At 44.1% G+C, this 70,656-nt stretch overlaps 5 protein-coding genes, 1 long non-coding RNA gene and 1 pseudogene across 11 annotated transcripts in view; 6 read left to right on the forward strand and 1 right to left on the reverse strand.

Moving 5' to 3' along the window:
* LOC116225166 (ras-related protein Rab-6B-like) overlaps positions 1-2,707 on the forward strand; it is a 5,674-nt gene extending 2,967 nt beyond the window's left edge. Inside the window, exons 4-7 of the mRNA XM_031587015.2 lie at positions 227-398; positions 733-844; positions 1,769-1,862; positions 2,525-2,707. Of these exons, the coding sequence (XP_031442875.1) occupies positions 227-398; positions 733-844; positions 1,769-1,862; positions 2,525-2,707 (561 nt within the window). The remainder of the gene's footprint in view (positions 1-226; positions 399-732; positions 845-1,768; positions 1,863-2,524) is intronic.
* Positions 2,708-6,657: 3,950 nt separating this feature from the next.
* On the forward strand, positions 6,658-9,642 carry LOC116225167 (annotated as a pseudogene).
* Positions 9,643-10,800: 1,158 nt separating this feature from the next.
* LOC116225190 (PDZ domain-containing protein 11) lies at positions 10,801-13,185 on the reverse strand. Its single transcript, XM_031587170.2, has 6 exons — positions 13,026-13,185; positions 12,661-12,756; positions 12,427-12,567; positions 12,201-12,299; positions 11,814-11,874; positions 10,801-11,691 (listed from the first exon to the last, which is right to left on the reverse strand). Exons 2-6 carry the CDS (start codon positions 12,751-12,753, stop codon positions 11,657-11,659), a joined length of 429 nt encoding a protein of 142 aa, XP_031443030.1. The 5' UTR covers positions 12,754-12,756; positions 13,026-13,185; the 3' UTR covers positions 10,801-11,656.
* A 5,249-nt stretch (positions 13,186-18,434) lies between these two features.
* Positions 18,435-34,592, forward strand: LOC105913079 (glycerophosphoinositol inositolphosphodiesterase GDPD2). Its single transcript, XM_042710782.1, has 16 exons — positions 18,435-18,821; positions 22,043-22,268; positions 23,851-23,954; positions 24,373-24,466; positions 24,607-24,666; positions 24,901-24,999; positions 26,743-26,836; positions 27,519-27,664; positions 30,044-30,126; positions 30,243-30,399; positions 30,522-30,737; positions 30,828-30,898; positions 31,762-31,909; positions 31,999-32,081; positions 33,553-33,575; positions 33,916-34,592. Exons 2-16 carry the CDS (start codon positions 22,182-22,184, stop codon positions 33,987-33,989), a joined length of 1,539 nt encoding a protein of 512 aa, XP_042566716.1. The 5' UTR covers positions 18,435-18,821; positions 22,043-22,181; the 3' UTR covers positions 33,990-34,592.
* A 1,110-nt stretch (positions 34,593-35,702) lies between these two features.
* On the forward strand, positions 35,703-48,243 carry LOC116225211. Its single transcript, XR_004165979.1, has 3 exons — positions 35,703-35,721; positions 36,430-36,561; positions 48,208-48,243. It is a non-coding gene; the product is annotated as an uncharacterized LOC116225211 (long non-coding RNA).
* Positions 48,244-55,478: 7,235 nt separating this feature from the next.
* Positions 55,479-64,995, forward strand: LOC116225168 (septin-6-like). 3 transcript variants are annotated; one of them, XM_031587054.2, is made up of 7 exons: positions 55,480-55,677; positions 57,732-57,893; positions 59,022-59,118; positions 61,641-61,809; positions 62,118-62,250; positions 62,653-62,843; positions 64,950-64,995. In XM_031587054.2, exons 1-7 carry the CDS (start codon positions 55,657-55,659, stop codon positions 64,951-64,953), a joined length of 777 nt encoding a protein of 258 aa, XP_031442914.1. In that variant the 5' UTR covers positions 55,480-55,656; the 3' UTR covers positions 64,954-64,995. The 3 variants fall into 3 exon arrangements, with proteins under 3 accessions (XP_031442915.1, XP_031442914.1, XP_031442913.1); XM_031587053.2 differs by lacking the exon at positions 64,950-64,995 and adding an exon at positions 64,466-64,531; XM_031587055.2 differs by lacking the exon at positions 64,950-64,995 and having other exon boundaries at positions 55,479-55,677; positions 62,653-62,987.
* A 2,853-nt stretch (positions 64,996-67,848) lies between these two features.
* rab41 (RAB41, member RAS oncogene family) overlaps positions 67,849-70,656 on the forward strand; it is an 8,216-nt gene continuing 5,408 nt past the window's right edge. The window contains exons 1-4 of one of the 4 annotated variants that reach the window (XM_012842132.3): positions 67,862-68,143; positions 69,393-69,451; positions 69,678-69,731; positions 70,105-70,210. In XM_012842132.3, the coding sequence (XP_012697586.1) occupies positions 68,065-68,143; positions 69,393-69,451; positions 69,678-69,731; positions 70,105-70,210 (298 nt within the window). In that variant the 5' untranslated portion in view covers positions 67,862-68,064. Of the gene's footprint in view, positions 68,144-69,392; positions 69,452-69,677; positions 69,732-70,104; positions 70,211-70,656 lie in introns of all 4 variants that reach the window. The other 3 variants (XM_031587061.2, XM_031587062.2, XM_031587060.2) reach the window with 3 other exon arrangements.

The following is a 70,656-nucleotide window of genomic DNA, read 5'->3' on the forward strand; positions in this document are numbered from 1 at the left end:
CTCTCCTCTCCTCCATGTTGCTCCCTTGTTCTCTCTCTCCCTCTCTCTCTCCCTCTGTCTCTCCCTCTCTCTCCCTCTGTCTCTCCCTCTGTCTCCCTCTCTCTCTCCCTCTGTCTCTCCCTCTGTCTCCCTCTCTCTCTCCCTCTGTCTCTCCCTCTGTCTCTCCCTCTGTCTCCCTCTCTCTCTCTCTCTGTCTCTCCCTCTGTCTCTCCCTCTCTCTCCCTCTGTCTCTCCCTCTGTCTCTCCCTCTGTCTCTCCCTCTGTCTCTCCCTCTGTCTGCATGGATCTTCAGGTTCGTCTCCAGCTCTGGGACACTGCTGGTCAGGAGCGCTTCCGTAGCCTCATCCCGAGCTACATTCGTGACTCCACCATCGCTGTGGTGGTCTATGACATCACCAGTGAGTCTGGCTGCTAGGGTCAACCCAAGGGTGCTATGGGATAGGCCCCCGTGAGGACCATGCACCAGAGAGGGAGTAGTTAGTTCAGGTGTTATAGATGGAGGGTGGAGGGGTACCTGGTCATGGGCTTTGTGCTTTAACTAAAGTACTGTTGAACTTTTCTTCACTAACAGTGTGCTTACTCTGTGTGATTCAAAACCTGGGTTTGAAATGCTGTGTTTGAGATTCATGCTTGTAAACACACGTGCAGATATAAAGAAATAACACTTTTACAATATACCATGTCCATAAGCATTTCTTTTTTGTCACCTATTGACCTCGTTCTCTTCTGCAGACTTAAATTCATTCCAGCAGACCTCAAAGTGGATTGATGATGTCAGAACAGAGCGGGGGAGTGATGTCATCATCATGTTAGTTGGCAACAAGACAGACTTGGCTGATAAAAGGTACAGTTCTGTAGAACATGGGGAAAGTGGAGAGTAGACATGGGTCCACATCACGGAAGAGAAAATGCCATTTCATACCAGTGCAATGTTCAGAGGCATGCCTCATATTTGGTTTAGTTCTGTTCTACCATTTTGTTTTATTTGATTCAAACCCTCATAACGTATTTCTACAGTTTATCATTTCACTTGTGATTTCCTTGTTTGTTAAGTTTCTTGGTTAAGTCTTTGATTTCTTTATCCCCATTTTGATTTAGATTTATGTTTGTTTCCCCATTTTTTTTTTTTTGTTCCCACCTCTACTTTGAATATGTTCCCCACCCCAACTCCACCCCATCCGCACCTGTCTTGCCCCTCCACCCTCCACCCTCCACCCCCCCATGGGCAATGGCAGGCAAGTGTCAGTAGAGGCTGCAGAGAGGAAAGCTCGGGAGCTCAATGTGATGTACATAGAGACCAGCGCCAAGGCTGGCTATAACGTCAAGCAGGTGGGCCTTCAAGTGATGCTGTGATAACTGTCCTCGGTCTGTGTCCTCAGTCTCATAAGAAATGGAGCCTCTTTGTGGCTGCGCTCCTTAAGGGTGAAATATGAACGTGTGCATCTGTGTGTTGTTTCTCTGTTCTGATTGTCATGTCTTAAAGAACAGAAGGAGTGAGTGCTGCTGTCCTCCTCCAACAGCAGTGCTTCCTGTCCTCTCTCTCTCTCTCTCTCCACCTTCTCTTGAAAGTCTGTGCCCCTTCCGGCTGTACTAACACTGACATTTCTCTAAAGGGCTAGCACATTTTCTGAGTTATTCTTACTTCCCCTTTCTCTTTCTTTCTCTCTCTCTCTCTGTTTCCTGTCGTCTCTCATGCTCCGTTTCTTCTCCTTGGTGCCTCTGTGGGTTCCCTCTCTGTCTTCGTTCCTCTCTGCTTTGGCCCGAGTAGACAGATCACCACTGAGGAAGGCGAGCAGAGAGCTAAGGAACTGAATGTCATGTTCATTGAGACCAGCGCAAAGACTGGCTACAATGTCAAACAGGTAGAGATGCTCCTTTAAAGACAGGGCAGACCCTTCCTTTTGCGCCACCATCCCCACCCTGAGACTCCGCCACCACACCTTGCCATTTCTGTTTCTCTTTTCTTTCCCCCTCCCTTTGCCAGTGACCTTTCTTCTCTGTTTAACGCAGTCACACAAGGGGAGTGTGTGAGCCCCTCATGCTTGTGTGTGCACTGTAAATGTGTTGTCTCGTACCTGTGGCTTTTTTCTTAATAATTGAATTGTTTTCTGGCTTCAATCAAACTTAAGCAAGCAAATGCCCCCCAGTGAACTTCCAGTGTAATAGTTGACCATCGCAAGTCTGGGTTTGAATGAAGCTAGTAGTTGTTGTACCTTAGTGTGTGTTTGCTCATCACTCTGTGTGGCCTGAGTGTCCAGTAATGGCTCTTCAGCTACTGTGTTTCTGTCTGTGTTCCTGATTCACATACCTTAGCTTTGCCTTAATGCCTGCCTGCTTTCCTTCACAATATTGTATAAGTAGCATTTTGTCAAGAAAAAAGACAAAATCCACAAGAGTTGCTCATCAGTGTCCAATTTGAACTGACAGTCAAAGATGCTGTAAGCAAATGAGAGGCTAGTCAGTGTCATACTTGCTTCACTGCAACCCATTTTCACTGTTTCACTGTTTCACTGTTTCTCTTCAGCTGTTCCGTCGTGTGGCCGCGGCCTTGCCTGGCATGGACAGCACACCGGAGAAGAGCAAAGAGGACAGTATCCTTTCACAGACGGCATGCTGCTTCTCTCTGAGAATTCAGAACACCTCAAAATTCAGATTCCTCCAAATTGCATTGTGCAATGTTAATCACTGTTGCTGTAGTACTGTGTGATGAGTGTTTTCTCTTCAGTGAGCTTCAGATGTAAGGTGATGCAGAACTGGTATAACCTGAGTATCTGTGTCAGTGAATCAGGGCTTTTGGGAGTAGTGTTTTTCTGACGTAAGAGTGTACGTACGATGTGGATATTTTTTGAAGGTAGGGTGTGTTTAACTTGTTTTGCCGAAGAGAGCCGTATGAGGAGTGAGATGCTCAAGATCTTTGTTGCACCTGTAGGGTTTTAGACTGAAAACACCAAACTAAACCAATTCCCATGGCTCTGATTTCAACGGGGACTCAATAAATGTTCAGGAACCCCAAATCGGCATGGGTTTGCATTAAGGATCCATTATCAAACATGAATGCAGTAGGTAACATTAATGCAGCTTTAACTACTGCTGTATCACTTAGTGATTATGAGGAAGTGCATGGTGACGCTAGCTACTGCTTTTAACCTCATTACATCCTTAACCCCTCCCTCCCCAGTGATTAGACATCAAACTGCGAAAGCCCCGGACAGTGCCAGTGACCGAGAGCAGGCTGCTACCTTGACTAGTGCCCCACCTCACCCACACTCGGCCCACCTCGGCCCCACCTGGGCCCCCCAGACAGTCCTTGCCCTCCTCCCCACCAACAGCTTGGTCTTCAAGTGGCCCCACCTCGCCTCCACTTCCTGGTCCGGCCGCCAATTAGATGGGACCGAAACGTCTTTTTTTTCTTTCCCCCACTTCCGCCCCCTCCCATCTCTCCTCCCACTCCCTGCAACTCCAAGTGATTTTCCGGAAGTGTCCAGTGTGGATGTGCTTATTAACCTCTGTATTTAAAAAAAGAAAAAGGTTATCTTCAGAAACATTAGTCATTGGCATAAAAAAAAAGACAAAAAAAATATCTAAACACAGCGTAGGTGAAATGCTAAAGTGTTCCGATTTTTCATCAATTCCACTGCATGGCGTTCTATAGGATTGCAGACTGACATAGCTCACTGCTCTTAGGTTCCTGCACCTTTTTGGAGCATTGGTGGTGTCACACTCGTTGTTGTGAAGTCATTTTCTTTTCCAGTTATTTCAGGGGTAGGTGAAGGTCCCGTGTTGATGCCTTTGCTTTTTATTTCAGCGGATTGTTACCGTAAGGGAGAAGAAGAGAAGGCTTATAGATGCTGAGAGATTGCAAACAACTGTTACTGATGCCCATCTTTGTTGGTCAGCTGTTCATGCGAAAATAGGAACCCAGTGCAATAGACAAGGGGATGTTTTAGTAACTTGGAAGAATCAATACATCAATACGTCATCAATACTCCTGCAGTTGAGTTCAGAAATGGTTTAAGGGACCAGAGATTAGTCAAGACTCTTTTAATCCAGGACTGTCATGAATAGCCAAAGAACATATACATGTGGTCAAACCTCTGCAAGCAAGCCAGTTCCATTTATCAATAATGTGTTGAGGATTGATCAAGACAAAATGTACAATATAGTTAGAATGAATAAAGCATTCATCTGCATTTAATCAAAAAAGGGACAGTTACTCTGAAAACAATACTGTAGTATATCTAGCTTAGAACTATCCTCTATACTTTTCTGTCTCTTATTCACCACACGGTCTGAAAATGAACTAGTGGACTACAGAGGATGTCCACTAACCCCCACTTAAATATGTAACTGTGAACCTCCCATTTAACCAGTGGCTCTTTGAAGCAAGTTGTAACTCAAGCGGTCTGTCTGACATGCGGACAGGCAGATGCAGCATTGGAGTGACCATGCAGGTGTGCCCTGTTCGACACCCATTGACTGCCAGTTATTAGTGTTTCATTTGTACTGTTCACTTTTTTTGTACACCGTTGTAGGAACAGCATGCAAGACCTGAAGGTGGATGACAGTATAAATGCCTTGCGACCTTAATTTTTTGTTTTTAAAAAAATGATAATTGTTACACTAAATCAAGTCATGATGAATTGGTGTTTTAAGGGCCTGTTGAATTGCTTTGATCTGAGGATGTTGTTTTTTGCTGAGCAGATATTCAAAGTTCTTCATATGCAGCATTAGGCTTCAGTGTGGGAAAGAAAAACAAGCAAGAAATAACAAGAGTAGTTTGACATTTGTTGCTTTTGCTTGTATAAGACTGTTTGGTTTTAAATGTCTTAATTTATTTATTTTTATTTGACTAGCAACAGATGACAACATTGTACGCTTGACCAAAATGACGTAGATGGTGGCAGGTAGAAAAAGTGATCAGTTATTTATTCATTGCGTGTCTGCTTGGATACTGTATCTGGAGGAGAAGGGTCTGATTATATTGTCATTTTCTTGTCACTATGGTCACGGATTAGGGAAGTGTCCCTACATTAATGGTAGTCATTGTCACATTTACAAACATTAGTCTGAAGCGTCACGTACACCCCACTGCACCACAACACTCTCTCTCACAAAATGACAACACATTCTGATTATAACCCACTTGCTGTTGTGAAGCATCCAAGCAACATGAATATCCATTTACTATCCTCTATAGCTGATTTGATGACTTAAAAAAAAAATTAAAGTATTCACAACTACATCGAACAAGTCTCTCAACACTTGTCACTGACTGACTCAGACTGTGTGCTTAATCTGAACTGTGTATTTGAAATGATGCTGTCTACTGTTTTTAGCAAAGTTTGTGTGAATAATGTACTATTATTCTCTGCTGTAAAAAAGTAAAGTTAAAGAAACACCGAAGTGTATCACATGAAATAAGATATTTCACCAAACGCTAATGTATCCTTCCTCACCTAAAGAACTATGGAACTGTCTTTCTTCCACACAATGCAGGCATCCTAAATTTCCTTCGGGATTAATAAAGTATCCATCTATCTATCTATCTATCTATCTATCTATCAATTTGTATCCACTTGTTCGATAATGGCAGTGGGATAGAAATTATAGTCTTCTAGGATACTCGTTTTATGTAAGGAAGCATGTGTATAGGAAGCATGCAAAGAGGTGGAGGAAAATGTTATGCTTTATCAAAACAAAAACGTGATGTTCTTTAAGAAAATATGTATATGACGCATTCAAAGGAATTCAGACCGTACATGTTGCACATAATATGGGCACGTGACAAGCGCTTTTGTTAGCACAGTGGTATCGCTACAATTGTTACCCAATCGAAAATCACTTGTGGCGTAGTAATGTACGCCCAAAAAGTGCATTGAGGGCGTGGCTAACCTTCTGACTAGTTCAGGTAGAATGCTAATACCGCATTGTCACGGACTTAGACAGGATTTTTTTGTGTGATTGAACTTTAATTTATGTGAAATCCGGCATGTAGGTCTATTATATAATTGTCTCGTTTTTGCATCATAGGCTTCACTTCAACATTTGCCAACACGACGCACACCTGTATCCTACAATGGCCGGAAGTTGCCTACCATAAGGAGCTGATAGGTCAGTGTGGTTGGCAGGTGTGGAATTCATAACAAAAATCCAGTCGAGCTTCATTTTTACATTGAGGACATATATAAGCGTACCGGGTGTGTTTTTGTTTGAGGAGAAATCGTCTTGTAGCAGTGATCAGCTTGTTTAGAAAATCAAACTACAAGCTAAGCAGGAGTTGTAATCGATTGCCTCAACATTCGAGAAACGCGGACTGTCTGGAATCATGTCTCGGTGTGAGGTATTTTGCCCAGACGGACAAAGTTTTTTTCTGACTTTAGAAAACAGTGTCCATGTCTGTGGACACTGGCACACAAAGTATGATAAAAATGGAATGGAAGTATGGGTGAGTCACAGCCTACTTACACCGGTCACATGGGAGTAAGAATAAGCATCCAAAAGTTCACAAATATCGAAGGTGAGTAGGCTTTGAAGGAATTGAATTAACTATTTCAAGAAACTTGGTTGATATTTTTCAGTATGATGACAGTTTTCGGTAATGTTGAATACATGTTGGTAGATACTAGAGAGACATATAAAAGCGTTCGGCGGTAGACGATGTACGACGTTCTCCTATGACGCGTTCAATATTCGCAAGAAGTGGGACCCCCAGTGTGCTGGAAAGCTTTGACGTTGCACGATTATCCGCCAACGCCGATGTAGGCTACTACTCCTGTGAGTCGAGTTCTACCCCATACTTATTGTTTCACTTGTTTGCTTGCTTTCATGTATCCAGTCAACCGATTTTCCAGGCTCACTTTGCTGAACATCAGTCATGGAGCCTTTTTTTTTTTAATCATTTAACTTTGTATGTCAAATCAATTGTTTTAGGCAGCAACTAGGGTTACCCTATCTGTTTATCGGACAACTTGAGCAGAAGCTTGCTCAAACCCTCAGGAGTGGAAGTAAAGCATGAGGGAGTTTGTTTTGAGGGTTTATTTATAGTCAACACACCAAGACCAGGTGGTTGCTCCACTATGCCTGAACTCCTTGGGTTACAGAGACCGGGGAGGGAGACACAATGTGTACCTTCAGTCTGTATCCTTGGTAAGTTAGATCAACTGTTCCAATACTTACTATGTTTTTGCTCATTTTCCACAGGGCTTTGTCCAAAGCCACTGAAGAACAGGGATGTGGTTACCCTACGTTCCTGGCAGGTGAATGATGTGGAGTATATGATCGTTAACTACTCCGTCAAACACCCGGTATGTTGAGTCCTAAGTATGCATTATACATTGAATCATGTACCATGCCTCATAGGCTGAATTATATAGTGCCTAATTAGGCATTTGTGTGGTTGTTTGGAAGTGATGGCTGGTATTTAGGCAGCAAACCCCTATGTGTATGTGATTTATGTATGTGTGTCGGTGAGTTGTATAAGTGGATAAGCTATAAGTGTATAAGCTACTGGATGACCTAAATTTCCCTCGGGATTAATAAAGTATCCATCTATCTATCTATCTATCAAACTTGAATCTAATTTAGTGCAAGTGCATTGCATTCACTTAATAGGAATTCATGCAAACTCATGTTTTTCCTCAGAAACACCCTCCACGTAAAGACGTGGTGAGAGCAGTCTCTATTCTAACTGGTTACCTGATTGTGTCAACTGGACCAAACAGCTGCTTGTTCACATACCTTTCCCAAGCTGACCCCAAAGGTGAGAGACAACAACAGGGCTATACACCGCCTCACTGATCAACAGGGCTATACACCGCCTCATTGATACATAACAACAGGGCTATACACCGCCTCACTGATCAACAGGGCTATACACCGCCTCATTGATACATAACAACAGGGCTATACACCGCCTCACTGATGGCCCATGTTTTTCCCCCAAACTGATTCACTGTTGTTCTTCTTTTCATAGGCTCTCTCCCTAAGTGGGTGGTGAACAAAGCGTCTCAAGTTTTGGCCCCCAAAGTGAGTACATCTCTTGTTCTCGCTGGTCGGGATAGGGATAGATATTTTCAAAGACCGAATGTAATTTTACTCTACATGAATTAGATGACTGATTTTGAGCCTCGAGAATACATGTCTTCATTTGGGGAAAAGTCCTGAACAGGATTAAAGCAGTATGAAATGGAAATTGTGTGTGTGTTTGAAGCTGTTTCAAATTACAACGGTAACCATAGAAACTCAGTTGAAAGGACTTTATTGCTACACTCCAGTGTAACTTGTTAGGTGAGTTTGCATAGAGCTTGTTGCAAACTATTAGGTCAAGCGTGTGCAAACCTGAGATTGTGTGTCTCTAAGCTGAAGGGCTTGGCCAACCTTTGTTATCCTAATTAATCATCAATGGCTGGAGTCCTTAGTAATCTGTAAAGTTAGCTCTACTGCAGACAAGCCAAACAAGAATTAATATACCTTATATTTAGTAGAAAATGTACCCATTAAAATGTTCATCTGTTTGTTGAGCCAACTTTCCTGATGAACACTGTGCTGTAAGATATCATTGGGACTACCCATACCATTGGAAAGGTTTAAGTAGTATATAGTTGGTCTTAGGGCAGAAAATCAGGTAAAGCAGGAATCTTTAAAACTATGCCCAGTAAGGTAGAGCTGCAGAATGTGATCTCTGCCGATACCTGTGTCACACACCACTCCCTCTCTACAGGTTCTGAGATGTGTGCACAAGGCGGGACAAAACTACCCAGAATGGAAAGGACAGAACTCCCCCAATCACAAGCCCTGGCTCAATCCTGAACAGAGTGACCTGCCAATGATGGACGCCCGAGAGCTGTCCATTCAGCGGGCAGACTCACTGGAGAATGTAGATGAGAGCTCCTCAAGAGATGTGCTGGAGAACGACGCTGAAGACAGCAACTAAATGTACGTGTGTTAAGGGGGACTAGACTTACAAATGGACAGACGCCTATGGACTGGAGTCTTGATTTCCCCCATGTCGAATGTCCTCGCATGAAGACTGCAGCCTGACTCATAACCTTTTACTGCTGTGAGTTCTCACCTTTGCACACTCTCCATGGCCGTCTCTGCTGAAGGAATGTCACGCTTGCAGCAGATTAGTGCTTAAGTGCTGATAGAAACTGTTCTTCAGGTTTACCTGCTTCTTCGGATGAAGTGTTTCCTTTGTATTTATGTCACAACCTCTCCAGAATGACCTGTGTGCATTGCACACGGATTCTGCTAGAAGATTCTGGCAGTATGGTTTAATTGCCTCAAGAGTTCCTGTCACTGTACAGTGGACCATGTGAACTTACAGAGTTGATGAAACCCTCTAATTACTGATCCTGTATTTTTATAGTAAAAAAAATGAAGGTTTTAATGATGCTTTTAGTGGCCATGTGGTATTGGACTCACCCGCCTGGGTGATTGTTATATAATTATCTACCTTGAACGTAAGGTACACCATAACCTTTGAAACTTTAATTTTTCTTTTTCTTTATGGGGTTGTTATAACACATCTGATATAATGAATCTTGGGGTATGATACCACACATGTAGTTGAAGAGAAAGTAGGATGCACAACTGTACTCATGTGTAATATTTATAAACATTTTATAAAAGTGTTGTGAACGAGCTGTGAAATGTACCGTTTTTCATATTCTGATTTTGAATTGTATGTTTATTTATTGGCCCAGAATTTTTGGAGAATGTACGTAATGTGTCATCAGGCCCAAGAAGAATTCTAGTGCACTGGGGTTGGTATAAAAACCAAAAACGCTTCTTATTTCAAACTGATTAGGTAAATCATGATCCTGAGTGTTAAACACGTAGTGCAATGGACAGTCTGTATACATTTACAATAGTTCTCCTAAAAGACATTCCAGTTCTACTACACCAGTGGCCAAAACCCATTGAGGGTACAGCCATCATAACTTGAAATCTTGTGTGAACTACCTCATGAATTCCTCCTTGCTGAAAGTATAGCTCTTAGCATTGGAAAAGCACCGGCTGTTCTAATGAATCCCATTCCCTCCTGGTTTGTGTTCATGTGGGGACCAGGATGTTCTACAGTCAGATTACTGTCTGCTGCCCACAAATGAAAGGTTTTCAACAAGAGTAATGCCACAAAGAAGAATCTGGAGGCCAATCCACTGTGATAATGAATGAACAAGGAAAAGTCAAGGTTGCCCAAATCATGTGCATTCTATGCAACTGGAACTTTATTTCACATATTTTACAGCCTAAACAAATTTGAAAAATTACATCTGAAATGAAAAAAAAAAAAGTATTAAGTTCATAGGAGTATTTGGAAACAGGTTTCGGATCATTGGTCCAACAGTGATGGAAGATACTTTGGGGGGGGGGGGCTTTACAGATACTTTAAAGCAGCACAATGGAGGAATTGCTAATCGCTAAAGAGATGCTAGCGGCTAAACCTAGCGAAACCTCTTGAAATTTGCTTACTTTGACAAACTAGTGAGTCAACAACTTTCCTAACACAGTCAAACATCAAGCAAGTGCAACACAAGACAAAGCAAGACGGCAAATAAGCTACTTACTAGTTTGGCAGACAGTAGTAACTGGGCGGCTTCAGGCAAACTTACATAACGCAGTAATATGCCTACGGACCCTGGTATGGCAATGGCACGGAGGCGATTCTCCATATTAAACGTCATTGTAGTGCCCCAATTTTTTTTAAGCTGTTATTTTAAGGTAAAACTGCTAATCCTAACCCTGAAGTACAATTCCTACATAATGCCACTTTAAAAAAAGAATGATAACGCGACACAGTAACTAGAAATTATTTAATAATTGTTGCCTATATGCATATTCCTATATGCATGATTTATGACAAATAAGGTTGTCATACTTAAAATCTTCACTACAAGCCAAATTAATTCTGGTATAAATCTCTGCCAGTGTTCAAAATTCTCATTCTGCTCATTCTATGCTCAGATAAAAGCATTACAAAAGGCCACAATGCTGTATGATCTTGTTTGTAACCGTAATGTGAAAGATGATATATTACAAGATGAGTTGTTACATTTTCTGCTAATATATATCTTTTACACATTTATCGTGCATTTTATATTTGTTAGTTTTAAAATGTGTTACTCTACAACTAAACCATTTCTAACATTATCCAAATGTTTAGCAGGACACCAATACAAAGGTTAGTCATATTAAAAGCACTTTCAAAAATAGGTTGAATTCATTAGTTCAATGCATGCACTACCATTTATCTGTTATTAAAAATGTCTGCTTTTTACACATCAATACAGAGCCATCACTGGTGAAGCATGATTCATACATAGAAGTTATAATTGTATTTTACAATATACCATAACCTCACATCTTAGACACCAGAGTTCGAATGGACACATATAGCCACCTCTGAGCAATGAGAAACCTCATCAAACGGAGTGCGGCTCTCTGTCTTGGGGAGGACGGGGGCGACTTGTTAGATGTTATGAGTGTGTGTTGACGTATGGGAACTCATCCTGGGGGATTCATCTGTTTAAATCCAGTCAGCCATAGGTGGGGATAGAGTCTGTAGTCCGTGGGAGGGAGAGAATGACGTGATGCTCTCCGTAATGTCTCCACCTATCTGACTGCGGCATTTACATGTGCAGCACTCTTCTGCCACCTAGTGGACAGTTCTCTCCTTCTGTCTCTGGTAGTCTGATGATATAAAGGCAACATATGAAAATTGAATTGAAGCAATGTCATATGTCAATGACTATTTTCTACATTCTTAATGACAATGACATAACAGAGCATACTGCTTGTGGTTCTATACTTACTGTAGGGAAAGAAGCGTACCCTCATCAGAATCTCTCGTGCTGTCTTCAGAATCTCAACAGCCTATCAAGTACAGACAATCGGCAGTGTACTTCATCAGACTCATTTACTTGTGCACATTTTCAAATCCCCAAATAATTCCTTTCTAAGTAATAGAGGATATACATACTGCAATACAAAATGTGAAAAAGTACACTTAAATCAAAATAATGAGTAATAATCAGAATAATCAGAATTAGTTTAAGCTAATTTTATCCATATATCGTTTTTGTATTACAGAAAATAGCCCTGACTTGAACCACAGCAGAATGAATATTGTATGTACATATACAGCAAATAATGAATAAATAAACAGCTGCTAGTGTGACATTATTGCCATTATCTGTCACCTTGGAGTGCTCGATGTCCTGGAAGTCGACATCATTTACAGACAGCACCTGGTCTCCCTCCTGAAGTCCTGCACGGTGTGCATCAGAATCTGGAACCACCTTTCAAATGAACATACAAGCAGCAGAAAGGTGACACACTCCATTGCAAGCACTTGTGTGAAATCTCAACTAACTTTCATGGAACCAATAATTCCACCATAACACAGTTGAACCCTGATCAACCAACCTTAGAAATGAAAATGCCAAGTTGTGAAGCTTTGCCTCCACGAATATTAAAGCCAAGCTGCGCTCCAGGAGGTTTTTTCAAGACGATGGTGCGAGGAAGAAACTGGGTAAGTTCGTTGTTATAGTCTGGGTGATGGACGCGCTAGTAAGAGGGACAGACAAACGTTTAGAAAAGGGAATAATCCCTTAGCTTTGTATGAGTGTCAACGTAATGTTTCTTTAGCTAGCTAGCTACCTCTTGTGAAGGAATCCATGCCGGTGGATTCTCATACGAAGGGAGAAAAACCACCGGTAGTTGGTAGTCATCGTATGGTATTTTTGGGTCCATGGCCTTTGGACATAAATATTTGGAAACAATACAACGTTCACGTTAATTGAATTGACATAACATACTTATACATTCTGAACTCAAAACCAGAAGGACTAAGTTACATAATATAATCTAAAGACCACGGTACAGTGCTGAGTTATAACGTTACAAGCTGCAGAAAATCTGAGACCGCTTTAAAAAAGCCATCGTAAACATTACACATTGATAGTGTTGAGGGCAGTTGTGGCTAAGGTAGTTTGACAGCACTTCGACAGCAAATAGATACAAACCTGGCCGGCCGGATCTGTTGAATAAGGGTAACAACGGGGATATCTCAATAAGTGTAGCCTTATTTTAGAACGTTTTGTTGATATCAGATTGAAATGGACACCATATTTGTGGTAGTAAGCTAGCTTGAGCAGCTTTCCGTGAGCAATGGTCAAATGATCTAGCTCTACTTCCGGCTACATTTTGACAAAAATGTACCAGAATAAAAGTCATCAATCAGCTATATTTTTTAAAGACACAATTTGTAATATATCTACTGTACTAAAAACATAAAATGACTGCCCATATCCTAGTATCATTTGGACACTCCGGGTTGCCTGATATGAAGAAATTGAGAGTTAGAGTGTTTCAGTCACACACTGGAGGAGCGAATGGAGTTGCTGTTTACTACCTCAGCAACAACCAGCGTGACAGAAATATCCGACAGAAACGGCAAGTTTCACTCTAAATTCACTAGATTTACGAATGCTAGGCTATTACTCTATTCCTTGAACGAACACTGACGTCTAAAACGAGTAACGTTATTAATGCCCATCCCTAGCAACTAGATGTTTATCTACCTGTTTTAGGCCATGACAAAGAAAGTTTTAGATATGTGTCTGGACATTTTTTCAGATGGCGGGAGGCTTTTTAAATTTTTCATTATATATTTTCAGTGAGCTTCTTCCACGGTGCAATTGCAATCTACAGGTATGTATGTCGTTAACTGTAAGTGACAGTATACTGTAGGGGAGAGTGGGGTTTGTTGGCACATGTTTCACTCTGTCATATTTGTCAGTTGTGCCAAATGTTAAAATTGTACAAACTGAAGGATTAAGATCTCAGCTAAAAAAAAAGGGGTGGGTGCATGTCTGAGTGTGTGTGTGTATGAGTGTGAGTGAGTGTATGTGTGAGTGTGTGTGTGTGTGTTTGAGTGTGGGTGTGTGCATGTGTGAGTGGGTGCGTGTGTGAGTGTGTGTGTGTGTATGAGTGTGAGTGTGTATGAGTGTGAGTGAGTGTATGTGTGAGTGTGTGTGTGTATGAGTGTGGGTGTGTACAGGCAAAACTGAAAGTGAAATGATGTTGTAGGAGTTCTTGACACCATCAGTCAAGCATGGTAGAGGACATGGGATGGTCAGGGAGTGCTGGTGCTTGGTGCTGGTAAAGTACGTCATTTGTACAGAGTAAAAGGAACTTGAACAGGGAAGGCTGCAACTCTATCACCGTGCCATAGCCTGTGTCCTACAACATGACAGAGACCCAAAGCATCTGAGACCCAAAGCATCTGAGACCCAAAGCATCTGATCCTACAACATGACAGAGACCCAAAGCATCTGAGACCCAAAGCATCTGAGACCCAAAGCATCTGATCCTACAACCCGACACAGACCCAAAGCATTGCTCCAAATTATGCAAGATCTATTTAGTGAAGAAGCAGTCAAGCTGAAATGTTGCAAAATGACACATTACTCTGATTAGATATGGGATGATGACACATGAGATTTCACATCAGGACAAGATGTTTGTTTCCCAGGGGAAAACTCAGACAGTCTGTGTCCTTGCAGTACACTTACAGTGTCTCAAAATGGCAATTGCTTTACCAGCAGAACCAGGCAACTGCCTTAACAGCAATTACATTCATTGGTCTTGCAGTTGCGAAGACATGTGTTTTGATACCTTGCTTATCCAAAGAAAGGAACAGAGAGATATTTGTTAAGCACGAGTTGCATGACATTACAGAACGGTTCAGCATTTAACTAAAGCATTTTACTACTTCTATTACAATAGAAAACTTTTTGTTTAACCACCACATTTATTTTTCCATTCTTCTTATTGCTGGTTTTCTTTCTTCAGGGTCGGAGGTTACTAACACTTGACCAATCATATGAGCTCAGGCTTTACGACTGGCTCTTTCCAGTTAATGTATGTGTCGCTTCGTATAATACATGGGATTAACATAGACAATGACTTTGGTCCTTTCAGGAAACTCCTCGTTGGCCACCCTTTGTTTAATCCAAGTCGAAGAAGAAATTGGACGAGGCCTACCTCTACCCAGACACTTGAGTCTTTCAAGTGGTTTACATATATATATTTTTAAAGCTTGCCAGGATATGTGTTTACTTAATGCCGCGCTAATCACAGATTTAAGTCAAAGGAGAATACGCTTAGGCTGAAAAGTGTGTGGTTGTGTGCTTTTTTTAACTTAAAGGCACAGTGTGTAGTTTTTAGTGGCATCTTTTAGTAGAAATGGAATGTAATTATAATTCATAATTATGTTTTTGCCATGTTTCTACAGTAGCCCAGAATGGACAAACGAAAACACTGGCTTGAGATGGGGCTTTTTGCGTTGTTATTTGAAGGCCACTGTAGGTTCTTCTCCCACATGCTTGTAAAGGGAAGGGTATTCAGCTGGTTGCAATTCAGCAACCTCACCACTGGACGCCACCAAAAACTACACCTGGGCATGGGTGAATTCATGGGTACCATGTGACGTCACCGTGCTTTGCCGCCACCATGTTTGTGTCCGACACAGTCGAAGGGCCCATTGACATATATACAGCGAGTAAAATAAGTATTGAAGACGTCACAATTTTTCTCAGTAAAAATATTTCCAAAGGTGCTATTGACATGAAATTTTCACCAGATGTTGGTAACAACCCAGGTAACCCATACATACAAAGAAACCAAAACAGAAATTAAGTTATGTGTAATAATGTGAAATGACACAGGGAAAAAGTATTGAACACATTAAGAAAGGGAGGTGCAAAAAGGCATAGGTATCAATGTCCATATTGTATGTGTGTGTGTGTGAGACTGTGGGCGTATGTGCATTTGTTATGTGATTACTTGATCTGATTGGTAGATTAAGTCTGAGTCTAAGGTGACATCTGAAGGATTTGGGCGTTTCTTCCATTTTGACCTTTGACCTTTGTCTGTAACCATCCCATATGGCTGTCCTGAGGTTTAGGCTATTAGCATGATAATATGTGAACATATTGTGAATGGCTAAGCATTGCACCAGCCCTTCCCGTGTGAAGTTATATCCAGTAGTATGCATATGCCTTCACACCCTATACTAGCTAGAAACCCCTGGTGTTCCGCATTCCTGCTATGCATGCCTTGTGTCCCCCAGACACACATAATTACCTTTACTCATATTGTGTATCATGTGTCATTGATCAGTATAAATATAAGTGTGGAAACAGTGTGTGGAAAACCTGTGGGAACTGGAGAGAGCCATGTGAGAGCCAAGCAAGAGATGCTGGGAGCGAGAACAACCAATGGTATGTAAATAGGAGGATGTAAGATACCACAACACTACGATAGATTCCAGTCTAACACTGCTCTGATACCTCCACCAAAGTGGGTTGTGTGTGTTGAGATCTGCTGCCTGCGGGGAACACCTTTGCTCATTACGTCCTGCAACAGCAACTAACTTTAAGACTAAACCAGAATTCAGTCAGTTATAATACAACAGGGACATTTTCAGACCCACTCAGAGGCTGAAATGATAAGGTTAGTCTTCTCATAGGTTGACTAACCATGGTTGTAAAGGATTACCAAGGCATCACATCAGAGTGACTGGAAACCACACCGATTCATATCATATTAGTGCCTCTGTGAGCAATCATTTGGAATACGTAAGGTAAACTATACTTTTTAATCTGACGGTTACTGAGAAAATAGATGATCTGAGAAGATGTCTCAGGCACAGTCCTCATGCGGCTTCAGTTGTGACACTACTTTGCTCAGCATTTCTATATCAGCCAGTGCAAAAAAGCTCATACTGTTACAGCATGGTGGAAGGGGATCAGAAAACAAGACATTTGGAATTTCTTGAGCAATATTCTTCCTAATGTTCGTTATCTTATCTCTGAAGAATGCTGCAAATTCCTCACATTTGGAGGTGGAAAAGAGACTATCATCTACTTTAGGTGCAGGATTTATAAGGCTGTATATTGTTGAAAAGAGGACCCTGGAATTGTTAGAATTTGTAGATATCAAATTAGAGAAATGATCCTTCCTAGCATTTCATACATTTTCTCATCACAGTATGTGGCTCATGCAGCTGTATGACCTAAATACACCTGCTATCACAGCACTACAGAAACCTCACCCTAACCTTAGAGACATAACCTCCAAGTGCCCATGGTGAGATAGAAGAAGGGCAGAACCTTTAAAACAATAACGCTGCAATCTTAAAGCAATTTGGTTCTAACACAACAAAAGTCTCTGCTATTGTGAGCAAGCACGTCACCAGAGGAGGTCAGTAGAGAGGTGTTTTTTTAACAGTGGGAGTCTTGGGACTTGTTTTCTCTTGCATCTGGAGTGCCCATGTATATCAAAACATCAGGGCTCAGGTAACAGAAGCATGTTGGGTGAAATAAATGAGAGAAAGAAGGGAGTGAATAGTGAGTGAGTGAGTAACATTGCTTCTGCTGTAGTAGCAATACCAGTGTGAAAAGAGTAAAAATGCATTCCGTTCAGCTTTGGATCAAGATAAGCTCAATTTAGCCGAGTAGGATTTAGTTTCTGCGACCGCTTCCACATGCCATGGCAAAATCCTCTCCTAGTTCTCTCAGCTCATTAAACATTTTGAATCCCTGTGTGATCAGACTGGAATGTGAGCTCTCATCACAGTATGTGGGTCTGCTGGTGGTTTCTGAGTGGATGGTGTCTATCTATCTATCTATCTATCTATCTAGAAGAGAAGGGAGGAGAGGAGGAGAAGAGAGAATCAGGAGCAAACAGATTGATCCATACACGTATCAGAGGATAAGTCTTATTAGCACACATACGACATGTGCATAATGCATTAGTGATACCACGAAACTTAAAAGAAAAGGTACATACATGAAATATACATAATTAGCAGTGGAAAATGGAGAAAATCATCATCATCATCATTGTTTATTCAGGGAGAATTGACTGAGCACAGGGCTCTTTTGCAGCAATGCCCCGATTGAGGCTACATAGTACAGAAGAACAATAAATAAACAAACCATAAACAAAACAAAATGGAGAGAGCCAGCATTCAATTCAGTATTGGTTAACAGCTTAGTGTGTATGCAGTGTCCTCATAAGGTTAGTATTATAAAGATAAGCAGAGCAAAGAAGCAGAAAACTATGTCAGATATGGAATTAGGTTATATTGGTATATATATGGTGTCCGTGTGCAGCATAGATTCTTAGGAGTGGGCATGTTAGCAGGTTTGTGCAGGTAGATCGAGGGGCGAGACTGCGGCAGCATCCCATAGTGGAGTCTAGAGCAGGAGGGGACGAGAAGGGACGAAGCGAGTGGACAGAGCTAGGTTACCTTATGTGTATGTGTAATTATAGGTTAGGGTGAGGAGGAACAGTGTAATCACAGCCATCAGTATTTACAAAGAGAAGATAGACAGATTAGAAACTGTAAATCGGCCATACACACCGATCAAATGCATTATACTGGCATGCCACAGGCTATTAAGGGTAAGAGTTGATATGATTTATTTGATGATGCATCTCTATCAATTACAAGACAACGTCTACATAGTATACTTAACCTCTTAAGATCTTTCGGCGAAACTTTCGGAGATCTTTGAAACTCCCCACTTTCAACTCCACCCCACCCCCATACCAACATCGACACCATCCCAGGAGATTTCATTCATTCGAAAGCATTAACAGTCTGCTCACGCGGTTGTTGAGACGCACGCATGAACTACACATGACCAAGAGGAAGAGAGGCAAAATAAACACAAAGTTCACCAAAGGGACCAAAGACAATTTGACCTGCATACTTCACGGTTGGAATTTTCTCTCCATCAACCTCCAAGGTAAGGTGATAGGATTCCTATACATTCAACAGATGTAGCTTGCCACGCATCAATGCCTACCAGGCATATAACTCTCCGATAACCATTGCAAATGTTTCTAGATAAAATGTGTAATGTTTCTGATCTACAGTGATTGATCTCCCCTAATCCAATACATCACATGTTTTTTGGTAATGGAGGATTTCGGTTAATGTTTCACAAATGTATTATAGTAATCTCCAGAAATACTTTATTACCCCCATTAAGAATGTTTCACTTGCGTTTCACTAAGAGGGCAAGGGTTTAAGTTCCCTCAACAGATACGTTGTTTTTAGAACATATAGTCACCTTATATAAAATATAGTCAACGCGAATATGTTCTCCACTCGCTGAAAATGTACTACTTCCAGCCATTATATATTACGACACTTTGCAAGTGCGGTCTTGTCAACTAGGCGATACAAGATTATGTCTTGTAGGCTAATGGGGCGCACGTGGTTTTATAATATTCACCTGACATAAAATGTATATGACATCGTGTTACCTCAACAGACTGACAGATGGTTGCTATAGGGACCTATCTACGTATCCTAGAGGTCTGCAGAGAGAATTTTCACACTTTTCGCTTGCTACAGGTGCCAATCGATCCAAGCTTTACGCAAACACGGACAGGTGCTTTTTAATGGTCTACACAGCGGAATCACAAGTAAGCCCGTATTTGAACGTGGTTTCCCTAGTTGGTGATCAATCGACAGTATTTTTCTGTTTCAAGACTAGCCCGCACAAAAAGAAAAGACTAAATCGTTTACTGAGAACTATGCTCTGGAAATGTTCTTCTGGTGAGTGTTTAGTTTGGTGTTAAATATTAATTTTTATTGTTCAAATTGTATTTGTCCCAATTCATTAAGTTGAGGGAGAGGCCAGTGTAAGCTTGCTTAGCATTCATCTTTCTGCCACCAAAACCATGAACTTAAGCAAAATAGCAGAAAATATACATTAGACAAATCACAGTACGGTCAATATAATATGATTCATCTCTGCCCTTAGAATATTCATAAAAGCTATGATTGTTGTTTCGTATAAAACATGTCTTATTTTTAGACATATCTTTGCAGGGAACCTTTGTGAAATCAGCTTTAATCATACTGATTTTTGTGTGTAGGATTTAGTGGCATCTAACTGTGAGGTCATGAATACTGTATTCTATTTCTGCTAATGAATCCCTAGATCCTACACACTGTGCCTTTAACTATATCTCAGCTGTGTCAGGGCAAAGATCATATCAGTTCTCCGGCCATAGCATTAATTAACATGTATTATTCTGTCAGGTGGAACCAGGTGTGTCTGATGGCTGCTGCCAAAAACACCATCCGCTGTGTACTTAAAGGGCAACAGAAAACTTTGCTGCTTTTAAAGTAGAAGTAGTTTTGAGAATTTCAATTCTGATATGCGAAATGTACCAAAGCGATTAAGAAAAACGGTGATGAATGACTGCACTTTACTGCAGGGAATTGGGTTTCTCAGTGTATATTTTAGGCAAGGACAAAAATCAACATTAACAACATGACAATTGAGAAATCAGTAAGCCATTATGAATCACACCCACACTCTCAGGGCCAAGTCATACTCTGAGTTTTGCTTCCTTCTTCTCTTTAGTTTCCCATCAGTAAACCCATGACCTCCCTGTTCCATGTTGGCCTCTGCTTCTATTCTGTGGTTTGATGCAGTAACCTGCTTAGGCATGCTTGTCTGGACAGGTGTTGCAGATATGGTGTCAAACAGCTTTCCCCACTGGAACAGAGATATACAATACTCGTCTCTAGACATTTAGGATTACATTTCATTCCATGCATATTCTGTAAACAGAGTGAACAAGTACGGACATTCACTTTGGCCATAAAAATCCCATTGTTTTGATAATACCCTTGTCTGATTTCTGGATTAAGTTTGTAAATGATTTCGATCAAGCATGTAAAAACGTGTCCAATTTCACCAATGAAATGAAATACATGGCTTGAACAGAATATAAATCTGTTACGTACTTCACTGAAATTCTTCCTCCGGCGTTAGATTCTTTACATTTCATTTAGTCATTTAGCAGACGCTTTTATTCAAAGTGACTTACAATGTATACACATTTTACATTGATGGCACACTGCACATCAGGAGCAATTAGGGGTTCAGTGTCTTGCTCAAGGACGCTTCGACAGGGAATCGAACTAGCAACCTTCTGATTACTAGACGACTTCTCTACCACTGTACCACTGTCGCTTTATAAATCAATGCACCTTGCTTGGCCACTTGGCTGACATGTGGCGCACTGGAATCAGACGTCCTGTAGCTCCGTGGGTTTAAAGCGAGGACAGTGGACCTTGGAGCTTCTCCTTTGACACCTGTACTGTAGGTCATTGTTTAAAAAAAAAAAAAATTTTAAACATAAAAACACAATGAGACAAATATCTACAAACATGTACGAGAACAACAACAACAAACAGTTGACAGGACACAACAAGGGGTGGGGGAAGGGTGCAAGGATGACACCTTAAGACAGCAGACTATTGCGTAGACATGACATTAAGCAGAAATAAGTTAGTGACTATGAAACATGAAACAGGAGAGCCTATGAATACCCCAGCAGAGAAGCTGCGCGCTCCATGCTCAGCAATTCCTTATAGTCCCTCAGCCATGATTCCTTAGTGAAGCAAGCTGGTTTGCGTTCCTTCCAATTTAGGAGTCTCTTTATGAGTCTCTTCGTGGCCAAACAGCCCATTGTCCAGAGCTGAACAGCAGTCCTTCCAAAAGTGTAGGTCATTGTTGGAATTAAAGTCTGCTTAGCAAATGAGCAGAAGTGTTCTGCTCATCTGAGTGGCATCTCTCTGGATAGACAAAGGACAAGTGAAATTCCTTCTTCTTCCTTCTGCTGTTGCTTAGTGCCTGAGACCCTGTGGTGGTATCCAAGGAAGCTGACAGAAGCTGCTGATTTCAGGGGTACCTACACTCCCCCACCATTACACACCATTATGTACCCGTCACCCACAGAGGAGGTGGCCTCTTCCCACAGATTCCCTGTCGGACCTATAGTTCCTGCAGACACCAGGAGATGGCACTTGTACATTTACAGAACTAACCAGGCCTGCAGACACTTCTGAAACAGTTCCCCATCCTCCTCTTCTGGTCTAACCCTTTCCCTTTCTCTCTTGTGTCTCTTTTTCCATCATCATTCTTCCTCCCACACTTTACAGGTTTAGAACGGTGACTCAGCCCACCCTAGGAGTCTCTCCCGGTTCACAGCGTTCCGTAGAAGAGCTGCATATCCGCCTACACCTTCAGACTGCTGGCCCTGCTGAGTGGAGATCTGGAGTTGGCCTCGCACATTGAGGGATGTCAGGAGGGTGTGGTGCACTGGGGGTCTGCTCCAGAGGCCTCTACAGCTGCTACTGGAAGCACTCCAGTGAAAGAAAGAGAAGAGTGAGTGATATGTCTATGTGTTATCTTAGCATAGAAGAGTGAGTGATCTGTCCATATGTTATCTTAGCATCCCTTCATCCCTGATGCTAAGATAACATATGGACAGACCACTCACTCTTCTATGCTAAGATAACATATGGACATATCACTCACTCTTCTCTTATATATAGTGACCCTTTACATGCCTGATAAAGTCACTATGGAGAAAAGTCTAGATAAACCTGCCTTGTGTTCTACAGCAGATGAACCTCATGTTGATCACAGGTTATCCTGCTCATCTGAGATTCTCCAAAGCCAGCGTGCAGCATGTCACTCGTAGAGAAACTATTATCGCTAGATTGTGATGATAAAACATCATGTTTGTAACTGATGTAACAATAAACAGCACTTGCACTGTCAGCTTAAGAGGTGAGTTTTAATCAGCTCTGAATTTGAACAAATGAAACTCTCGAAAGACGAAGCGAGGCACAATGAATGTCTGATTGCAAAAGATTCCAATCTTATCCCTTTCGCAGGTATTTTCATCATAATTATGACTATGAAAACTCTCTCGGAATGATTGTGCTCCCTTCATCACAGAATGGACCTAGTGTTTGGAGAACAACAGTCATTTAGACCTATTGAAAAAGAATGTTAATTGCACACTTGCTTACTGGAGCAGAGCGGCCCTTAAGTGTCTGTGTGGCAGAACTAATTGGGAACGTTTAGCTTTGAAGGATACCGTGCGCCCATGAAGAGAGACGCAGGTTCCCACAGGGAAGGGTGTGCTGTGCTGTGCTGTGCTGTGCTGTGCTGTGCTGTGCTGTGCTGTGCTGTGCTGTGCTGTGCTGTGCTGTGCTGTAGTGGGCTGTGCTGTGCTGTGCTGTGCTGTGCTGTGCTGTAGTGTGCTGTAGTGTGCTGTGCTGTGCTGTGCTGTGCTGTGCTGTGCTGTGCTGTGCTGTGCTGTGCTGTGCTGTGCTGTAGTGTGCTGTAGTGTGCTGTGCTGTGCTGTGCTGTGCTGTGCTGTGCTGTGCTGTGCTGTGCTGTGCTGTGCTGTGCTGTAGTGTGCTGTGCTGTGCTGTGCTGTGCTGTGCTGTGCTGTGTGGGCATGTCTTCATGGATTTGGGATAGATATCATGGGAGCGACCTGAGGATCAAGAGTGCCAGTCCAAACACTGGCAGCCTCACCCTCTCTCTCTCTCTCTCTCCCTCTCTCTCTCTCTCCCTCTCTCTCTCTCTCTCTTTCTCTCTCCCTCTATTTTCCTCCTCTTTTCTGTCTCCTCTTTCTCAGGTAAATGTGCTTTATCTTGCTGTACATTCACTGCAGTTACTCTGTGTTGAGTTTCCGTGACCTTAGCTTATCTGTCTGGCCATGCCATGGGGTTTGCCATGAGTGACAGCTCTCCCAGACTGCCCCCTGTCATGGACTGGTCCTGTCCAACAGCTCATGGTACTATGCTGTCTGGAGGGTTGAGTCCTTGGCTGGCTCTGACCAGTGTAGTTCTTTGAGTTGACGGCGGATCTTGAGTGGAAGGGTAAATGTGAGTATCAGATGATATTGTTCTAACATTCCTCAGTGAGCCCCTCTCTTCTTCTCTGGCAGTGTGCTTGCTGTTGGTTCTCATTCGTTGCCGTGGCGACCCTGCTCAGCTTGGCATGGCTGCTCATTTGGATGGCTCTGTACAACTCCCGTGATGACATGAACACGTAAGATGTGAAATCCTCAACAGCACACTCACATACGTGCCACCCATCTGCCTATGTACTGAGTTCATCATTGAGATGACTGTATTGAATTAAGGCCGTGGATGTTGCAGTCTGCAGGTGCCCCTGCTCTTCTGTAGAAATGGAAAGCAGGTGGTAGCTTGAAGAAAGCTTATGAAATGAAAGCTCAGTCTGGTTTGTCATCTTGAACGCCTCAAGCTTACAGAACATTTCAGTTTTTCTCACAACTGACAACACACGACACATTTCCTGAGGGATAGTTTTACTTTAATACATGTGCCTCTAAAATATTAACAATTATGGTTTGAGTTCATTGGAAGAGACACCTTGAACTAAGACAAGCTGATACAAGTACTCTTGGGTACAGTCATAAATGACAGATTGACATTGTTCCTTTCAGGAAGGCCTTTGAAAAAACAAACAAGTGGATAAACTGGTTTATGGTGATAGTAATCATCTCTTCTGTGCTTGCCATTTATGCTTTCCTTCTGCTGGTGAGAAAGACATTATTGTTATTATTCTTATTATTCTTATTCTTATTATTAGTAGTAGTTAGTAATAGTAGTGGTGGTGGTATTGTTGTTATTACATGAAATGGTCAAGTTATTACAAATTACCAGTTTTTTCCTTGCAGTTATTTGCACTTGTCCAGTATGCCTTAAAGGAACCCTTGGACCTGCACTGTGTGCATAAGGTATGAGGAACCCTTGGCCTTTGGTTCTCTTTGTGCTGTTATTGTTCATTGTTGTTAATAAACTGCATTTCAGCCCGCTGGATTCTGTATGGATTGTGATGCTAGTTTGATGAAACGGGGGCAAAAGGCCCAGCTCTATTTTAGAGTTAAATTACAATTTTGTTGTTAAATGTCTACTGTACATGGTGTGTATTTGGAGCTCCTTCATGAGTGTGTCCGTCTGGTTCCACACAGGTGTTGCTGTCTGTAGGTCTTGTAATAATCTTTGCCGGGGTGATGGGGATAAGCCTTCAGTGGAAGAAGGAGTGGCCTACGGTGCCGTTGTTTCTTCAGGTATGCTGCACATACACCTGTGGGGTGTTCCAGAAAGTTAATCTAGCCTGGCAGCGGTTACAGAACTTTCCAGAATTTGCGCAATCAACTCTGTGTGGGTTAACTGTGTGGGTTAAACTGTGTGAGTTAAGCAATGTCAGGAAATAAAACACTGAGATCTTTCAATCCCCCATATGATAGCTTTGCGCAGCTTCAATAAGTAAGTTATCACAATTGATTGGATACAAATCCATAAGCGGCAACTGAAAAGTACATGAAGCGGGATAAAGCCAGGCGTTTTCAGGCTTAAATCACACAACAACAATAGACATTGCGCGTCTTGGTGTTATATGCGAGATCCGGGCTGATATCATTATTAGAGATTCAAATTGATCAACTCCATCAATTACTGCATGGTCGAATATAGTGCATGGTCCATTGGACACGGCATACCCATACGGAGCCTACGAACTGCCCTGGTCTCCAAACACAGGACCCCACCCGGCCCTTGTGTCAGGCAGGACGTACAATAAAGCCAGCTCACACACCGTTAGCTTTCTCTTCTCTGGACTCTACTCTGACTCCGGCTAACCCAAGTCTGCACATAGAATAACTGTACATCGCTTACCTGGCCCGTTAACAATGTTTAGAGGCGTCGCCTCAGACTCTTTGTTGTTGATCCGGGGAGAAGTACATCTCTCCGGCTCTCCAAGGGCCGACTGATAGAGTTTAATGAGCACGGCAAACTTGAAGAACGTACTGGAAGACATAGTCAGGATTTCCGGAGTTTAATCCAGCGTGGAGACACCCTGGAGCGTGTGGCTCAGAGAAGGGCCTACCTGACTGGAGGAAGGTCCAGCGTGGAGACATCCTGGAGCGTGGCTCAGTGTGACTCAGAGAAGGGCCTACCTGACTGGAGGAAGGTCCAGCGTGGAGACATCCTGGAGCGTGTGGCTCAGAGAAGGGCCTACCTGACTGGAGGAAGGAGAGGATACAGCACAGAGGTGTGGACCACCCACCAGTCTGAGGAGGAGGCACCAATCCCCAAGCAACAAATATAGAAATAGAGAAACGGAAATAAAAGGTCCCTCAACTTAAGGAAACTAATTTAAGTTATATTGTCCTAGAGAATAGGCCTCCCTCCAGAAACAAAGAGATTTTTACATTTTTTATTATTTACGGCCTAAAATGGAGGACAAAGGGACAATTAAGCTTGAGACTCAGTTGACTGAGCATCAACTTAAGGTGGAAACCTGCTGTGGATTATACTTAGTATCATGTCATATCAATATTCCTATCACCAATATTGCTTAATAACTATGGAATATCAGTATTTGTCTTTTTTGGGGAGAAATAAAAAAGACACAAATGCAATAAAAAAGTATTTAATTAAAGTGATTTTTGCTAATTAGATCTCTGAACAATTTCTAGCACTGACAAATCAGCAGTTTAGGTCATCTTAAACTTAAGTATGTTTCTATGAATATGAACTGAGCCTAACATACCCAGGTAAATGACTTAACCCGCCTTCTGGAATACCCCACTTAGGAACCTCCATTTTAGAGCGTTACTGTTTACGTCCTCAGAACACATACATTATATGCAATACATTTAGTTAAGAATACAGATTTGCACACTGGTTTGTTGAAGGGAATTCTCTGTCTTGTTAAAGGCCTGCCTGTCAGGTGTCATAGAGAATGTGCAGCGGATTGGTTCTCTGTGTGATTGTGTGTGTGTCTCATGTTCTTGTGCTGTGTCCACCAGGCCACAGCGCCCTTTCTTCAGCTGGGTGCTGTGCTAGCCTTGACCCTGCACAGCTGGCTGCTGATCAAGAGTTACCACAGAGCTCAGAGGAAAGGTCAGTTGGCATGATTCAGCTCTTAATGATGTGCCCACACCCACTATGATAACGCTAAAGATGAAAGGTCAGGTGTTTAGCTTTTATCCATGCGACGTACAGGGACACCTTGCAGCGGTTTGAGAGTCAATCCCAGTTTGGCCACTTTTACAGGGACACCTTGCAGCGGTTTGAGAGTCAAACCCAGTTTGGCCACTTTTACAGGGACACCTTGTAGCGGTCGGGAGTCAAACCCAGTTTGGCCACTTACAGGGCGGCGATGCTAACATGTGCTGTGTAACACTACAGATAGACTGGCCTGGGAACACCCAACCTGTGAAAGGCTAGCTCAAAAGAGAGAAGCCACTACTGTAACGATCTGCTCCAAGACACAAGCACTCTCCTTGCTGCAGCTCTGTGTAGTGCAGTGAATATGAACTCAGAGTGTTTGTGCAGTGAATATGAACTCAGAGTGTTTGTGCAGTTAATATGAACTCAGAGTGTTTGTGTTGTGAATATGAACTCAGAGTGTTTGTGCAGTGCAGTGAACAGTGAAGATGGTGTGAGGTTGAGGTTGAGGCTGAGGCTAGTGGAGCTAATGCTGTCTGTCTGTCTGTCTGTCTGTCTGTCTGTCTGTCTGTCTGTCTGTCTGTCTGTGTGTCTGTCTGTCTGTCTGTCTGTCTGTCTGTCTGTCTTCCTCCAGCGTCGAGGGCTTTCATCCTGCTGTCCTGGGCAGCTGTCTCATTGGCGGTGTTTCTCTGTCCTCTTCTCATCCATGACTTCTGTCCTTGCCTGCTGGAGGAACTTCCCCCAAAGCCTGCCCTGATTGGACATCGGGGTGCACCAATGGTGAGCAGACATGCAGAGAAAACAGGGGTTCTCTGTTTCTGGCTCGGGTTTCTGTTTTGAACAGCAACAACCTCTCTACAAAGATAACAAGGCTGGACCGACCGGTATCTGATTCTTCCTCTTCAGTTTGTTTCAATAGTTTGGTCCCTAGTTTAGTTCTGGTGGTCAAAACGGCCTATTCTGCCCGGGCAGCTTGTTAAACTAGATATATTATTATCTGACAGGGAACATTTGCATGCTCCAATCACAGACCATCAAAGGCCACAAAATAATATGTTCCCTTTATTGGAAGAGTGGTGCATTATGCCATCATATTTCTGGATTAGCGAGAAAGCAGGATGGGTTATGGGTTAATGCAATGAATCTATCTCAGACATCCTCAAAGTTAACACACATCCCGGCAGGCTTTTTTTTATAAAGGATAACATGTTTTCATTTTAAAGATTAAACCCCTTTATAGACTCCTGATAAACTCATCCAAATAGCATCCATGTTGTAAATACACAATAATGACTTTTCTTGTCATTTCTCACATTTTGTAGTCTAATTAGACCAAGGCAGCTGACCCACACTAGCTCATTCTCTACAAAAGAGAATGCAGAAAGAGATTGCATTCCGGTTGGTCTGGGGGTTCAAATTCATCAACATGAACATGGCTCGTAACCTCCCATATCTTCTGCGCTCCACATTCATGCAGGCTACTGGTCAGTGCTGCTCTTGCAGTTCTTTCTCTGTCTCTGGGGGATCCCACATCGTCAGTGTATCTGCACATACCGTCACCAGTAGCCTTGTGTTATGCAAATGACCACCTTTATATGTGTTCACTCTCTCCTTTTGACTCAAAGCTCAGCTAAACAGCCTTTCAACCGGCTCGCTTCTGTTTGGGTTCTGGATGCATCTACTACACAAAACAGTCTATAGTTTGTTTCCAGAATAATTGCAAGTAGAAAGACTATGCAAAGGATACAATTTCAATGTAATTAACTTGGAAGACCATAGTTACCTGACATGAACGTAATATGCTGTCCTACACCATACACTATTGTATTGGGGAAAGGAGTCAAAGGAGCCTACTGAGAAAACGGGTTTGCCATCCGAAAACTATTTACATAGGAAATAGATCTTATCTCTCCTGCTCCCAGGCTTCACTGGTGCACAGCAGCTAGTGTCAGTAAGTTTGCTGAAACATTTCACATTTCAGCAAAGATGTAAGCTATGCATTTTTCTTTTCAGTACATAGCTCCCAAGTTTCAAATGTGTTCTATTAGACAAATTTGGATTATTAAATTGAATATGTATCACATGTTACGCATGTTTGGCCATTTTATATGAGCAATTTGGTCAGTTCATAGGGATGTGGCTAGGGGATTTTAAAACTGGTCTGACAAGTTAAAAATGTCCTCTGACAGATTGAGTTTAAATGGATTGGTCAGTTTCAACCAAACCTTTCACTAATTAATGTTGTCCTGGATCTACCCACTTAGTTCCGTTGACCACACCTGACCTCTCTCTCTGAACTATCTCCTTTTTGCAACAGTGCACATACGCTATTGTTTCCGCCAGCCATTTTCGCATTCCAAACTAGGGCCCTTTGTGCCTACAGCACGGCGGGTACTATGTGGAAACCTTTCATGTGGGTGGAGAGGTTTGGTGGATTAAACCTCAGAGCAACTGCCTGCGGTTTCATGATTGCAATTTGGCAAAACATTCCAAGAATGCATTGCACCAGATTAACAACTGGTGATTGACAACCTCGATGTGTCAAGACCTCATGGTCCTTAATGAGTGATATAAAGACTGAGGCGTGGTCATGTGAAGCGTTCATAATTGAAAGAGATGTTATCTCTCCACATATTATTGCCTTTATCACGCAGTGTCTCTGACATGCAGCAAAGACAGGGGGAGTATCCTTCGACATGTGCATCAATGGAGCCGTACAGAAAGAGGGGACTGAAATGTGTTGCCCCCTTTTTGTGTTTGGACTGATCTGTACTGTCTGGAGACCAGAGGCTAAGTCTGAACACTTCATGGGAAGACCCCATATGGGATGATTTAGTGCTCAAGCTCTCTGTCATCTTCCCACTATTAAAGCCTCTCAGGTACTTTCAGGACGGAACTTAGCATGCAGAATCCTGTGCATAAACAAGTGCAAATATGCAACACAATATGCAGTACATTAATACCTTTATGTAATTAGTATCTTATACTAGAAATATGGGTTATAAATAATGCCTTTAATGCCCCTTATTTAACATTTTTTTATGATTATAATAATGCCTTTAATGCCCCTTATTTAACAGTTTTTATGATTATAAAAGATGCCTTTAATGCCCCTTATTTAGCAGTTTGTGTGAAGTGTGTGCTTCCTCCTGTGTTCAGTTGGCCCCTGAGAACACCATGATGTCGTTCAGACGGAGCCTGGAGTGCAACGTGACTGCGTTTGAGACCGACGTGCAGATCAGGTACAGAACATTCTGGCATTCTAGGAATTCTGGTCTTAGATGGGACTGAATTTGGACACAGTTCCTATAGTTTAGGCTCATGTTGATGACCCCTGTCTTTCCTTTGCCCTCCTTAGCAAGGATGGCCGTCCCTTCCTGATGCACGACAACACCTCACTTAGAAGGACAACCAATGTAGAAGCCATATTTCCCCAGCACGCCACAAACAACACGCCAAGTGACTTTACCTGGGAGGAGATACGGAGTTTGAGTGCGGGAAAAGGTTTTTGGGATGTGAGTGTGGAAAGCCTGTCATGTGAATGTATTTGTCATGGATTTCAAACAATAGAGCACTGTCTTGTCAAATGAGAACTGGAAATACAGGTTCCATCCTGCTTGACTGTTGCCATTTTTAGTTCCAGAATGACCCCCTACAGAGGCCTCCTTCTCTGTCTGACACAGAGTGGTCAAATGTCAGAAATCAGAGTGTGCCATCTCTTCGTGAACTCCTGGACTTGGCCAAGGAGCACAATGTTTCAATCATCTTTGACCTCAAAAATGAAAAACCCAACAACACTGATGCCAACGTCACAGTACACACCATCCTGGCATCAGGCATTGCGCAAAACCTGGTGAGCTTAACTCTAGAATTTGTCCCGTTTTGCCATCCAGCCATTTAATTCTGTGTTCTAATTTCGTATTGACTTGGCATGTCCTCTTAGATGTGGTGGCTCCCACCTGTTCACCGAGCAGAGGTTAAGGCAATGGCTCCAGGCTTCCGCCAGGTCCTACGGCAGTCCTGCCTGCCTTGAACAAGGACGGAGGAAGCCATCTGAATGTGAAATACAACAACCTATCTGCCAAAGAAATGAAGTGAGCCTCAAGAGATTCCTTGCCTGTAACATCATTGAATTACATCAGCTCAAGCGTTTGTAAATTGTCTAAGTACAGAAGAATGAGGAAGATACAGACAGATAATGGTAGTAAATCATAACATTGTTGGATGGACTTTCTGAGGAGTTACAGTGTTTATTAGTTTAGTTCCTCTGACAGATGCTAATATCTCAGTTTGGCATTGATATCCACAATGTAGGCAGTTACATAATCTCTAGGTTTACTCAGATTAACCGTATTGATCTGTATATTGTGTGTATGGGCCTTATTCTATCAGCGTCACAATAGCCTGCCGCGGCCATTTTTGTTGACATAGAAAGAACACCTAGGGACACAAACGGTAATATTCATATCAGCTATGTGGGTCTACAACCATACCAAGTTTCATGTGAATTGGTGAAGTCTAAGTAGATGATATCGTCCACCCAAAATGAGTGGGGAAAATAATGTTAGTAGAAGAAGGATGAAAACGTTGTCAAACACTGGCGCAGCGGCGATCATAATTATACCATACAGATCTAGAATTCACATTTATCTGCATATCTAACGTTACTTATTGAAGCCATCGCATACTAGTGACTCAAATCTGCTGTCAACACTGGGCTGACTAGCTACGTGGGGGCGGAGTGTTTCTATGTCAACAAAATGGCAACGGCTTGGTTTGCGAATAAGGCCGATAGTTAAGTAAATCTGCATTTCTGTGTGTTTGTCTGTTTGTGTGTGCATGTTGTGTGTGTGTGTGTGTGTGTGTGTGTTTCTAAGAGAATTGCGGAGCAGAAATGTGTCGGTGAACCTGTGGGTGGTGAATGAGCCGTGGCTGTTCTCCCTGGTGTGGTGCTCCGGGGCCAGCTCCGTGACCACCAACGCCTGCCACCTCCTCAAAGACATGGCCCAGCCACACTGGCAGATGGTTAGTCACACACACAGCATCACTTTTCAGAAGAGCACCCTGCTACCTGTCCTAAGCAGTTCTGAGTGCTCATATGTTGTTTTCCATAGGATCCCATGCTGTATAGGATGATCTGGATTTCTGCTGACCTGGTGTCAGTGCTTGTGATGTTTGGATTGTTTCTCCTTCAAAGGTTTGTTTTTGACTGTTTTCAAAATGAGAAAAAAAAGGAAAAAAGACATGAAATGATTAGATACCACCTTGTGTTTCTTACAATATGGAACCACGATGAAAAAAATATTTTTGACAATGCATCAGTGCAGTTGGAGACAACAAATCATGTCTTATTGATGAGCCCTCGTCGTTATGACACACCTGCAGCACCAGTGACACATCCTAGTCTCCTCACAAGTCTTGAAATCTGGAATAAATATCTTGCAGCACATTTATGTCAAGAGCGAAAACGTATCCATAGAGAAGAATTAGGCAAGCCATTCCTATGTGTCCAAGGCAAGCCATTCCTATGTGTCCAGCAGGCAAGCCATTCCTATGTGTCCCAGCAGGCAAGCCATTCCTATGTGTCCCAGCAGGCAAGCCATTCCTATGTGTCCCAGCTCTATAGCATAAAATGGGAACCTGAAAGAGATGTTCCCCAGCTCTGTTCTGGCTGTAACCCCATAGGAGGGTTAATGTGTGTTAACAGAATATTGAACTTAGGACACCTGGGAACATATAGTGCCTTCCATTTGAACTGGGAAGTTCGCATTTCCGTGTTCCCAGTTGAAAATGTCAACTGGAACCCTGAAGTCCGATTTGGGACTGGGAAAGTCAGATGAACCTCACCAAACCCCACTTCAATCCAGATGGCTTTCCGAGTTCGGAAATCCGACTTTAGGGGGCATTGAAAGTTCAAACGGAACGCACCACTAGATATGCTCCCAAATTGGGCTATACATATGACAACATGCTACCATGCTAACTGCATATGGCAAGAAAACCCAACTTAATCTTTGAACAAAGATACAATAAATCCATCTGTGTGTGTGTGTGTGTGTGTGCCTCTAAAGGTGCTATTCATCCAGGCCTCTAAAGGTCTAATGTGTTCTGTCTAGAGTACATTTACAATGCTTTTGTAATTCTGATGGTACAATTAATTGATAGACTTTACAGATATTCCTTTGCATCCTATCTTGGCTCTCAATTTTGGACATTTAGTCCACCTGTCCATTTCAAGCCCAGACAAATTCAATTCAAAAAGCATTAAAAACACCTGAAAAAAGACACAAGAAGCGTAACATGCAGAACCCACTAGAACAACTTCAGTGCTTTCACATAGCAGGCAATTAAGAGCCTTTGAAAGAGAGAATAACCAGGCAGAAGCACAGATAGGATAAATGAACAAAGCTTACTCTGCCGGAATTAAGGTAATCCTTATCATGTCACATGTCAAAGATATTGTCTCTATTTTGGGGTGTGTAAAACCCTGTGGAAGTGCAGTCAAATGTATCAGGTCTGAACATTGTTTTGGGTATTGGGATGCTGCGCTTGGGATATAAGATATAAGATATAAAGCTTTAACTACATATTTCAATATTTCAATCATACATAGACATTAGTAAGAATAAATTGCAGTTAGTTAAATAATATTGTTTTATCTACTAAAGGTGCTGTCTCAGACATTCTAAAGGTAGGTTCCCAGCTAAAATAGTCAGTTAAGTCTGGAACTAAAAACACTCATTTTCAGTCTTTGTTTTGTCAACTTAAATCTAAGAATCCATACTATAATAATCTAGGGTAACTGAGGTGAAATTTTCAAATGATTCATGAAAGCCTCATTTCACTTGTCACTTGTCTCATTTCAACTGATTCTGCTTATCATTTAAGTTGATCATGCCCTCAATATATATCTTACCAAATAAAGAGTGTATATTGCCTGTTTCCTAGTATATCAGTAGTCAAGTCACATAATCAGTACCTAAGCGTTGGAAAGAAGGAAGTCTAACTGACCTGTGGCTTTGTCACTGCAGGGAAAGGAGGGCGAGGCGACAGATTTTCCGCCTGGAACCAGAGAGAGCTATCCCCCTTCTTGCCATCTGAGTAATTAAGGCCTGGCTGCGTTCCTGTATATTTCACGAGCCTTCAGAGAGAGATGCTGTTCCCCCTCCCCTGTTCCCCCTCATGTCTGTGAGAGTGAGAGTGTAAGTGTGTGTGTGTGTGTGTGTGTGTGTGTGTGTGTGTGTGTGTGTGTGTGCGCGCACGCATTTATGTATGTGGCTCACATGAAAAGAATTTCATTTCAAATGAAAAGGACCAATTACTGTGTTATACAAAGAATATTTTATGAACTCTTTATTTCTTTATCATATCAAGTACAGAGTGATACCTTTGATATGCATTGGATGTATTTAGTATTTAAGCACAATGGTTTATAGTGAAGATTTGATCTGTTGTCGAATGCCATAGTGAATTTAGAGATCTCTCAGCGAGAGTGTAATGAAACAATAGGATGCTGTCAATATTTTTAATGATATCATAATTATATGAATACATTTTAAGCTTTTAAAGTTTTATCTGAATCTGTTAAATATGACAGACCTGACTTTTAACCTGTAACTTTTAGGTGTGTAATTGATAAACAGATTTGGGTACTGAATATTGTTCTATTTTATACATTTTAAAAATAAATGTTTTTAACAACACTGTATGCTGTTCTCTTTGTACATTTTTGCTGTTTGAATGCTGCACTCTCTACAAGTGATGCGGGTTTACTCAGAACTGTTACTGGAACAGTTTAGCAACACTCACTGACTGTATAGGGAGGCTATGGTAAAACATATGAATGTGAGATACAGCTGTCATTTGAGATGAAAGTTTTATACATACATGAGACATGAGCCATTTGTTATTATTTTCAGAAAAGTAGACAGATTCATTTTAAATGTCTATGTGGTGGATTTAGGACTTTCCAGGGCATATGGGCAAATTAAATAATTCTTCTATAATACCACAAAAGTAAAATCTAATACAAAGGGGTAAATGCGGGAAACTATGGGATGTTATTCATACAATGATCTACCTGTGCAATCAACAATTCATTCACATGCAAGTAGCCTTAATGAAGAACACTTCAAAAAATACCAGAACAATCTCATGTCCGCTAGATGGCGGCCGTGACTACGCCTTGGCTACAGTACGATGGCTAAAAATAGAAGATTGTTTGAAGTTGAAGATTGCAATCTGACGTGAATCGAAAAACATTGTCAGTTATTTACTTTTTGTAATAAAACGCAGTTCATTACAAAAGTTAATCAAAAACACTAACATTTAAAACATTACCGAGGGCAGCCAATTAGAAACTGTTGTCTTTGGTTTCGGCTTTAGCCTACATAACCGTTTTACAGTGTAACTAATCTGAGAAATCCCCCTGTTCTGACATGCAGAAGCGTAGCATACCCAACGTTGCTGCAATGCAACAGTACCGAGAAGCGCCGGTGGCGCGCGAGCACTTTCACTGGATGCATAAGTTCCGTGTATCCATCTACGTTGTCTCGTGCAAATCACGTCGCGCAGTGGACGCAAGCTACCGCTATGGTATAACTGTCTGAGGGGCAGTGTGCATGGAGCACTACTGGGTTAAAAAAGTTTCTGGAACTACGACTAACCTGACAGACGCATAACAGTGAGTCAAGAAAGAGAGCAATTATCAAGCTCTCAACAGGAAACAATTGGCTAGTTAATGTCATCTAACCAAAATATGTTATAGCAACACGGATATTTCGGTTTGATGTACTGAAGCGATACAGTCAAGCTATTTGCCATGGTCCACAAATATGGTAAGTAGTGTCAGATGTAAGTAGACATTAAGTGTTAACTCAACAAAATTGTTTCGAACTTGGTTTAACCAACGAGCTAAAACAAGTTTGAAAGAAACAAATTCTGTATCCTCAAAAGTACATCGCACAGTTCTTCATCAGCGTTTTCCGTTAACTAAACGACTGCCGTTCAGAAGTTTAAGGAAAATATTAGTTTTACGATATTGCTCTGAATCTTAAAATTTGTCAAAATTGTCTGTGGAAAGCTAACCGCTCTTGTATTTTCGAGTTGTATTTTCAACCATAACACTCGTTTGGGAGACTCCCATGGGAAACAGGAAGTATTTTTCCTTATATGATTGCTGCCAGGGATTTTTGGGGACTTGTGGGGGCTCAGGTTTGGGACAGTTGGTTGTTTCAGCTCAGAATCTCACGGTTATAAGTTACAATATAACCTTTCTCTCCATGGTAAACCAAGCAGCGTGCAAAGCATTATCTCAGGGACAAAATGTCCAGACCAATTATACAAATGATGATGATACAAATGTAACAGACAATATTCTTTCAGATTCAAATGGCTGCAGTCCATGACTGGCCTAATGCAAAAAGAGTGCCTAGGTCGACATCTCATCCTTAACTTTCATTATGAAGACATTTGCTAAGGGTTGCTGTGTAAATGAGGAAGGCAAATGTGCTGTCATTAAAATATCTGCCTGCCCTGATCTGCAGACACAGAGCGAGCAGTGGGACTGCTGTCAGAGTACCAGGCCAGCCTCACCCACCCAGAAGAGGAGGCTCTGAAGAACAATGTGGGGAAGGTGTCTGCCATCTTTGGCAGTCAACTCTTTCAAGCTCTGCTGGGTAAGACAACGAGACAGTCTCTCTAAAATGCTGCAGTTGCTGGCCTCCTGTCTGCCCTGTCCTCTCAAAGAGAATGAGTTGCTTTGTAGTGGCCACCGCATTCCAAGCATGACCACAAAGCTCAGTACAAAATATTGCTTGTGGTTACAATGTGATGCACTGCAGTGCCCGCTTGATTTTGATGTGCAGAGACAGCCCTGGAGTCCGGCACTAGTCCCAAAAAGGGCCTTTCCAAATAACAGAGGCCTAATCCAAATGTTCTGGGAACAAGGTGGCCACATGTGCTTTGGTATACAGCTCTCAAAATGAAGTCTGGTGAAGCCTTTCAGAGTTGACCTGAAATAGGGATTATTGTTTCAGAGTGGTCTGTCCTGCATATTTCCTCTATCTTAGGCCACCAGACTAATCTTGTTGTGCGCATGAAAGGGAAATTGATTTTGGCCAGGATCTGGCTGCAGGAGGTGGGTCAGGTGACATTTATTTGTGTGTTAGGTCAAGAATATTTCAGACGGACGGCAGAAGATTTACTCTGCAGCCCCCCTGCAGTCACAAGTGCATACAAGTTTTGAATGACATTTGATATTGTGTCCTCATTATGTCTGTTTTAACATGGTTGCTAGATTGCTTTAAAACAGAAGTTGTCAGAGTAAAAATGCTTCTGAAGCTTTTAGAACTGACATTGTCATCCGGAGTCTCAACGTCCACAAGGTTCAACATTCACTTGAGGGAACGTGTCCTTTTAGCCGTGTCAGCACCCCATCAGCACTGTCTGTTTCACTGATTTAGCCCAGTTTCCCCATCTTGACGTCTCCTCACAGCCCGCATGTGGAAGTGTGAAAGATGAGTTTGCAGAGCAGATGTGTGCAGGACTGGTTGCCAAGTGAGGTCACCCAGACAGCCCAGTGAAGCCCAGTGAAGGCCAGTGAAGCCCAGTGAAGCCCCAGTGAAGCCCAGTGAAGGCCAGTGAAGCCCAGTGAAGCCCAGTGAAACCCCAGTGAAGGCCAGTGAAGCCCAGTGAAGCCCCAGTGAAGCCCCAGTCAGCCGTCAGCCTCTTCCCTCACTGCGGTCCGCTGGCTCACAGGCTCTGGTCAGCCGCCACTGCTCAGGAAACATATTAGTTCCATTAACCAATGCTTGAGTGGCACTGCTGTTAATTGCCTTGCCCATGCCGTAATGATACTTGCCCATGGGTCTGCTGCTGTTGTCACTACTAAGGACTACTGCCAGGGTGTGTTTGCATGGTGTGGGGAGGGGGGCGGTTGTCATGGTGTGGGGAGGGGGGCGGTTGTCATGGTGTGGTGTGGGGAGGGGGGCGGTTGTCATGGTGTGGGGAGGGGGGCGGTTGTCATGGTGTGGTGTGGGGAGGGGGGCGGTTGTCATGGTGTGGGGGGGGGGCGGTTGTCATGGTGGAAAGAGAAATGTATCCCCTTTTTTGCTGTTGGAGGTGCTCCATCTATATCCATCCCAATCAAACATGAGAGTTTGTATGTAGTGTGGAGACTACATTATACATAAAAGAGGCATAGATTGAGAGGAGACATGGAACAGAACGAGTTGTGATGACGTGAGTCGTGACCTGATTGAATGGTTGGCTTTCATAAGCCTTTTCAGTACATCTCATGTGGAATGCACACAGAAATCAAAATCCTGTTATACTGTTTTGATGGTGTGTAGAATGTGGTACAATTTTCATTCTTAAAAATCTCTTACAAACGTGGTGCTTTAGCAGTGTTTTACAGTAATGAAAGGATATGCTCTTGCTCCTTAGTACTGAGGCAGCGACATTTTGTATGGTTTGTTTGAAACTGCAAGCATTTGTATCATCAGTTGGAATTGTTCATTTTAGATTAGGCCTGTCTGGAGCGGATCAGGATTCCATTCATTCCAGAAAAGAGGCTGGATTCCCAGTAGGAATGTGCAGGCAGACACATAGAGGTAGATTCCACAAACAAACGCTCCGAAGCCCGTGTGCAGCCCCCACCTCCCTAACGCGGAGCCTGCCCCCCCCCCCCCAGCCCAGCCCAGCTGGGAGCGGCTGCAGGACACTGCGGCAGAGAACTGCAGCAGGACAGACCATGGCTGTCCACACTCCCAGGCCCAGGAAGGCTACAGGGTCATGTGAGGCTCTCACTGGTGTGTGTGTGTGTGTGTGCGTGAGCAACATGTGTTTTCAGTCAGAGGCTCACACGCCCCTTAAAGAATGAGTGGGAACAATGATGTCAGCCGGGTGGTCAGTCACTCCCTCCACTCCAGTTAACCACCCTGTAATTAACGTCCGGTGTTATGCTCCACCTTTACAAGGAAGCAGTAGTGTGGAAACTTCTATGTGTTCTATGAGGTGAAACGTCTCCATTACTGTTGTTGAATGCCATTTCTAAGGATGCCCAGAGCCAGGACCAGCGTGCTGTGCATGATCAAATAGGACGGCAGCCAGTATTCTTAGTACTGCTGGTGGATTTAAAACATCTGGTGTGATTGGATGTGTGTTAAGGTCGATTTGTAGGTAATTATGGGTGAAGGGGTTTCTGTGTTTCTTGCATGCCAATGGAAACTTATTCAGGGACTGTATAGACTGTATCGGGTGCTCAGAAATAGATGCTTGCATATTGTGTGACTGTTTGGAGGGAAACTTAGGGACTTTTCAACCTGGGCCCTATTTTTTGCGTCCAAACTTCACTAATTTACGATCGAAATTGGTCCAGTATTGAGTTAAAACTCTATAACCAGCCTTTACAAAACGGCTATACAATGGAATCCCATGGGGTAAGCATCAGGGCCAAAGTAAACCTCCTTATTGACAGGCTCATAATGTTGTTATAAGCGTCAGACAACATGGAAAGATATACCCTTATCAGAGATAGACCTGTGTCTGCGTACCTCAATAACTGATCCCTACAGAGATAGACCTGTGTCTGTTTACTTCAAGAACTGATCCCTTATCAGAGATAGACCTGTGTCTGTTTACTTCAAGAACTGATCCCTTATCAGAGATAGACCTGTGTCTGTTTACCTCAATAACCGTAAAGAAACTTGAAGATGACTGTACAGTTTCTGTAGTTTACGTTTCTGTAGAAAATGACTGTAGAAACAGACACAGTCCCTTTCGACAGTTTCTTTAGAGTTATTGAGGTAAAGAGACAAAGGTCTATAGATCAGTTATTGAGGTAAACACACACAGTCCCTTTCGACAGTTGCTTTACAGTTATTGAGGTACGCAGACTCTGTAGGGATCAGTTATTGAGGTAAACAGACACAGGTCTATGATCAGTTATTGAGGTAAACAGACAGGTCTATCTCTGTAGGGATCAGTTATTGAGGTAAACACACACAGGTCTAGGATCAGTTATTGAGGTACGCAGACACAGGTCTATCTCTATAGGGATCAGTTATTGAGGTAAACACACACAGGTCTAGGATCAGTAATTGAGGTACGCAGACAGGTCTATCTCTGTAGGGATCAGTTATTGAGGTAAACAGATACAGGTCTAGGATCAGTTATTGAGGTACGCAGACACAGGTCTATCTCTATCAGTTATTGAGGTAAGCAGACACAGGTCTAGGATCAGTTATTGAGGTACGCAGACACAGGTCTATCTCTATCAGTTATTGAGGTACGCAGACACAGGTCTATCTCTGTAGGGAGCCTTTCCCCATGTAGTCAGACAATTATAATTATATTATGATCCTGTCAGTGGCATAAAAAAGTCGTCGGCTTTGACGCAGATACCAGGATTACATGGGATAGCCATTTTGCAGTTGCTGGTTATAGAGTCCTAACTCAATACTGGACCGTTTTTGATTGTTAATAGTAGTTAGTAGAAGACTGAACCCAAAAGGTCTAAAAATATGGCCCAGGTTGTAAAATCAGTCCGTTTCCCTTTAAGCCATGTGTAAGGCCCCGATGAAAGTGACTGTGTGGTGAGTGACCAAGCCCTCCCTCTCCCTGTGATGCACCGTGGGATGGGAGGAGGTCCCGTCTGTCTTGATTGGGCGTCTGCATGGCTGCACAAACTCAAACAACCCCCCCCCCCCCCCTCCCTTACTGCAGACTCATCCCTTTGTCCCCCAACACACAAACATGTAGGGGCACACGCAGGCACCCCCCAAGCACCCTGTTAGCATGGCCACAGAGGGGGGGGGTGCTGGGATTAGACCTGCGTTCCTCCCTGAGACCCCTGGACTTGTGACCCACATTTCCCCAGTGTTCTCTCCTAATGAGGGCTGCATTTCAGCAGAAGAGTCTCACTGAACCCCCTCTGTGCTGGGACTGGGAGCAGAAGAGTCTCACTGAACCCCTCTGTACTGGGACTGGGAGCAGAAGAGTCTCACTGAACCCCCTCTGTGCTCGGAGCAGAAGAGTCTCACTGAACCCCCTCTGTGCTCGGAGCAGAAGAGTCTCCCTGAACCCCTCTGTACTGGGAGCAGAAGAGCAGAAGAGTCTCACTGAACCCCTCTGTACTGGGAGCAGAAGAGCAGAAGAGTCTCACTGAACCCCCTCTGTGCTGGGACTGGGAGCAGAAGAGTCTCACTGAACCCCCTCTGTGCTGGGACTGGGAGCAGAAGAGTCTCACTGAACCCCCTCTGTGCTCCGAGCAGAAGAGTCTCACTGAACCCCCTCTGTGCTCCGAGCAGAAGAGCAGAAGAGTCTCACTGAACCCCCTCTGTGCTCGGAGCAGAAGAGTCTCACTGAACCCCCTCTGTGCTCGGAGCAGAAGAGTCTCACTGAACCCTCTCTGTGCTCGGAGCAGAAGAGTCTCACTGAACCCTCTCTGTGCTCGGAGCAGAAGAGTCTCACTGAACCCCCTCTGTGCTCCGAGCAGAAGAGTCTCACTGAACCCTCTCTGTGCTCGGAGCAGAAGAGTCTCACTGAACCCTCTCTGTGCTCGGAGCAGAAGAGTCTCACTGAACCCTCTCTGTGCTCGGAGCAGAGGCCTGCTGGGCTGGAGATCCCCCCTCACACTCAGAGTACTGCTCTGGTGCTCTGGTGCTCTGCTGCGCCGTCACTGCTGGTACTGGCGGGGCGGTGGTGTGTGTTTGGGGGCGGGATGAGATTGGGCTTGTGTGTTTTGTGCCCCAGCCAGGATTTTGTGTGCTCTTGGAGGAGAGACTTGGAAGAATTCTGGTACATTCTTTGGAAAGTTGGAGAGGAAGAAAGCACTTTTATGTGGCTATGAGTTCTCATTCTTTGGTACAAAATGAGTGTTGACTAACAGAAATCTGTGTGATAAATCTTATGTGCCTTAACGCAGATCTATCCTCTCCATCCCAGACAATAAAGATGAACCTAACCTAACCTAAGACTAATGCGACGGCTTCATAACTTGAGTTGTATTTTGTTTGTTAACACATTTGTGACTATTCATTCTTCTCTATCTTTAAAATAGATGTTTATTTGTTTGTGATTGAACTTTTTACTGAGGGTTTTTGAAGACAAACAAACAGAACAAGAACACAGAAACATTGACCATCATCACCATAAAAATCAATCAATCAATCAATTCAATCTTATATAGCGCTTCTCTATATACCCGAAGTCGCTTACAGAGTCCAGAGTCCAGTAGTCATTCATACACAGTCATACCATAAACATACGACAATACCAAAGAAAACAAGACAAGACAGAAAAATAAAATGGCACAGTAACAAAGACCCATTCTCACCGTAGGTTACGAATATCTATCACTGTTTTTGCCCAGTAAATGCAAATATTGTTTGACGGCATTTGTTTATTGTTTTTTTATGATCATGAAATGAAATGCCCCATGATGCATCGTAGTCAGGCCTATTTTCTACGTGTTTGTCTTTTTGTGGAATGTTCTGGATGAGTCTTGGTCTTGGTCATCATTCTCACACTCTTTTGGAGATTCACTCCACTCTTCTGCATTAAACAGAAACAAAGCGTTTGAGTCTGGAGGTATTTGTTGGGCAAGGTATCATTTCTGCGTCTTGGCAGCCTGTGCTGGGCCCATCTCTGCAATCTCAGGGCTGTGTAAATCTGTGTAAATCTGTGTAAATCTGTGTAAATCTGTGTAAATGTGCAGAGGCGTCGTTCATCTGACATCTAAATCATTCCATTGGTTATCAACCTGGATGTGGTGTCACCAGGCACTGCGGTGAGGACGGGCCTAATCACGGCCTTTTAGTTTCACTGCGGTGAGGACGGGCCTAATCACGGCCTTTTAGTTTCACTGCGGTGAGGACGGGCCTAATCACGGCCTTTTAGTTTCACTGCGGTGAGGACGGGCCTAATCACGGCCTTTTAGTTTCACTGCGGTGAGGACGGGCCTAATCACGGCCTTTTAGTTTCACTGCTTTTTTCCCTCTCTTTTCACACCACCACTCTCTCTCTTTCATCTGGCTCTGGCCAGCTGGGCAACTCAGCCACGTCTGCCCACACAGCGCTCTCCTCCCACTCGCTCCGACTCACGCAGGCTCACACACACACACACACACACACACACACACACACACACACACACACACACACACACACACACACACACATAGCTAGGCCGATGAGTCACGGAGCCCAATTCTTCTGCCACTCATCCCACTGCACCCTGCTGGAACTCTCAGGCTCTGCCCCCCCCCCCTCTCTCTCACACGCGCTCTCTTTCTCTCTCTCTCTTGCTCTCTCTTTCTCTCTCTCTCTTGCTCTCTCACTCGCTCTCTTTCTCTCTCTCTCTTGCTCTCTCTTTCTCTCTCTCTTGCTCTCTCACTCGCGCTCTCTTTCTCTCTCTCTCTCTTGCTCTCTCTTTCTCTCTCTCTTGCTCTCTCTTCCTCTCTTGCTCTCTCATGCGCTCCCTCTTTCTCTCTCTCTCTCTTGTCCCTGCTCTCTTTCAGAGACACACACACATTGTTACTAATTAATCTCTTTCTTTGTCTTTCACACACAATCTCAGCACACACACATGAATTTAGAATGTGGGAAAATCACGCGCACACTCACACACACACACACACACACACACACACACACACACACACACACACACATGCACAACATGAGAAATTAAAATGCATTTTGAAATTCAGACATGAGTGTGGGGAGTAGTGTATGAGTTTTGAAGCAGAGAGACCATGGACCATATGCCACACCATATAGAATTCACCCATAGCGTAACATCATTGGGATTCTCCCCAGCCCCACAAGTGCACACACACACGCAGGTACACACACACACACACACACGCAGGTACACACACACACATGCAGGTACACACACACACACACACACACGTACGCAGGTCAGTGTTGTGCATGAACGCATTCAAAAGAACGCGTTCATTGAACACGTTCATTTTTATGAGAACGATGAACTGAACGCAACTTCATGACAAATAATGAATTTGAACGGTGAACACGTTCATATTATCTGAGGTCCAGCACCACTGAGGTCTAGCTAAAACATTACGGAATGTTTTCCTTCTGCTGAGGAAAGACGCTGTCTAAATCGAATGCTTGTACCATGTCGTTGCTCAGTACCTGTTAAAAAGGCCATAGTAATTATTTGTTAAATTGCCCAGACAGACCATGTTTCGGTTATATTTGGTAATTGCGTTGGTCATGTGACTCCACTTCTCACGTTGCAATGTTTTGATATCACTTCATGGCATATTTAGATGGAGTAGCAGTTAACTTCGGGCATATTTTCACATAATTGAACGTTGCACTTTGTTGAAGTTGTGTGCGTCCATGTATACGTGAGTTTGACTTTGTAGCCTACCTTGTCAGTATGTGTTTGTTATAGTTTAGCTTTCTCATCATTGTTACGAGCACTGTCACTTAATTGATCCAGCATGATGCACTGTTCATGAACTCGCTTAGCATAAGCTGCTAATGTACAAATACGAGTGTTACAGGGTTTACCTATGCTAACTTTTGAGCGGTCTTTCATTTAGTGTACATGCCCTTGTTGATCTGAGATTAAGCCAGTAGCATATCATTGCTGAAGAGCAAGTTATTATTATTAGTTCCCTGTATAATTCATTATTTAAATGGTACTACATACTAATTAAAAAAAAAAATGAAAATGAACTGAACTATAAACTTTAAATGGTGAACTATGAACGTGAACGATTCATGTTTACTTGTATGAACTGAACTTTGAACTTGCACAACACTGACGCAGGTACGCACACAGGTACACACACACTCAACCACTCGACAATTTGCTGTGGCCATAAAGAGGCTCACCATGCCACTCCCATCCTGTCCACCAGGGGGTGCTGTTGGTGGGGCTGATCAGAGGCTGCTTGAGGCGCCACATGTAGCAATGCTAAGCTAACAGCCTGCCCCGAACTCAAACCACCAACCTCATCTCTCCAACAATCAAACATCTGAAATAGTTTTAGCCAGCCTACACATTTACAAATCCTCACAAGGGTAGCTTACACAGTATGTGGATAACCATAGAACAAATAGCCATCAAGAAAAGCACAACAAGTATGAATGAATGAATGACAGCACCTGACCACACTCACACATTTTCCAACATATGAGAAGTAACATTTACATTTGTGTAGAGCTAGAGCTTTTGAGGGCCGCTCTTTTCTTTGGGCTTTTTGTCCGTTACTTATGCTGCTAACTTATCGTCCGTTACTTATGCTGCTAACTTATCGTCCATTACTTATGCTGCTAACTTATCGTCCGTTACTTATGCTGCTAACTTATCGTCCATTACTTATGCTGCTAACTTATCGTCCATTACTTATGCTGCTAACTTATCGTCCATAGAACACTATGTCCATTACTTATGCTGCTAACTTATCGTCCGTTACTTATGCTGCTAACTTATACTGTTCTATCATTACTTGCTGCTAACTTATCGTCCATTACTTATGCTGCTAACTTATCGTCCATTACTTATGCTGCTAACTTATCGTCCATTACTTATGCTGCTAACTTATCGTCCGTTACTTATGCTGCTAACTTATCGTCCATTACTTATGCTGCTAACTTATCGTCCATTACTTATGCTGCTAACTTATCGTCCATGTGCTGAACATTTATGTCCATTACTTATGCTGCTAACTTATCGTCCATTACTTATGCTGCTAACTTATCGTCCATTACTTATGCTGCTAAATTATCGTCCATTACTTATGCTGCTAACTTATCGTCATGTGCTGAAGAAGTGCACTGTGCTCCATAGTTACACCAGTGTAACGTATACATACCCGATCTCCTCCCTCTCTCTTTCTCTTTCCTCTCTCTCTTCTCTCTCTCTCTGCCTTTCTCTTGTGCACACACCCCACACACACACACAACACACACACAAGCCATGGGCCAGGGTTAACATCCCAAAACCTGATGAGTAGAAACAAGACAGAAAAGGGGGAAGCGAGATTGAGAAGCAGAGTTACAGCTGTGGAGAAGATAAAGGAGGTGTTCAGACAATAGAAGTAGAAGTAAAGGTGTAGAAGTAGAAGTGTTTGTGTGTGTGTGTGTGTGTGTGTGTGTGTGTTGTGTGTGTGTGTGTGTGTATATGTGTGTGTGTGTGTGTGTCTGTGTCTGTGTGTGTGTGTGTATGGTGTGTGTGTGTGTGTGTGTGTGTGTGTGTGTGTGCACCAACACGTATCAGAGCTGACATCAGTGGCAGAACAGCGTGGCCTAGTGGTGAGTGGGAGGTGGAGGTGGAGGGGAAATGCCAAATCCAGACGTCCACAGACATACAGAATTCATGGCTGCAGATGCCAGCCTTAGAACTGTCTGCTCAAGTGTTGAACATGTAGAGAGGGCAACATTTGAACCCACATCATGCTAAAGATATAAAGGGATATATGATAGCAAAAGCTTCATAGAAGCAGTCAGAAACACAAGCTGCCTCTTTGTGGAATGCATAAATCATGTAGCCTTACTTAAATACTAGTTACACATTTGCAGACCCATTAAGTGAGGCCTGAAATATAGTATTTCATGGACTAGAAACTATGCATTCTGGCAGACTTCCCATTGAAATTGCAGACTGGACAAATAGCGGGCCTCACTCAATGGTCATATCTCCTACCTCAACATGCATATCCCTCCACGTAAACATCCAGCAACATGTAACCTAATCAGAGAGGTCCCATCTTACTATGGTCATATCTCTGGCGACGGCTATGGTGCTTCTGTCAGCACCACCGTGCTCTTACTGTTACTGCAGTCAGTTAGATAGGGATGTTGCTGCTAGTCCACTGAGCTGAGATTCAGAACCATCAAGAGTGTGAGCTGAGGTCCAGTGTTTCAGAACCATCAAGAGTGTGAGCTGAGGTCCAGGACCATCAAGAGTGTGAGCTGAGGTCCAGAACCATCAAGAGTGTGAGCTGAGCTCCAGTGTTTCAGAACCATCAAGAGTGTGAGCTGAGGTCCAGGACCATCAAGAGTGTGAGCTGAGGTCCAGTGTTTCAGAACCATCAAGAGTGTGAGCTGAGGTCCAGGACCATCAAGAGTGTGAGCTGAGGTCCAGGACCATCAAGAGTGTGAGCTGAGGTCCAGAACCATCAGGAGTGTGAGCTGAGGTCTAGAGGTGCATTCGTGTCTTTAGTCTTTTATAGCCACCTGTGTCAGAGCTGTGGGTACATTGTTTCATTCACAAGAAGGTTCCTGGTGTGAACTAGACCTACTCTCTCTCACTGTTCCTGTGCTGAATCAGAAGGTTCCTGGTATGAACTAGACCTACTCTCTCTCACTGTTCCTGTGCTGAATCAGAAGGTTCCTGGTGTGAACTATAGACCTACTCTCTCTCTGACTGTTCCTGTGCTGAATCAGAAGGTTCCTGGTGTGAACTAGACCTACTCTCTCTCTGACTGTTCCTGTGCTGAATCAGAAGGTTCCTGGTGTGAACTAGACCTACTCTCTCTCACTGTTCCCGTGTCCCACTGTCCTACTGATCCAATTCAGTCTCCTGGCATCGTAAAAAAGTATTTTTACACTCCAGGAAAAAAAAAAAGAAATAAATACCATGCATTCCAGTCTATCAACAAGCACTGTGATAAAATGTGTAACTGCATGGCCTGACGTTTGAGTGACATACCATCCAGGTGGCCTGCAGTAATTGTGTAGTCTGTGTAATAATTACAACCTGGACTTCCGGTGTGTCAGTCAGACAGCTGCCCCTTGTAAATTGCCCTTGATAGGATATCATCAATATGTCATGTGTCATGTCAGCAGCCACTGGAGGTGGGGTGGGGGGTGGGGGGGTACGCCACGGGCCCCTGGCCCTGTACACCCAGTATGGGCAGGCATGCTGGAAGGGCAGGCAGCTGGTATTTATAGAAGCACACAATGGTTGGATTAAAGTGCAGGTCGGACCAATGAGCTGACTGTGTTTTTGACCTTTTGAGCTGTGCACTCGTCTGGTTCAGCCAAGCAGGTCTTTTTTTTTCTTCACTGAAAAGCCATCCAACAGTTTTGACGGCCTGCTCGTGAATCACTGTTAGTGTGTGCTGCTGAAATACCACCAAATCTGTTTTAGACAAACCAAACATTTGTGATGAATGATTTTCTCTGGAGTGATGTGCATTTATTAAAGCAGCGTGAGTTGATGTGTACCCCACACACTTTACTGAAAATATCTTGACGATGACTGAGATCTCCTTTTAGGTATAAGCAAAGCAGTCGTCCTTGACATCTTGTTTTGTTTATTGTTTCATCACCTGCAGATATCCAGGAATGCTATGAAGTGACCCTGCAGCTGACACACAGAGAGCGGACTGAAGGAGGAGCTGAAGAGGAGGTGGTCGAGGAGGAGGTAGGAAGACCTCAGGATGAAACACTTTATTTCTTCAGTGGACAGTCATGTATAGCAACAGACCTCAGGATGAAACGCTTTATTTCTTCAGTGGACAGTCATGTATAGCAACAGACTCAGGATGAAACTTTATTTCTTCAGTGGACAGTCATGTATAGCAACAGACCTCAGGATGAAACGCTTTATTTCTTCAGTGGACAGTCATGTACAGCAACAGACCTCAGGATGAAACGCTTTATTTCTTCAGTGGACAGTCATGTATAGCAACAGACCTCAGGATGAAACGCTTTATTTCTTCAGTGGACAGTCATGTATAGCAACAGACCTCAGGATGAAACACTTTATTTCATCAGTGGACAGTCATGTATAGCAACAGACCTCAGGATGAAACACTTTATTTCATCAGTCATGTATAGCAACAGACGTCAGAATGCTACATAGTTATTCTTTTCTTATGATAGGGCATCAAATTTGTCAACATAAAAGTTGCATTGTCAAGAGTTATCCACCTGCCTTTTTACTGACCTCTTTCATGGTTCCCCATGTAAGCTCCAGCAAGTCTGTGAATATGTCATCCCAGGAGAGCTAGGGAGGAGAGGGGAGGGGAGGGGAGGGGAGGGTGTGAGAGGGTCGGGGGTTGCTGGAGGAAGTCTGAGTGAAGAGAGAGGGAGTGCTGGGCAGACCCTCCACAGCCTGAGTCATGGCGACGGCCGCTGCAGCCGTGACACCTTGTGCCTGCCTGCCAGTAGGCCTCATGGCCATTCAATGCAGACCTTTCATTACAAGAGCCTGCAGTCACATGGCCACTCCAAATATTTATAGCCAAGGCAGTGAATAGCCTCATACCACAGCAGGCTTTGGGGAGAAAAAGGAGCCCGCGAGTGGGCGAGGAATGTGTACCGCCATGTGTCCCTTATACCGGTTGGTCAGGTTGTGCCACACAGAAATTGTACCCCATTCATGCGATTGCAATGGAATCCCCAGTCATTGATCTTTGAATGGTCCCCAGATGGTATATTTTATCACTTACATGATTTAATATGGCCTCATCACTTGTTCCCTTTGAAGGTAAGACAGAATTGGAATGAAATTGATCATTGGCCCTTAAGTGAAAACCCTTTGGTCTGGTTTTTTGCATTTTGGATTCGAGAGAAGTTCTCCCTGTGAGTCAGAGAGTCAGTACATGGCTGTCCTTGTATGAGAGAAATGTCGGTGTAAAACATCAGATAGTTGAGTTTCAAATAGCTGCCAGAAGTCAAATGGAGTTTTCCCCTCCAACTCATGATTTAAAACCTTGTCAATGCAATCCAGTCACACCAATTTTTGTAGTGGAATTGCTTAGTCTGCTGTGTCTGAATGTGTTTATTCTGACTGAAGTGAATGGAAGCCAACATGTACATACATCGTAAGTGCATTCAAGAAGCTTGTTCTCACGATCCAAATGGCCTGATGTTACACAACGGGGCATCCAAGGTTAAAAGTGAAGGCTTCAATTCCTAGAAAGCACCAGTACTGGTCAAATATTTGCCTCCAGTATGCTGTTTGTCTCTTGTTTTCTAAGTGGAATGTTTGTAAACCACAGTAACAATAGCAGTAGTCACAAAAATAAACATGGTGAAGATTTGAAGAATTTAAAGATATACTGTATTTAATTATACATAATTATCGACTGAATCTTTCTTTTAGCTATCTTGATGTGAGTACTACAGTAGCTTCTGCGCAACTGGACAACTGATGTCTTCACAACATCTCCAGTACAGTTTAAATTAATTAATTAATTATGTTAGTATTTGTTTCAGTAAATGGTTGTGCTTCTGCAAGAACCAGGCTTTGGTGTTCCTAAAGGGTCCATTTGGGGTTCTCAGTCGTTATTTCTCATTAATATCATCATTATAGAGAGATAATGCTATATACACTACATTGTGCTATAATGCTAAATGGGTCCCCTAATGTAAATATAGAAACAACCATATACTGTTAACATTTGAGGTAACTAGGGACTAGCTAGCAACTAAAGTATGAGTATCTCCGGAGCGACCTCTTGTTTTCTTTCTATCTTTTATTATGCTAGTTTATTGCATGGATAGAAGCTTATTTACATTGCAAACTGCTGTCTCCACTGGGAAGTGGGAATGACTGGTGTCTTTATCTCTCCTTTACATTTGCATTTACATTTAGTCATTTAGCAGACGCTTTTGTCCAAAGCGACGTACAAGGGAGAGAATATTCAAGCTACGAGCAATAGAACCTGGTGTAACAATAGATAAATACTACTTTACATAAGAAATATAACAAAATGAAATAAAAAAAGAAAGAAAGAAGTGCAGAAATGTAACTGCTGTAATTGCAAGTTACGCACTAGTCGAAGTGCCAGTTAGGACGGGAAGTGCTCTCTGAAGAGTTGGGTCTTCAAAAGCTTCTTAAAGGTAGAGAGGGACGCCCCTGCTCTGGTAGTGCTGGGTAGTTCATTCCACCAACGTGGAACTACAAATGAGAATAGTCTGGACTGCCGTACTTGCAGACGGCAGTGCAAACGACGCTCACTAGAAGAGCGCAGCATCCTGGGTGTAACATTTGCCCTTACAAGAGCATTTAGGTAGGTGGGAGCAGAACCATCAAGCACTCTGTAGGCAAGCATAAGTGACTTGAACTTAATGCGAGCAGCTACAGGCAGCCAGTGGAGGTCAATAAGAAGCGGGGTGACGTGTGCCCTCTTCGGTTGGTTGAACACAGACGCGCCGCCGCGTTCTGGATCATTTGTAGTGGTTTCCACGCAAGCGGGCAGGCCGTTAGGAGGGCGTTGCAGTAATCAAGGCGGGAATTCACCAAGGTTTGCACAGCAGCTGGGTGGCATACTGGGTTAGGTACGGCCTGATTTTGCGGATGTTGAATAGCGCAAAGCGGCAGGACCTAGAGACAGAGGCAATGTGGTCCGTGAAAGTCAGTTAGTTCAATAATGACCCGAGGTTTCTTGCTGTTTTGGATGGAACAAGAGACACGCCCATTTGTACCATCTCAATAAACTTGAGGATGTTACACAACTCCATACCTCAGTGTCTATGACTTTCCCTCTTTTCCAATCAGGTCAGTCACATCACTTCCATTTGTGTGCGAATGTTCTTCTTTCATGCGCAGCCCTGGAACAGTTTGAAAGGCGTCACACTTGCATTTCCCCCCTCAAATACATTGGAATTTGCTGACCAACCAGCAGGAGTCACTGTTGCTGTGATGGGGCCACATCCAATAGGGCCCTTTCCCACCGCGCCAATCATTATCAGTTCAACGCTTTCATTGCATGGTATTTGATCTGTGGTATGGGGCTCTGTCATATTAATATTTGAACAATGTTACCCTGTAAACATTAATTCAACATGCAGCATTCACGATCTGCACCAGCTGGATCCCTGTTTGGATTCACATCCCAAAGTCAATGTTTAGCAGTGATGTGTGAACATCTTGTGTTTAGCAGTGATGTGTGAACACCTTGTGTTTAGCAGTGATGTGTGAACATCTTGTGTTTAGCAGTGATGTGTGAACATCTTGTGTTTAGCAGTGATGTGTGAACACCTTGTGTTTAGCAGTGATGTGTGAACACCTTGTGTTTCCTTCACTCAGCTGATCGCATAACATACTGTATATGCCTTCAAAAGAAGAATCGCTTATGAACTTGAAGCTGACTTGAGCGCTGAGAATCAACTCTAAGTGATAATTATGGTGAAATGCTGATAGTACTCACACTAGTTTTCCTAGTTGTTCTCAGTCAACCCAGTACTCTTTGGTGCAGAGGTGTAAAGGTGTGAAGGTGGAGGTCTGTTACGTTGCGTCTGTATTATCCAGTGTATCCAGCTGAAACATGAAGACGCCACAGATCCCTCTCTCCACAGAGAGAGCCACAGCGCAGTGTACCCATGGCCATTAGAGAGCTGTGTGTGCTGCTGTACCCATGGCCATTAGAGAGCTGTGTGTGCTCCTGTACCCATGGCCATTAGAGAGCTGTGTGTGCTGCTGTACCCACGGAGAGGTGGAGTGCTGTGTGTGCAGGGAGAGAGGAGCACTGGGGGGGGGCACCGTGGAGGCAGGGGAGAGAGGAGCACTGAGAGGCTGTGGGGGGGGGCACTGAGAGCCTGTGGGGGGGGGGCGCTGAGAGCCTGTGGGGGGGGGGCGCTGAGAGGCTGTGGGGGGGGGGGCACTGAGAGGCTGTGGGGGGGGGGAGGCAGCCGCAGAGGCAGCCGCAGAGGCAGAGTGGACACCCAGCGAAGCCTTCATTAGTATTCTCCCACATCCACACCTGAGTACAGGCTAGGAATGAAATAAAATGAGTCTGCAAATTCAATGATTTGGTGCAGAGAGGCAGGAGAGACCAGAAAAGGAAGAAACAGCAGCTGTAATTAGGGCTGTGTATTGGCAAGAATCTGACGATACGATACATATCATGATAAAGTGGTTATGATGCAATATATTGCGATATTGCTGTAAGCAAGGCGATATATTGCAATTTTTTTAAACAAATTTTAGGAAAACTGTCAAAGTGTAAAGAACACACCACCATATGCATAAATAATTGATGTTGGAGTGAAAGAGTCAAATGGCTCAAGATTACAACACTGCCATCTAGCTGTCGGGGGTTTAAACACAACACAAAATGAATCCTGTCTCGCTCCAATCTTTGCAGGTAAACTACTCATTAAAAGTCGATACAGTGTCACAAAACATAATATTGTGACATTCAAGTGTATCTTCCACCCCTAACTGTAAGGAGTAAATTGAGGAGTATTAGAGCACTCTTTGGCCGAGGATAAATACATGAATTGAAGGGAATCATAAGAAAAATAAGAATCATCATGGAGTGGTGAAAAACATGTCTGTAAGCTAATTCCCATTTGGCATCCCAAAAAAACGTCTCTGGCACGTAAGTCTTTTCTTGAGGGTATAAAAGCAGTACATGGCTTGTTTTGTCACGTTGTCCCACAGATCCTGAATGTTTTCATTCCACCAGAGGAGAATCTTACTTTTGAATAACGTCTCAAACGAATGTCATGGTTGAGAGACTGAGACAAGCTGCAGTAGTGAGTGGACTCTGTGTGGGGCAGTCTAAGACTCTCTGGCAGGTCACCGTGCCTATCAGATGGAAGATCCTAATGTGCCGCTGTCTCAGGACGAGTCAACCAATCAAATAAATGACATAAGGTCAAACGTGCATCTTTCAAATGGTATTGGGAAGGAGTCTGTGAGGTCTTACATGATGCATCAGCAGCCTTCGGTTCAGAGGAGAATAGGAATCGCAATAGAGGAAGAGGAAGAGGAAGAGGAATTGCACTAGGGGAAGAGAAACCTAGAGTCAGCACGACCCTGTTCTCGTCCTCTGGGGACCTGAGGCTAAAGACTACAGAGGAAAGAGGAGTGCAGCGGGGCTGGAGGAAGATATTGTTACGACCCTGGCGGGTCTAGGCCCCGCCCCTTGTGATTGGCATGCCTGTTCTGTCTCTGTTTCCTTAGCAGGTAATGGGAAGCAGGTGTACCCCAGGTGTAACCCATGATGGGTTGGGCTACAAAAGCCCTGATCAAATGGCCGTCGGGAGAGCGTTGGGTTGGTCGTTGGATTTGGATAGAGATTGGATTTGGATTGTCGTTGTCGTTGGTTGGAGTATCGTTGGTTTTGGATTATCGTCGTCGTTTGTTTATATTACCATTTACCTGACTTTACAGTACATCTTTTGTTTCTCTTCACAACACTGATCTTCACCACACGTTTGCTATAATTATTAGATAACTATATAACCTTGTAAATCATTAATAAATATATTATTATTATTATAAAATCCTAAATTCTGCGTGGCCTCCCCTTCTTGTTCCGTGCCTTGAGCTGGCTCGTAACAATATCTGCATGCACTAACGGAACGCAAAGAGAAGTTGAATTGTATCTTGGCTGAACAGGAGAAGTTATATGCCAGTATGACCCGTGGGCCAAGATTCGATGTCCCATCAGACTCATCCGCACATTCCAGAACATTTGTGCTTTAACAGCAATTAAGCTACAGATGGTAGAATGAAGAGAGATACTGTTTTAATACACACACACACACACACTGTTTTATGAGGAAGAACGTGTGCTGTGGTCACTGGCTGTGTGCATATGGCAGACTCACAGGTAGAGTGGGTGTGGCCAAGGCATGTGCTGCCCTCATGGGTTTGTTTATGTGTGTATACTGTATATACACATCTACTAGCAAACGCCACACACTCAGCAACACAGTGTTGGGCTCTGGTGACTGCAGCAGCCAAAGGGGATCCTTTAGTCACAAAGGGGAGCACAGCTCTGATGAGTACACACACACACACAACACTCACACACACACACACCCCCCCCCCCCTGTAATAGTCCACTAATATTACTACACAGTGTTCCTGTCCCCCCCCCCCCCCCCTGTAATAGTTCTCCACTAATATTACCACACAGTGTTCCTGTTCCCCTACCTTTGTCACTTGATCTATATCCAGAAGGAGATTGGAGAGGAGATGTAGCCTAGGGACATGATCTTGCCCATCCTGCCAACCCTCTTTGAAGATGCTCCCACCCCTGTTCTTTCATGCTGATGAATAATGGCTCTCCTGGAGCGCTCTGACAGCCAGGGAAAGAACAGGAAACATGGCTATTGTTGTCTCTTACCCTAAATCTAGATAAGGGTTGCTCTGTTCCCACTCCGCTCTGTTTATTTTAGTTTGTCTTCCAAGACCACAACTTGTGTTCTTCCCCCAAGAGTCCCCTGTTCCGTCCTGGAGTTCTGTCCTCCAATAAGCAGTAAGCTCTCAGCAGATTCCTTACACTAGCCCTTTTGTTGCTATGCCAACCAGTCTCTTGGATGAACTGTCAGTGTTTCTCCCTTCCAAGATACTTCTCCATCTTGGAATCCAATACCTCCATGTGCAAAATGAAGACGCCTACAGTGGAGAAATCCAAACCGTGATTCTGATATGATCATTTCTTCCATTTCAGTAGAGGGGAACTGTTCCAAATATGTTCTAAATATTTTTGTAAAAGGAATCACTTCATAATTTATCACCATCTGGCTAGAGCCTGATAGTTGTTCTGTTGACAGAGCAAAGCGATCCACTTAAAAAGGTCTCGATGCATCCAGAGCAGATTGTGTCATACCCTTCAGTCTAATCCAATGCATTGCTTCGTTGTTTCCCCAGTTACAAACCTATCGTGGAGTTCATTGACACCCAGTTTGAGGCCTACCTTCAGGAGGAGCTCAAGATCAAGCGCACCCTCCACAGCTACCACGACACACGTGTCCACGCCTGCCTCTACTTCATCGCCCCCACGGGACACTCGCTCAAGTCTCTGGATCTTGTCACCATGAAGAAGCTGGACAGCAAGGTGAGTAGTAGTTCAGTGAGAGCACGTCCATAGCGTTGTGCTGAGGTGGCCTTTTTAGGGCTGTGTGAACAGGCAGAACGTTATACTCCGTTATCCTTCAAATTGGTTTGCTATGGTCCAGTATGTTTAGATGCCTTCTGTTCCCTTCACAAAAGAAAATGGAAAGTCAATTTGGAGCCTCGTGAAATTGGTTTGCTGTGGAAGATCTTAAAGGTCAGAGTGGTGCTGGCCAACTGGAAGGCATTTGGTGTGGCTCATAAACTCTGATAGTGGCATCAAGGCAGGGCTTTAATGTGCTGCAGGACCCTTCACACAGTTGAGCTGCACCACTATGCTTGAATGGTTCTGCTGTGCAGTGTGTTGTTCAACCTCCCGATCCTTCCTAAGGGTCTGTTTGCAGAGACTCTGTGGAGCTGAACCAAGCGCCATCCTACCTCTCCGTAGAGCAGCTGTGCCCACTGGCAGCCTGTCCTAATACAATGAAGCTAAAAATACCAAAAAAGCCCTCCTGTGTACACAGACCACACATCTACACAGGCATCAGCCTCCGGATGCCCCCCATCACCAGCTACTCGCCTCTTCAGGGGGCCTGCAGAGCAGTGGGTGGGTGGGTGGTGTGTGTGTGTGTGTGTGTGTGTGGGTGGGTGGGTGGGTGGGTGGTGTGTGGAAATCAGCCTTTCTTTGAAACGCTTGTGTGGGTGGGAAGGTCCACTGTACGAGAGTCAAGCTTCAAGAGGGAAATGTGTGCTAGATTGGATTCCAGTTCTATAGATAGCATCCGTACTAGTTATCTCATTTGCAGGCCATGTGTGCACTGCTCGAACACCACTATGAGGTTATTTATTGCGTAGAAGTCCTCTTGTCCTGTTCTGTAAAATCTGAAATTGAAGAACTCCAGTAAGAGGTGCACGCCCCTCCGCCGTTTAAACCTCTGTGATTATTTCATATTATATAATGCAACCAAAGCAGTAGTGATGGATAGGAAGAATTGTAGCCATGCTAGCACATTACTGACTCAATCCTTCCTCCCACCCTGGCTCTTCGACTGGCTCCTTGACTGGGTGGAGTGGAAAACAGTGTTTTCCTTGAGTCACAAGCATCCCTCGAGGGGTTCTACTTAGAGTTATGAAAGAGGCAAATGTTTTGGATTTAATTTCCAAGTGATATTTTAGTGAGCTAGATCATTCAGTGAGGCATGAGGAGAATCTCAGGGTCTATTTATATCGGGGCCGGGCCAGATGTTCTCTCCAGCCTTCTCTGAGACGCTCACATTCATGTTTTTAATGGCCTGCCTGCAAGTCAGTGAATGTGCACAGCCTGCCACACGGAAGTGACACCCCACCTTAAATCCCGATCAGTTTGAGTAAGTAGTGTGTACAGGGTAGAAATTGGAGATGTGTTTGACTTCAGTTACTCTACGTAAACAGAATTCTTGTCTTTGTGTTTGGACTGGCAGCCTCCAAAAAGCATGCTGATCAAAGGCGGAGCAACTCATTCTGGTTCTCTAAAGAATACAAATACTTCCACTGATGGAACTTCGAGTTTCCAAAAATCCTGTGCACTACAGCCCTTCATCCATCTGTTCATATTTATGGGACCTGCTCAAGTGTCAACGAATGCACCTCACATGTCAACAAACAAGCACAATGCATAGAAGACACAAGAACAATCGTGTCAAGTTTTATGCTTCCGATTGATGTCATCGTTGAAGGCCCAGAAGCACTGCACTTCACTGCACCTTCAGTAGTGCAAGGAATGTTGATTACTCTGAAGGAACTCTGTCTGTCTGTTACCATCCTCTTCTGATGTTCATTAATAAAACACATGATTAAATGTACTTTAGGGTTTTAAAGTCAGAAATAAATTCCACTAACTAAAAAAAGAAACGCACAAATGATGCCTGGATATTTGTGTGTGTTTTAGATGGGTTTTACTGGTTATTACATGTTTGAATTCAATAGTGACACGGATGTGTTTCACGTTCCCCCCCATTCACAAAATCTTTTGAGATCAATTTCTATTGGATGTCAATGACATGAAACTGTTCTCTCTAGGTCAACATCATCCCTATCATTGCCAAATCGGATGCCATTTCCAAGAGTGAGCTCACCAAATTTAAGATCAAGATCACAAGCGAACTGGTCAGCAATGGAGTTCAGATTTACCAATTCCCCACAGACGACGAGACCGTGGCTGAGATCAACTCCACCATGAATGTAAGACGCTCTTATTTATTATACTATCTTAATGCGCTTGTCTAGCATTTCATAGCCACAGGGCTTATCAAATCTATGGTTCTTTTAATATAGTATTGCAATAAGTCATTCAGTTAACGGCAGTGATCACTGAGTTTGTATGGCGGATATCAGTGTCTTGAATGGGCCAGGCACCATCTGGCGTCCACTTCTCCTGCTGTGGCCCTCAGTCAGGAAATGGCACCACAAAGAGAGAGGAATGCAGTGGGAATCATTCTCACTCCAGGAAGTGTTCTGTGTGGGAAAGCCCTCAACTGGGCCCCAATCCTGTGTGTGTGTGTGTGTGTGTGTGTGTGTGTGTGTGTGTGTGTGTGTGTGTGTGTGTGTGTGTGTGTGTGGCTGCTCCATGAGCCGAAGCATGAATGGACACAGACAGAGCTGTGGAATCAATCAGTTCCTCGAGGCCCTGCGTCTCCATACTGTACTGCTAATCTAACACAAGGTCATGAGCCTGGGAAGCACAAGCACAAGCACAGCACAGGAGCCTCAGGCCTCCAGAAGATGTATTATTAGCGTTTCTGCTCAGCTGGTGTGTGTGTGTGTGTGTGTGGGCTGTCATTGAGCCTGGCACACACACGACACCAACTTCCTCTCTGGGGAAAGAAGTTCCTTGTGCCCGTATCTCATCAGCGGTTGTGTGGGGGCCGTGTGTGCAGTCGCATGGTGAGAATGAGGAGATGGCACTGACTTCCTGCAATCTCCTATCAACAGAAACAACTCTACGAACGGTGTACATGTTTTACTATAAGAGTCTTTGTGAGAAAGAGGCTGTTAAAGTCAATGGGTCACTCCTCTTAGATAATGTTTAATGAAAGTGGCTGACAAGGTCATCGTGTCTCATGTACTTCCTGATCTCAACATTCCTCTGGCAGATATCGCGTGTGTGTGTGTGTGTGTGTGTGTGTGTGTGTGTGTGTGTGTGTGTGTGTGTGTGTGTGTGTGTGTGTGTGTGTGTGTGTGTGTGTGTGTGTGTGTGTGTGTGTGTGTGTGTGTGTGTGTGTGTGTGTGTGTGTGTGTGTGTGTGTGTGTGTGTGTGGGGGTCTGGTCTCTCTCTCTCTCTCTCTGAGTCCGTGTCTTTGTTTCCTCCAGGGCCATTTGCCGTTCGCTGTGGTGGGCAGCACTGAGGAAGTGAAGATCGGGAACAAGATGGTGAAAGCGAGGCAGTATCCCTGGGGGACGGTGCAGGGTAAGCAGTGCTCACGTCCTGGAGAGGAAATGAGGCGCTTGCCTCCCACCCTCTGACCATGACCCCGGGCCCCGCACTCTCACACTAACTATGGCAGGCTGGTTCCTCTCTGACCATGACCTCCTGCTCCGCACTCTCACACTAACTATGGCAGGCTGGTTCCTCTCTGACCATGACCTCCTGCTCCACACTCTCACACTAACTATGAGAGGCTGGTTCCTCTCTGACCATGACCTCGGGCCCCGCACTCTCATACTAACTATGAGAGGCTGGTTCCTCTCTGACCATGACCCCGGGCCCCGCACTCTCACACTAACTATGGCAGGCTGGTTCCTCTCCCAAAGAGGAGCCGGAGCTGTCATATCTTTGAAACCGTGTCCCCTGCGTTCACTCCCTCCCTCTCCAAGCTCACTCATGTCAAAGGCTCTTCCTGCGACAGCATTGCTTCATTGACTGAGTGAGTGCCACATAAATAGATCAACTCCTGACTCTGTTACATGTGAATGCATTGATTTTAAAGATTCATTCAGTGTGTCAACATGGAAACACCGTTAGAACAGAACGGAACCGATATCCCCCACCCCTATGGCACGCCTATGGCAGATGGCTGATGCCGTGTCCCTTCCTGGACTGTAATGGATCCAGGTCAGTGCTAGAACAGGACCAGATAAGGCACAGAACTGACCCCGATTCATCTCGCCCTGTTCAACTGGAACATTTTAAGAACAGAAACAATTGCCTGAGTCATTGCTCTCAAAGATGAGGCTGCTTTGCCCTCGTTTCTCTCTCTCTCTCTCTCTCTCTCTCCCCCCCCATCTCTCTCTCTCTTTTTTTCTCTCTCTCTCTCTCTCTCTCTCTCTTTTTCTCTCTCTCTCTCTCTCTCTCTCTCGTTTCACTCTATCCGTATTCAGTGCACGTAGCGTACTGGGGGTGTGTGTTCTCTCTGAGACCAGGCTAGCCGTAGCTCCATGGAGCAGAAATCCAATAGTGATGGCCTGGGGTGCTTTCTGTCATCGTGCAGTGGCTCCTTTTCAGTGAACACATGCTGCCATGGGGCTGTGCACGTGGGTCCAACACACACCGCTCTCTCCCTCTAGTGTTCTGTGCACGTGGGTCCAACACACACCGGTCTCTCCCTCTAGTGTTCTGTGCACGTGGGTCCAACACACACCGGTCTCTCCCTCTAGTGTTCTGTGCACGTGGGTCCAACACACACCGCTCTCTCCCTCTAGTGTTCTGTGCACGTGGGTCCAACACACACCGGTCTCTCCCTCTAGTGTTCTGTGCACGTGGGTCCAACACACACCGGTCTCTCCCTCTAGTGTTCTGTGCACGTGGGTCCAACACACACAGGTCTCTCCCTCTAGTGTTCTGTGCACGTGGGTCCAACACACACCGGTCTCTCCCTCTAGTGTTCTGTGCACGTGGGTCCAACACACACCGCTCTCTCCCTCTAGTGTTCTGTGCACGTGGGTCCAACACACACCGGTCTCTCCCTCTAGTGTTCTGTCCAAGTAAAGTCATGAACACACACCGGTCTCTCCCTCTAGTGTTCTGTGCACGTGGGTCCAACACACACCGGTCTCTCCCTCTAGTGTTCTGTGCACGTGGGTCCAACACACACCGGTCTCTCCCTCTAGTGTTCTGTGCACGTGGGTCCAACACACACCGCTCTCTCCCTCTAGTGTTCTGTGCACGTGGGTCCAACACACACCGGTCTCTCCCTCTAGTGTTCTGTGCACGTGGGTCCAACACACACCGCTCTCTCCCTCTAGTGTTCTGTGCACGTGGGTCCAACACACACCGCTCTCTCCCTCTAGTGTTCTGTCCAAGTCATGAACACACACAGGTCTCTCCCTCTAGTGTTCTGTCCAAGTCAAGTCATGAACACAGGTCTCTCCCTCTAGTGTTCTGTCCAAGTCATGAACACACACCGGTCTCTCCCTCTAGTGTTCTGTCCAAGTCATGAACACACACAGGTCTCTCCCTCTAGTGTTCTGTCCAAGTCAAGTCATGAACACCGGTCTCTCCCTCTAGTGTTCTGTCCAAGTCTAGAACACACACAGGTCTCTCCCTCTAGTGTTCTGTCCAAGTCAAGTCTAGAACACACACAGGTCTCTCCCTCTAGTGTTCTGTCCAAGTAAAGTCAAGAACACACACAGGTCTCTCCCTCTAGTGTTCTGTCCAAGTCAAGGCTAGAACATTTTTGGAGGGCCTGTGGGTGGACACTGTCTCAGTCTCCCAATCAATCACTGATTGGATGAGCATAAAGCAGGACTGCGCCCCTCCAAATAAACTCTGTGTGTGCGAGTTCGAAACCACTGATAATAAAGAGAAGAACCACACTCACACTCTTACTCATTTATCAAAAGCACTAAGTCATCTTCAGCACCTTCAGATCCGGATACGCTTTAAAAGGGTTACCAGAACTTGTAGTTATGAGTTTATAGTTCATTGTCTGTGCACTTGCCTAAAGGCAAAGCCCTGTGTAAGTAGCCCTGTGGTGTTGTTGCCGTTGGCAGTGGAGAATGAGAATCACTGTGACTTCGTGAAGCTGAGGGAGATGTTGGTCCGGGTGAACATGGAGGATCTGAGGGAGCAGACGCACACACGCCACTACGAGCTCTACCGCCGATGCAAGCTGGAGGAGATGGGCTTCAAAGACACCGACCCCGACTGCAAACCCTTCAGGTGAGGGTCCCAGCCAACATTCATTATATGTCACACCCTTCAGGTGAGGGTCCCAGCCAACAGTCATTATATGTCACACCCTTCAGGTGAGGGTCCCAGCCAACAGTCATTATAGTGAAACTGCTCTCTGTAGACCCTACCTTTGGGAGCATAGGCTCACTGCAGCATCTCGGATGTGTTCTTGAACAGTACAGTCTCATACTACTGCTATGAGTGTTTGTGTGAAGTTGGGGAAGCTCACAGAACGGTATGACTTTGGCTCGTGTTGACTGTGTGTGTGTGTCCTTGCCGTCCTCTCCGTTCTGCAGTCTGCAGGAGACCTACGAGGCCAAGAGGAACGAGTTCATGGGGGAGCTTCAGAAGAAGGAGGAGGAGATGCGGCAGATGTTCGTGCAGCGAGTGAAGGAGAAGGAGTCTGAGCTGAAGGAGGCAGAGAAGGAGGTCAGTGTGGAAGTCTCTGGAAGTCTCTGGAGGCTGCAGCGGCTGTTTCAGGTTTCAGCCAGGACTCTGAGCTACATTCTGTCTCCCTCTGCTGAGGGTGTGGGTGTATGTAGTATTGAGAATGATTCCAGAATTCAGACCATAAATACTGACTGACTTACTGACTGAGGGTGTGGGTGTATGTAGTATTGAGAATGATTCCACAATTCAGACCATAAATACTGACTGATTGACCACGAATAAAGCCAATCTTGGTGATCTTAATTATGTATTGCAATGGTGCTAGGTGGATTGGAAACACATGATATTAGTAAAACTGATTGAACAAAATGGCAGGACTTAACCTTTGTTAACTCTTCCTATATGCAATGGAAATCTAACGGAAGCAACCTCTCTGTGCAGCTGCATGAGAAGTTTGACCGCCTGAAGAAGCTGCACCAGGATGAGAAGAAGAAGTTGGAGGACAAAAGGAAGTCTCTGGATGATGAGCTCAACAATTTCAAGCAGAAGAGGACTGCTGCTGACCTCCTGCAGTCCCAGGCCCAGCAGGCAGGGGGCTCCACCACACTCAAGAGGGATAAAGAGAGGAAAAAGTAAGTCAAGCGCTCCTTCTCTTGCCTCTGCCACACATTCACTCTCACTGAGCTGGATCAAACACACATGTAGACAGCTGGATCAAAGACACCTTTAGACAGCTGGATCAAACACACATGTAGACAGCTGGATCAAACACACATGTAGACAGCTGGATCAAACACGCATATAGACAGCTGGATCAAACACACATTCACTCTTACTGAGCTGGATCAAACACACACTCACTCTTACTGAGCTGGAGCTGCTCTCATCAGTAACTACATATCTGACCACACCGTTAGACAGCTGGATCAAACACACCTTTAGACAGCTGGATCAAACACACCTTTAGACAGCTGGATCAAACACACATGTAGACAGCTGGATCAAACACACATGTAGACAGCTGGATCAAAGACACCTTTAGACAGCTGGATCAAACACACATGTAGACAGCTGGATCAAACACACATGTAGACAGCTGGATCAAACACACATGTAGACAGCTGGATCAAACACACATGTAGACAGCTGGATCAAACACACATGTAGACAGCTGGATCAAACACACATGTAGACAGCTGGATCAAACACACATATAGACAGCTGGGTCAAACACACATTCACTCTCACTGAGCTGGATCAAACACACATGTAGACAGCTGGATCAAACACACATGTAGACAGCTGGATCAAACACACATTCACTCTTACTGAGCTGGAGCTGCTCTCATCAGTAACCACATATCTGACCACACATTTAGACAGCTGGATCAAACACACCTTTAGACAGCTGGATCAAACACACATGTAGACAGCTGGATCAAACACACATGTAGACAGCTGGATCAAACACTCACTCACTCTCACTGAGCTGGAGCTGCTCTCATCAGTAACCACATATCTGATGGCACATAATTCAGTTGAATTAGTTGTTTCCAGTACTGGAAAAGAAGATGGGTATTTTAACTAGTTTTATAAAGATCTACTATACACCACTTATCAAAGAATAAGATTGAGAGATTTATGGCATTAAGTGTACTGTGATATCATGACTGATATAAAATTGCCATTGCACAAACAATTGTAAAATAGATATTACTATAATTACAGCTTTTAAACCACTCACTGACACTAGTAAAGACGATCAATAAAGCTTGCTTACACCTCCATTTGTTTTTTTACACTCCCACCACCCTACTGATGGGTGCGTCTAACTATGCTACAGACTGTGGGGCTAATGCTACTAATGTTGGGTGGCCAGAAAGAGTAGCTGATGCTAAACAATGCCAAGATGAAAGAGCGCTTCCATTCATTATGCTCTGCCAGGAATCTGATTGGAACTTCTGCAAGTTCTACTTCATCACATAAGCACCACTTTGGGGTAGACAAAAACCAATGTTGTTAGTGAAATATTAAGGGATGACAGAGAGAGATTTATAATCAACATCGTCTCAGAGCTGATCTGCCAGAGTGTTTGGATCGGTCAGTATCTGTAGATGTTCCCTGGATGATCTCCGTGCAGACTGATGTCTTGCTTTGTGCATCACGTGCAAACAGTGGTTACATTTTTGCTGATTGTTTTGATGCTAACCGTTTTCTAATCATGTTGGTAATCACTGCTGATTGTGTATTCAAGCTGATTTGACTCCAACACCTGACCAAGGAAGACACTTGCACTGAGAAGGTTCTTTTTTTTTTTTAAATTTCATTTATTTTATCCTCCTTCTTTCCCAGTTCTGTCATTCCCTACTGTTTCTCCTCTCAGCCTCCTCCAGTTTTCCGGGCGGGCGGATATATTTCCCTTCCCCCACTGTGCACAACCCCACTCTCTCTATATGTGATGTCTGAAGGTTACGGATCAAACACTAGATAGATAATGCTCTTAGCATAAAGCTGCATCCATCCTTTCCCTGTTCTGAAACACCAAGAATATTTAAAAAGTACATTCCACCTTTTTTTCAGTGACTATAAGGCAAGAGCATCGTCCCATCAGACCCGTAGTGTTTGAGATGTAACATACATATATGTGAACAGAGTATATGTGTATGTGTACAACATGTATGTGTATGTATGTATGTATGTATGTGTGTGTCACCTGTCTTGCCCATGCTGTTTTCCAGTTAACTCTTCACCTGCTCCCTGCATGCTGCATGACAACCTCTTACCTGGTAAGGCTGCTGGGGTTACCCAGTGTTCAAAAGCATCAGGCCAACATTCCTCTGGGCATAGTACCACATGTCCAAGTACTTATCTGGTTGGGACTTATGTGGTTGACCACAATCATGGCATTTACTGAATCTGAATGTAATACCAGTGACCCAACCCATACTGTACACTGTGACGGTGACAGCCGTGACCATGACGATCACTGCCAGATATGTGGCCTGCCCCTCCTCTGTATGTAGAGAATGCATGCCATCTGTTCATGCCATAGTCAGGCAGGGCAGATTAAGATAGTCGTCATGCTGGCCTGTGCCAAGGACACAGTTCTGGTGTCAGTTTCTCACTGGGCCATCCCTCGCTAGTCATGCTGGCCTGTGCCAAGGACACAGTTCTGGTGTCAGTTTATCACTGGGCTATCCCTCACTAGTCATGCTGCGCCTGTGCCAAGGACACAGTTCTAGTGTCAGTTTCTCACTGGGCCATCCCTCACTAGTCATGCTGGCCTGTGCCAAGGACACAGTTCTGGTGTCAGTTTCTCACTGGGCCATCCCTCACTAGTCATGCTGGCCTGTGCCAAGGAGACAGTTCTAGAGTTAATTTTTCTCACTGGGCCATCCCTCATTATTCCATCTGTGCCCTCAAATCCACAACAGTGTGCGGTTGTGTGCCCTGGGCCTGTCCTCCCGTGACGGCACACTGCAGGCCATTCATGGGTCTGCTCCCACAGTAGCATCATCACACTGGTGTGGTGCCCCCTTCAGATAATGCTGCTGTTCATGATGGACCAGGCCCCTGCCAACCTCCCCCCCCCCTCCTCCCCAGTCTGCGCGTGAAGGCAAGCTAAATGTGCCCGGGGTTAAGCTATCCTCATTGATCTGGCCGGAGCAGGGTCGGGGGTGGTCGGGGGAACGTGACATCTGCTCCGCACTCTGGTCTCCAGCCGCGGCCTCGTGCCCCGTATCAGCTCCATCAGAAGGGATCCACTGTGTCTGTGGCCCTGATATGCTCTAATGGTTTGGCAGGAAGTGAGCACTCCTGATAGCGGACAGAGCTGGGGCACTAAAATGGAGCAGAAGGCTTTCTCAGCCCTTTAAACGTGTCAGTCAAGAAGTGATCCAACTACTGTGATGTGCTACAGAGGTCATAGGGGTGTGGACATTGTGCTGGAATGTCTGTGTGGGATAACACACTTTTCCCCTTGTTTGCCTCACTCCGTGCAAAAGCACCTGGTGTTGTAATGCATGCCTATGACTAACATGAGCAAGGCCTTGATCTTTGTAACCTTTTATGTGTGTACATACATGTGTATTAGTGTTGCTGTTATCCAAAGGGAACAATAATCCTCCTTCTCTTTTTGCAGTTCAGGATTCCTGTAAAAGTGCTCCTTCAGCCCGCTGTGAAAGAGTTTACACCCCATATCTCCTGAGCCATGCTGTCCTTTGTGCCCCATCCCCCCCATCCCCCTCTGCCCCCCCTGCCCCCCTCCTGCCCCTGCTGGATCCCCATATATGTGAATGGAACCCTTAACTCAAATGCATTTCTTTTTATATTGTACAGTTGTCTCTGAAGAGCCAGTCAGCCCCACCCATCCTTCCAAAGAGTAGTTAGCATTTGTAACTGTGTGTTTATTGTGTTGTGGCCAGGGCCTCTAGACCTGCATGATTGAGTGTGTTCTAACCTTAACGTGAACATGTGAACACCGTGAACAGGCAGGCTAAATGAGGACAAACATCAGCTGTAGATCCGACATTACCCTGTCACCCTGTCAGACTGGGCTGTTAAGGCATCAGCATAGTAAAGGAAGGTAATGACAAGATTCCTTATTACAGCACCTAAGGGTAGCATGTACAAAGAGAAGACCAGAGGTCCAAGCACTTAGCCTTGGGGAACTCCATAACTTACTTTTGTATGACTGGATGATTCATTGTGGACATGTGCAAACTGAAGATGGTTAGAAAGGTAAGACATAAGCCAAGATAGGGCACATGCTTTGATAACAACATGGTGTTCAAGTGTCTGTAGTAAAATATGATGATCTATAGAGTCGAAAGCAGCACTTAGGTCTAGAAGAACCGGTACTGAAATGTTTCCATGATCAGATGCAATGAGTAGATCAGGCCAATTCAGTGCTGCGATAGGCTCTAAAGCCAGATCGGAGCACTTATTGGATGTTGTTTGGATGTCTGCTATTACTGAATGTTTGGGATGTTTAGATGTTTGCTATTACTTTTTCAAGTATTTTTTGACAGGAACGGGAGGTTGGCCTGTAAGTAGCCAGGTTATCAAGGTTAGGTTCTTTGAGAGATGGTTTGATTACTGCTATTTGGAATGAATGTGGTACGTATCCTGAAACCCCCTAGGGAGTTGTTAATGACTTTAAGTAGTGTAGTGTCTCATTTAATTACAGGCGGTGCGTGTTTAAATAGTTCTGTAGGCATGTGGTCTTGTAAGCACACTGATGATTTAGACGAGAATATCCGGGGAGTGGGTTCAGGAAGGTCAATAGGTGTAAAGGATTCTAGGAGTACACTAGACTTCAGGGTTACAGAGGTATTCACAGGGCTTCGTGCGAGAACTACAGGGTCATGGAGGGGGAGGAGACAGATTTTTTTCTCCTGAAAAAGGTCATAAAATGCTACTGCTACAAGTTATAGGAACAACGTGTTTTCTTTTGTTAGTCTAGACTCTTGACTTGACCCTCCTCAACAAAATGCTACCTGGTCTACAGTTTGACCACAAGGGGGCAAAAAAGAGACCCTCTCTCACAACAACAGGAACAACAACAGTAGATTTCCCCAGAAAGTTCATGTTTTATGGTGTGCTTTAATCTATGTTTGAAGTAAAAGTTTGATTCAAGTTTTGCAATGGATGACAGACATGTAGGCTAACTTACTCTCGTGTGAAAGAAAAAAATCCCACCCCTGTTATAATAGATATTCTTGGGGCAACCCTTTTTGGTCACTACGAGGCGCTAACGCGTACAGGAAACAGGCACAGCCATATGCACACACCGTGTATTACCCCTCTCTGTATAGAAAGTAAACAGGGATTTGTCTGTATCGTAAAATAAATATGTCGACAACGACGGGTGGTGGAGAGTTTGGGAACCCCCTGCGGAAATTCAAGCTCGTTTTCTTAGGCGAGCAAAGTGGTAAGATTCCTCAGTTTATAAGATGGTTTGCAATTGAGTGATTTGTTTCATTGGATGCTCGACGATAACGTAGCCACTAAGGCCGACAAGACAGGCCGATCCAAAGATGCTCACCACAGCAAACTAATGTCAGCTAACAAGTACACCATACCCGATGTCAGTGAAGTGACATGTATACACTAAGGTTCAAATGAGGTGGATACTCTTGACAATATTGAACAAATTATATTTTGTGTCTGGTGGCTCCCTGTCTAGCCATCTCTCTTCGCACTAACAGATGACATCAGCTAGCTACCTAACGTTAGCAACCTTATACCCTGCTGTTATAAGATATCATAGCTAGCTATCCACCCTGATATTGAATACGTTGCTAAGCTGGAAGCTAGCTAGGCAAGAGCTGAGAATGGACGTTGTATCTAAATACAAATGTATTCACAATTACACTTGAGTGCTTAGCGAAAAGGTTGTTATCCTCAAGAATTCATTTGGGTAATATCATGTGTATTTAAATCGCTAGTCCGGCACGTTATTGTGTGTGGTGTTCAACGTTATACGGTTAACGTTGGCTTTATATAATAGCTGTCGGCTTTGGCTAGCTAGCGTAGTCGGCTTGCAAGCCAGAGGAAGTCAAGTCTAGCCAAACAATTCCTTCTGTGTATGTAAGTAATACTGTGTGTCATATTTCATTGGATGCGAGCCACATTGTGTGTTATCAGACAGCTTAGATGTAATGTATAGTGTATTGTCAAAATGTATTTGGCAATATAAATGATTTTGACCCAGGTAGCCCGTTAGCCGGCTAACTTATATGATTGAGGCTAGTGGTAGCGATGGCTACCTAGCTCAACTAGGATCTAGTTGACCATCTAACGTTAGCTATCTGTCCTTCCATATCGACCCACATTCGCCACGAAAGCTACAGAGACATATATTCCTCGATTGTAGCTATATTGTTGTTTTTGTTACAGCAAATATGTCATCTAGTCGATGCAGTTGTAAATGCAAGTTTAATTTGTAGCCAGTATAACGATTTCCCCATCAAGTTAGCTATCCTAGCTCACATCCATTATGTGAGGATTCTGGCACCACCCTTGTTGCCAACTCAGCGATCAGAGTTCAGCAGGCTCTGATGAACAGTCATCCTAATCTAACCCTTTTACTTCATCAACGTGGCCAAAACAGATTACTAACATGATTGATTTGTTTATTGACTCGATGTGTTGCTCATTGCCATAAATTGTCTTTGCAGTGGGGAAGACCTCACTCATCACCAGGTTTATGTACGACAGCTTTGACAATACATATCAGGTAAGCGAAACCTTTCATCAGGAAAGAGATGAAACAGCTGAAACCAATAGGGAGCACTGACAATGCTGTTTTGATGTTCTTGAGAGTCTTGTCATGGATAGCAGCCACACATGACAATGAAAACTAGAGTATGGCATCTTGCCATCGCAAGGTATTGATTCTGGGCCTAGAATTAGGTTACATACTGAAGGTGTATATTGCCTTTATGATATTTTTTTTCTCACAGGCAACAATTGGAATAGACTTTCTATCAAAAACGATGTACCTGGAAGATCGTACGGTAGGCATGTTTCTTCAACCTAACCTGACTCCTTCATATTTGAAGCATCTTTACCATTGCTAGTTTTCTGGTAGTTGGCACTTCACCTTAGTTCATCATCTCATCTCATCAGCTGATATTTCAATCAAACGCAGAAGTGTGATGCATTTTTAGAGTTTGGTTTTATTTTGTTGCTTTTTAGAAGATGTTTTAGTCGTTTGTCTCTCGTCACCTCATTAGACGTGCATTTTGATTTCTCCCCACACTGCATTGGCACACTGCCGTTCTGTTTTTCTTTTCTGTTCTTTAAGTTGGTTGTTTTTCTGTTCATCCCCCACTCCCATTCTGCTGTTGTTGGCTGGGTCCCATTGGGCCCACACTGATGTGGTCACAGATTCGTCTCCAGCTGTGGGACACTGCAGGGCAGGAGCGCTTCCGCAGCCTTATCCCCAGCTACATCCGAGACTCAGCCGCTGCTGTGGTGGTCTATGACATCGCAAGTAGGTATCGCCACCGGCTCCCACCTGCTTGGCACCGCTGCCCTGCACCATGTGGCCGATGGGGTGTGAGCTGGAGGCGGTTGCAGGAAGGGCCGCGTTCATAGGGCTGTCTTGAACACTTTGGCCAGCGCTTGCGTTCACCTTGGCATCTCTGAATGGGGAAATCTGCGACTACCACTGAAGGGCTTGAGAATTTTCAGAGCCCTTAGATATTTCCCCAGAGAAGGTGGACGTCTGTGTTTGACTAATGTACGTTCAAGTATGTCTACTCAATGAATGTGGCCCCTGCAGTGACGCTTGAGGGCAGGAATAGGGAGGCGCTTTCAGATAAAGGCTTTCTGGTGTGAGTCACCAACACAGCAGGCTGTCTCATCTCTGTCGATCAAGGGATTTTGAGCCAACGTTAATAACTTCATATTGGGCTTTCCAGAACATTCTAGAATTTA

Source organism: Clupea harengus, chromosome 20, assembly GCF_900700415.2.
Source record: "Clupea harengus chromosome 20, Ch_v2.0.2, whole genome shotgun sequence".
Classification (NCBI taxonomy): domain Eukaryota; kingdom Metazoa; phylum Chordata; class Actinopteri; order Clupeiformes; family Clupeidae; genus Clupea; species Clupea harengus.

Excerpts from the sequence above, each read along its gene's own strand:
- LOC116225190 (XM_031587170.2), bottom strand. The coding sequence starts at position 12,753 with ATGGACCCAAAAATACCATACGATGACTACCAACTACCGGTGGTTTTT. Across the intron at positions 12,568-12,660 it reads CATGGATTCCTTCACAAGAG|CGCGTCCATCACCCAGACTA; the intron begins GTAGCTAGCTAG and ends CCCTCTTACTAG. Across the intron at positions 12,300-12,426 it reads TTGGCATTTTCATTTCTAAG|GTGGTTCCAGATTCTGATGC; the intron begins GTTGGTTGATCA and ends TTCATTTGAAAG.
- LOC105913079 (XM_042710782.1), top strand. The coding sequence starts at position 22,182 with ATGTCAGGAGGGTGTGGTGCACTGGGGGTCTGCTCCAGAGGCCTCTAC. Across the intron at positions 24,467-24,606 it reads TTTATGCTTTCCTTCTGCTG|TTATTTGCACTTGTCCAGTA; the intron begins GTGAGAAAGACA and ends TTTTCCTTGCAG. Across the intron at positions 30,127-30,242 it reads GAGACCGACGTGCAGATCAG|CAAGGATGGCCGTCCCTTCC; the intron begins GTACAGAACATT and ends TGCCCTCCTTAG.
- LOC116225168 (XM_031587055.2), top strand. The coding sequence starts at position 55,657 with ATGAAGAAGCTGGACAGCAAG. Across the intron at positions 55,678-57,731 it reads TGAAGAAGCTGGACAGCAAG|GTCAACATCATCCCTATCAT; the intron begins GTGAGTAGTAGT and ends TGTTCTCTCTAG. Across the intron at positions 59,119-61,640 it reads TCCCTGGGGGACGGTGCAGG|TGGAGAATGAGAATCACTGT; the intron begins GTAAGCAGTGCT and ends TGCCGTTGGCAG.